We start from the raw sequence: 62,052 nt of genomic DNA, 5'->3' as shown, positions 1-62,052 counted from the left end.
CTCTCTCTCTCTCTCTCTCTCTCTCTCTCTCTCTCTCTCTCTCTCTCTCTCTCTCTCTCTCTCTCTCTCTCTCTCTCTCTCTCTCTCTCTCTCTCTCTCTCCCCCCCCTCTGCTAAGCCATCCGTCCTCCCTTCATTCGTCGCCAACTACAGTAATTCAACTGCGAAGAGTCCTGCTATGCTGGTTCATTTTCTCGACGGCTAGCCCCGCTCCGGTCCGGCGATGCATTCATCATTGCTGCTGTTGCTCTGGGGTGGTTATCACGAAAATGAGATTCTTGAATCTGCGATCTGGGCATCCAAAACGGAGATCTACTCCTGGAGTCATGCTATGACATGCCAAGACGCGAGGAGTACATCAGGTAGATCGTATGAACGCGTTGTACATGATCGTAGTGCGACTGCGAAACACTGGTATGCAGTGCACGCAGACAAACACAAACACACACATGCGCACATAACACGACCGCACAAAACGATGCATGGGTCCACTGGTCGCATGGCATAGCGGTGACATCCACTCTACGCGTCGCTGTCCTGACTCCGGAGAGATGCCAAAATCCTGACAGTTGTTGCCAGGGCATTACCAGATTACTCACTGCTGCCAAACCATCCGATTTAGACCTCAACACTGTACGAAAATTCACTTTCATCCTGAAAACGAACCTTTGCGATTTTGACAGAAACCCAACTTTGCAATCATGTATGATGTAGGGGTCGGGTTGAACACAACATACTTACCACAGTCTTGGGCATCGGTAATCGGTCAGGACTTGGGACTCGGGAGGAAAGGTGCCGAATGTAAGCACGGTAATCTTTTGAATAATTGGAGGCGTGCTGCTGGTGTGGCAAACGAGGTGGGCCGGAGGACGCATGTGGTCAGGAGTTCGGTTAGTAAAAGCGGTCGGATATTGGGTGAAACATTATTTTGAGAGCTATAACATGATAACTATTACTTCGAAGTACATGTATGTGCCGCTGAGTCAGCCTACTGCTCCGGAATGCACTCATGGCCGAACAAATCCACTTGCACATAACCACCACGCATAGCGAGGCGAATCCAGTTACGGGTACTATTGGCAGACTTCAACCCGACCCCTACGTCATACATGATTGCAAAGCGTATACCTGGTATACATGGATGAGAGAGTGACGCCTCTCAGCCATGGTGGTTCTGTTCTTGAACCCTATGGCCTATGTCTTTCGCTAATGAGCAGGTGGGTTTGAGGACCCGCAGTATTCTGAGTAGCAGTCGTAGAAACAAGAGTAGCTTGTTTCACGTCGGAACTTTCAATGTTCGTGGACTAAATTCGAATTTGAAAAAAAATCAACTTTTTTGTGACCTAACAAGATATGGAGCTGAACTCTGCTGCCTGCAAGAGACGAAAATCTCTCAGGGCTTCGATGGAATTATTGATAATTATCGACTCCTGTGTCTTTCGTCGACCTCTCGACACTATGGACTTGGATTCGCCGTAAAAATAAGTTTACTGCCCCGAATTCACAGATACTGGAGTATCTCTGACCGGATCGCTGTGCTGCAGCTATGGCTGTCCGATAGAACTCTGTGCTCGTTTATCAACGTTTATGCACCAACATCTGGACGCGTTGCGGAGGATCCTGCCTGTCTGGATGAATTCTACAACAGTTTATTGGAGACAATTCAGAAGCTTCGATCATCAGCCATGCTTTTCGTGATAGGTGATTTCAATGCAAAAGTTGGAAAACGTTCCGTTACAGCTACGGGGAGACATGATTTGTCGTGCTGCGGAACACACTCAAGAGGCCGCCGCAATTACAGTGGACAGGCTCTGACTGACTTTGCGTCGGGCAACCACCTGTTTGCTTGCAACACTGCATTCCAACACCGTGCGGCACATATCACAACATGGACAGGATGGCGTCACAACCCAGACGGTGGTTCAGCAATACCCATATACAACCAGATCGATTATATATTCTGTCGGAATAGTGAGCGTTCTGTGGTGGAAGATGCGAGGTCATATGCGGGGACAAAGATGGAGAGTGACCACCGCCTTGTCCTCGCTAAAGTCAACCTGACCAATCTTTACAAGAAATTGAATGCGCCATGCATATCAAGGGAGACCAATGACAAATTCAGTGTATCTGAATTCAGTGACTTGAGCAAGAGGGAGGCATACCAAGCGGCAATCGAGCGGGGTCTGGAATTGACATGCCGTGAGATGGACAACATGGGTGTTGAGGAGCATGCCCGGAAGATCATCGGCATTATGAAGGAGTCAGCTGCATCATCCATTGGCATAGTACCAAAAAGAAGAAAAGTACATACAAATGGCTATAACAATGCCATTGAACAGCTAGCCGAGAAAAAACGCAAGTTACGTTTGGATCTCACTAACTGCAAAGACGCTGGGAAGATTTCTGAGATGAAGCAAGAACGCAATCGCATTTCACACCAGATTCGGCGGGAATGCCTCAAGATGGCATCGAGCAGGCTTGATGAACGAGTGGGAGAAATAGGAAGAATAAGAATGACGCAAAGATGTTCAAAGCAACCCAGCTACTCCGTCGTCAGAAACAATCACCGGTTATCGTTGAGGATGCTGAAGGCAAAATTATATCTCAACCTGCGGAATCGGTGGAAGCGGTCAAGGAACACTTCAGAACTATATTCTGCGACCAGGCACTAGCAACAACTGTGTTGGAGAGGAGTGAAATGCCACTGAACCGATCCATAACGATTGAGGTGTCCAAGGCTGCAAAACGTTTAAATAACGGCAGAGCATCCGGCCCCAAAGGAATCCCGGCTGAGCTCCTGAAGTATGGGACGCAATCACTGCATGGTAACATAGCCACATTATTCAATAATTACGCTAAAGATCAACGCATCCAGCTTGGTGATGGTATATTGGTCCCGTTGCCGAAACCGGGCAAGAAGAGAGGTCCTCCTGCAAATTTGCGGCCAGTTACCCTTCTAAATACACTACGCAAGCTACTGTCTCTAATCGTATTGACGCGTATTAAGCCGGCCGTTGATCAATACCTCTCGCCCTGCCAGAGCGGATTTCGCAGCGGGAGAAGTACAGCGGATGCTGTGTACTCCCACAGATGGTTGGCAGCAAGATGCCAAAGAGTAAAGGAAGATATCGCCATTTTGGGAATTGATATGTCGAAAGCCTTTGACACTATTTCAAGACCAAAGCTCATGAACGTGCTGGAGACTATTGTGAACCGGGACGAATTACATCTTATTCAGTGCTTACTTACGGATACCACCATTAAAGTACGGCTAAACAACATCCTGAGCCAGCCACTTGAAACATACAATGGGACTCCACAGGGAGATTCTCTGTCGCCGGTATTGTTTACGATATACTTGGTCCGACTTATTAAAATGTGCGTTTCGCTTCGAACGTCAACCAAACAAATTTAAATAATCTCAGGACGGAATAAACTATCCAGCTATCTAACACTATCCTTCAGTTGTCAATGTTGAAGAAGAAATGGCTCCAACTCTAACGGAGGCAGCGGCTCAGGATGCTAGTCGACTCGAGCATTTTGCGTCCAAATTTTGTCGTCAGAGGACTCCTGTTGCTTCTCGCGCAACACAGAGAAGCCTGGTGCTGAAATCAACACCCCCCTGCGATGGAGGATTGTCACGGAGTACCAGAACCTCCTGGGCGATCGTTCTCGAGTGCCTCCTGGCGGATTGAAATCGCTGCAATCGCTGTTTCCTTGGCAGAATTTCAGCAAACGCGTCATCCAGAAACTCGTGCAGAAAGCACCAGCATCGCTCCGTCCAGTTTGCTGATCTCTCTCGCAGTCGTTCACGATGTGGCGGCCGACGAATCAAGATCACAGAAGAGATCGTCGAGAAGTTGAATGAAATAAACAACCGGCCTTGATGTCGACTTTCAGGCGACAACCTGGCTGGAAAACTGAAGCGCAGAAAGGGTGAATTATCCGGCAGATACGGTGCGGAATCCTCGGATCCGCGCGCGGAGCCGCGATCGCGATGCGTCACAAGATCGCCAGTCTCCGGGGCCAGTGGATTCGTGAAACAGGCAGGGCCTAGCTAGGGAAGAGCACGCATGATCTGACTGCATGACATGTCGACACAGATCAGACTCAGTATGCACGCGGTACACGGTGGTCAGAAGTGATTTTTTATGCGTGGTGGTTTACTTGTTCGCCTCATTTGAAGGTGTCGTGGGAACTTCAGGCGAAAACACCTACAGCCACCATTCTGGTAGTCGTACTGCACGAGAAGGAGGCGAAGTCGATCGTGCCTATGGAGTGAAAAAATCAAAGAAGCGCAGTGTAGTTTGGAGGAGATGAAAAAATGTCGACGTTTTGCAGGTTGACGCACATGCAGATGCGCCCTGAGACACCAGCAGCGATGAAAACTAGAAGGTCAGGCCAAGAAACGACACAGTAGTTATCTATCTACCGTCTCTTGGTTGATTTTTTAGTACAAGTGCTGCTTTGTACATATGCTTGAGTTTTGAAGTGAAGCGCACATTTTAATAAGTCAGACCAAGTATTATGCTACTCCCTGGTATCCATGCTCGGACCAGGGAGTAGAATTTTACTACTCCCTAGCCCTGGTTCGTAGTCTACCAATCGCGTGACCGCGTGCTTGTGCACGGCAGACGTTCTCCCGTTAGTAATAATAATTATTATAATACTAAAGTCCTTTATTTGATGGATGGGAAATGGGGATTGGGGATGCACGAGGAATTTCCATCTTTGGAACTGCTTCTGACAAGAGCTGCTTTTGGATATTTCGTCTCCAAAGGCCTTGCCTGAAAAGAGCCCAAACCTGAACTACTTTCAAGTACTTAAGTGACTTGTGCAGTTGGCCGCTAGCGCGCTCTACATGTATAACGAAACATCTACAGTAGCAAGGGAAAATGTGGAAAATTGGCAAAAAGGTCGGGCCAATGGCATACGCGATTAAAGTCGCACGCAGTGAGTCGTACAATACTGTGCCTCCAATCACTGGATCCATTTTTGATTGGGCTCAGTTGTACGAATCCCCGCTCCACCGACATTCAGGGAATCTCAATTCACAGGCCGGCCCTGATGCGCTTACCATAGGCGACTAACAGTAACTACTGGTGCAGAAAGCTTTTATACTATCGTTTCGATACTTCAGTGTCAGTCATGACTAAACTTCTTGGCCATTCTAAACCCAATGCACAATGGACATCATAATACTGTACTGACACCAAGTTCACACTATTTTTACAAACACTGCTAATACACATCCGGTTACCAGCGTGTTTCTAGGTGCAAAGACATTACCATATATGGTCACTGGAGTCTGGAGTGAAAGAATCTGATGATGTCGATATCCTGGAGGCCTTGGCACGGGAAAGAGCTTGTTGTGACGGCCTGGGTGGAGGATAATCGGACAGAATGGGACGACATCCATGCACATGTACTGCGAAGAACATGTACAGTACACTCTCACTCACCTTCACACAATCATGGCGATTTCCTTTTTCTGTGCCCTGTTCTGTGGCTGAGTGTGTCAGTCTTGTAGTGAACTAACACACTACAGCCCTGCCTCAGTTTGTTACTTTGCCTGACGATTGATAGATTCAAGAAACTGAGTATTTGCTTTCTCCATCAACCACCATGATTCCACAACGGCGCTCACCAGCCAACCTTGACAAGTAGTTGCCACAGAAGACTTTCAAGAAAGCGACACATCCATTTTGTACTCAGTCCCTTCATACAGGTGTCTCGGCGACTACCGCCGGGTATAGAACTCTCTTCAGTGAAGTTCAGAAGGTTGATTTTGTTGAATGGCTAATACATGTAGGTGGGCAAAAGCACCCCGGTTTTGTACCGAAAGGAGAAACATATTGCGCGCCCAAAGGACGAAGATTTAGGGCTAAGGAAGAGAGCAGAAAAGAGCAGAGTGCAAAGTGCCGTGATACAATAACAAAACAGAGTAAGCTGGTCATCTGAAGTGCTAGTGCTAGTAGTCACTAAATCAACGTCAACTACAATTATCAAGCCACATATCTGCAACGTCACGAGGGTGCTGGCAAAAGTCCTGCCGCCGTGCAGCCCAATACGTGGCTCAAAAACGTGATTTTTTTGACTTGCCGCGTGCTTGTGCAAAAGTCCTGCTGCACGGCGCTCAAAAACGTGATTTTTTGGACTTGGAACAAAATTCTGCACACTTTCGCGTGTTTCCATGATACGACAAGTTGCGCACGGTCTGCTCACATTCAAATACAGTGCTGCCAACAAATGACAGCGTGCAACAAAAAAGTCTTTCCTTGCAAGGGCACATTTTAGGCCATAACTCTTGAACGGCTAGTCAGATCGGGACACAATTTTCAGAGAATTTGCACCTATTCAAGCTCTTTCAACTGACGTAGCACTCAATCTGAATTTACAAATTACTTTTTTTTCAGCGAATTTTGGGTAGTCTGCCACCTTTTAAAAGTGACTTGTCCAGTTGGCCGCTAGCGCGCTCTACATGTATAACGAAACATCTACAGTAGCAAGGGAAAATGTGGAAAATTGGCAAAAAGGTCGGGCCAATGGCATACGCGATTAAAGTCGCACGCAGTGAGTCGTACAATACTGTGCCTCCAATCACTGGATCCATTTTTGCTTGGGCTCAGTTGTACGAATCCCCGCTCCACCGACATTCAGGGAATCTCAATTCACAGGCCGGCCCTGATGCGCTTACCATAGGCGACTAACAGTAACTACTGGTGCAGAAAGCTTTTATACTATCGTTTCGATACTTCAGTGTCAGTGATGACTAAACTTCTTGGCCATTCTAAACCCAATGCACAATGGACATCATAATACTGTACTGACACCAACTTCACACTATTTTTACAAACACTGCTAATACACATCCGGTTACCAGCGTGTTGCTAGGTGCAAAGACATTACCATATATGGTCACTGGAGTCTGGAGTGAAAGAATCTGATGATGTCGATATCCTGGAGGCCTTGGCACGGGAAAGAGCTTGTTGTGACGGCCTGGGTGGAGGATAATCGGACAGAATGGGACGACATCCATGCACATGTACTGCGAAGAACATGTACAGTACACTCTCACCTTCACACAATCATGGCGATTTCCTTTTTCTGTGCCCTGTTCTGTGGCTGAGTGTGTCAGTCTTGTAGTGAACTAACACACTACAGCCCTGCCTCAGTTTGTTACTTTGCCTGACGATTGATAGATTCAAGAAACTGAGTATTTGCTTTCTCCATCAACCACCATGATTCCACAACGGCGCTCACCAGCCAACCTTGACAAGTAGTTGCCACAGAAGACTTTCAAGAAAGCGACACATCCATTTTGTACTCAGTCCCTTCATACAGGTGTCTCGGCGACTACCGCCGGGTATAGAACTCTCTTCAGTGAAGTTCAGAAGGTTGATTTTGTTGAATGGCTAATACATGTAGGTGGGCAAAAGCACCCCGGTTTTGTACCGAAAGGAGAAACATATTGCGCGCCCAAAGGACGAAGATTTAGGGCTAAGGAAGAGAGCAGAAAAGAGCAGAGTGCAAAGTGCCGTGATACAATAACAAAACAGAGTAAGCTGGTCATCTGAAGTGCTAGTGCTAGTAGTCACTAAATCAACGTCAACTACAATTATCAAGCCACATATCTGCAACGTCACGAGGGTGCTGGCAAAAGTCCTGCCGCCGTGCAGCCCAATACGTGGCTCAAAAACGTGATTTTTTTGACTTGCCGCGTGCTTGTGCAAAAGTCCTGCTGCACGGCGCTCAAAAACGTGATTTTTTGGACTTGGAACAAAATTCTGCACACTTTCGCGTGTTTCCATGATACGACAAGTTGCGCACGGTCTGCTCACATTCAAATACAGTGCTGCCAACAAATGACAGCGTGCAACAAAAAAGTCTTTCCTTGCAAGGGCACATTGTAGGCCATAACTCTTGAACGGCTAGTCAGATCGGGACACAATTTTCAGAGAATTTGCACCTATTCAAGCTCTTTCAACTGACGTAGCACTCAATCTGAATTTACAAATTACTTTGTTTTCAGCGAATTTTGGGTAGTCTGCCACCTTTTAAAAGTGACTTGTCCAGTTGGCCGCTAGCGCGCTCTACATGTATAACGCAACATCTACAGTAGCAAGGGAAAATGTGGAAAATTGGCAAAAAGGTCGGGCCAATGCAATGGCATACGCGATTAAAGTCGCACGCAGTGAGTCGTACAATACTGTGCCTCCAATCACTGGATCCATTTTTGATTGGGCTCAGTTGTACGAATCCCCGCTCCACCGACATTCAGGGAATCTCAATTCACAGGCCGGCCCTGATGCGCTTACCATAGGCGACTAACAGTAACTACTGGTGCAGAAAGCTTTTATACTATCGTTTCGATACTTCAGTGTCAGTCATGACTAAACTTCTTGGCCATTCTAAACCCAATGCACAATGGACATCATAATACTGTACTGACACCAACTTCACACTATTTTTACAAACACTGCTAATACACATCCGGTTACCAGCGTGTTGCTAGGTGCAAAGACATTACCATATATGGTCACTGGAGTCTGGAGTGAAAGAATCTGATGATGTCGATATCCTGGAGGCCTTGGCACGGGAAAGAGCTTGTTGTGACGGCCTGGGTGGAGGATAATCGGACAGAATGGGACGACATCCATGCACATGTACTGCGAAGAACATGTACAGTACACTCTCACCTTCACACAACCATGGCGATTTCCTTTTTCTGTGCCCTGTTCTGTGGCTGAGTGTGTCAGTCTTGTAGTGAACTAACACACTACAGCCCTGCCTCAGTTTGTTACTTTGCCTGACGATTGATAGATTCAAGAAACTGAGTATTTGCTTTCTCCATCAACCACCATGATTCCACAACGGCGCTCACCAGCCAACCTTGACAAGTAGTTGCCACAGAAGACTTTCAAGAAAGCGACACATCCATTTTGTACTCAGTCCCTTCATACAGGTGTCTCGGCGACTACCGCCGGGTATAGAACTCTCTTCAGTGAAGTTCAGAAGGTTGATTTTGTTGAATGGCTAATACATGTAGGTGGGCAAAAGCACCCCGGTTTTGTACCGAAAGGAGAAACATATTGCGCGCCCAAAGGACGAAGATTTAGGGCTAAGGAAGAGAGCAGAAAAGAGCAGAGTGCAAAGTGCCGTGATACAATAACAAAACAGAGTAAGCTGGTCATCTGAAGTGCTAGTGCTAGTAGTCACTAAATCAACGTCAACTACAATTATCAAGCCACATATCTGCAACGTCACGAGGGTGCTGGCAAAAGTCCTGCCGCCGTGCAGCCCAATACGTGGCTCAAAAACGTGATTTTGTTGACTTGCCGCGTGCTTGTGCAAAAGTCCTGCTGCACGGCGCTCAAAAACGTGATTTTTTGGACTTGGAACAAAATTCTGCACACTTTCGCGTGTTTCCATGATACGACAAGTTGCGCACGGTCTGCTCACATTCAAATACAGTGCTGCCAACAAATGACAGCGTGCAACAAAAAAGTCTTTCCTTGCAAGGGCACATTGTAGGCCATAACTCTTGAACGGCTAGTCAGATCGGGACACAATTTTCAGAGAATTTGCACCTATTCAAGCTCTTTCAACTGACGTAGCACTCAATCTGAATTTACAAATTACTTTGTTTTCAGCGAATTTTGGGTAGTCTGCCACCTTTTAAAAGTGACTTGTCCAGTTGGCCGCTAGCGCGCTCTACATGTATAACGAAACATCTACAGTAGGAAAGGTTTGCTCCCCACACCGGAGCTACAGTAGCAAGGGAAAATGTGGAAAATTGGCAAAAAGGTCGGGCCAATGGCATACGCGATTAAAGTCGCACGCAGTGAGTCGTACAATACTGTGCCTCCAATCACTGGATCCATTTTTGCTTGGGCTCAGTTGTACGAATCCCCGCTCCACCGACATTCAGGGAATCTCAATTCACAGGCCGGCCCTGATGCGCTTACCATAGGCGACTAACAGTAACTACTGGTGCAGAAAGCTTTTATACTATCGTTTCGATACTTCAGTGTCAGTCATGACTAAACTTCTTGGCCATTCTAAACCCAATGCACAATGGACATCATAATACTGTACTGACACCAACTTCACACTATTTTTACAAACACTGCTAATACACATCCGGTTACCAGCGTGTTGCTAGGTGCAAAGACATTACCATATATGGTCACTGGAGTCTGGAGTGAAAGAATCTGATGATGTCGATATCCTGGAGGCCTTGGCACGGGAAAGAGCTTGTTGTGACGGCCTGGGTGGAGGATAATCGGACAGAATGGGACGACATCCATGCACATGTACTGCGAAGAACATGTACAGTACACTCTCACCTTCACACAATCATGGCGATTTCCTTTTTCTGTGCCCTGTTCTGTGGCTGAGTGTGTCAGTCTTGTAGTGAACTAACACACTACAGCCCTGCCTCAGTTTGTTACTTTGCCTGACGATTGATAGATTCAAGAAACTGAGTATTTGCTTTCTCCATCAACCACCATGATTCCACAACGGCGCTCACCAGCCAACCTTGACAAGTAGTTGCCACAGAAGACTTTCAAGAAAGCGACACATCCATTTTGTACTCAGTCCCTTCATACAGGTGTCTCGGCGACTACCGCCGGGTATAGAACTCTCTTCAGTGAAGTTCAGAAGGTTGATTTTGTTGAATGGCTAATACATGTAGGTGGGCAAAAGCACCCCGGTTTTGTACCGAAAGGAGAAACATATTGCGCGCCCAAAGGACGAAGATTTAGGGCTAAGGAAGAGAGCAGAAAAGAGCAGAGTGCAAAGTGCCGTGATACAATAACAAAACAGAGTAAGCTGGTCATCTGAAGTGCTAGTGTTAGTAGTCACTAAATCAACGTCAACTACAATTATCAAGCCACATATCTGCAACGTCACGAGGGTGCTGGCAAAAGTCCTGCCGCCGTGCAGCCCAATACGTGGCTCAAAAACGTGATTTTGTTGACTTGCCGCGTGCTTGTGCAAAAGTCCTGCTGCACGGCGCTCAAAAACGTGATTTTTTGGACTTGGAACAAAATTCTGCACACTTTCGCGTGTTTCCATGATACGACAAGTTGCGCACGGTCTGCTCACATTCAAATACAGTGCTGCCAACAAATGACAGCGTGCAACAAAAAAGTCTTTCCTTGCAAGGGCACATTTTAGGCCATAACTCTTGAACGGCTAGTCAGATCGGGAGAATTTGCACCTATTCAAGCTCTTTCAACTGACGTAGCACTCAATCTGAATTTACAAATTACTTTTTTTTCAGCGAATTTTGGGTAGTCTGCCACCTTTTAAAAGTGACTTGTCCAGTTGGCCGCTAGCGCGCTCTACATGTATAACGAAACATCTACAGTAGCAAGGGAAAATGTGGAAAATTGGCAAAAAGGTCGGGCCAATGGCATACGCGATTAAGGAGGCAGCCTACCCATAAATTTCATATGGCATTCAATTGACCGTAACTTTGGTGTTTCTCAATAGATTTGAGTGAAATTTTGACCACACACTCCTGCCACTATGCTGGCCCTCAGGACATGATTTACAAGTTCTTGCGCCTCACTGACAGGCTTTCCAGGCCGGAAAAACTCAAATTTCCGGCATAGTGCCACGGTGTGCGAGCCACCCAGGAGCCAAACAAATGCATTTACAATTTTTTCACATTTTCGTGCTCATTCTGTTCGTGCGCGGGACTCAAACCTAGAACAAGTCCAGAAGCAGCCATGGGTGATGGGGTAGAGCCCCTCAACGAGGCCCTGGAATCTGTCACAACGGAACGAGTGGGCGTTCTCTCACACACTCCCACAGACCCAAGTCAATTTTTGAATTTTTTTAGGTTTAGGGTGTGCTACGAGGTCGTACCTTTGATACAACATCCAGTGCTGGGACCTCCACAGCAAGCCATTTCCACAGCGCTGCACACCAAATCCAGGATACCCTCAGAAACCGGCAAAGACTACCACTCACGTTTCACTACTGCCTAGTACTGAATCCTACCTGACTTCTTCAATCGGACACGACTCAAACTTGCCAAAGTCACTAAATCATTATGTCAACTACAATAATCAAGCCACATATCTGCAACGTCACGAGGGTGCTGGCAAAAGTCCTGCTGCACGGCGGCGGGCTTCGCCCGCCGCCGTGCAGCCCAATACGTGGCTCAAAAACCTGATTTTTTGGACTTGGAGCAAAATTCTGCACGCTTTCACGTGTTTCCATGATACAAGTTGCGCACGGTCTGCTCACATTCAAATACAGTGCTGCCAACAAATGACAGCGTGCAACAAAAAAATCTTTCCTTGCAAGGGCACATTTTCGGCCATAACTCTTGAACGGCTGGTCAGATAGGGACACAATTTTCAGAGAATTTGCAGCTATTCTTGCTCTTTCAACTGACGTAGCACTCAATATGAATTTACAAATTCGATTTTTCAGCGAATTTTTGGGTAGTCTGCCACCTTAAAGTCGCACGCAGTGAGTCGTACAATACTGTGCCTCCAATCACTGGATCCATTTTTGATTGGGCTCAGTTGTACGAATCCCCGCTCCACCGACATTCAGGGAATCTCAATTCACAGGCCGGCCCTGATGCGCTTACCATAGGCGACTAACAGTAACTACTGGTGCAGAAAGCTTTTATACTATCGTTTCGATACTTCAGTGTCAGTCATGACTAAACTTCTTGGCCATTCTAAACCCAATGCACAATGGACATCATAATACTGTACTGACACCAACTTCACACTATTTTTACAAACACTGCTAATACACATCCGGTTACCAGCGTGTTGCTAGGTGCAAAGACATTACCATATATGGTCACTGGAGTCTGGAGTGAAAGAATCTGATGATGTCGATATCCTGGAGGCCTTGGCACGGGAAAGAGCTTGTTGTGACGGCCTGGGTGGAGGATAATCGGACAGAATGGGACGACATCCATGCACATGTACTGCGAAGAACATGTACAGTACACTCTCACCTTCACACAATCATGGCGATTTCCTTTTTCTGTGCCCTGTTCTGTGGCTGAGTGTGTCAGTCTTGTAGTGAACTAACACACTACAGCCCTGCCTCAGTTTGTTACTTTGCCTGACGATTGATAGATTCAAGAAACTGAGTATTTGCTTTCTCCATCAACCACCATGATTCCACAACGGCGCTCACCAGCCAACCTTGACAAGTAGTTGCCACAGAAGACTTTCAAGAAAGCGACACATCCATTTTGTACTCAGTCCCTTCATACAGGTGTCTCGGCGACTACCGCCGGGTATAGAACTCTCTTCAGTGAAGTTCAGAAGGTTGATTTTGTTGAATGGCTAATACATGTAGGTGGGCAAAAGCACCCCGGTTTTGTACCGAAAGGAGAAACATATTGCGCGCCCAAAGGACGAAGATTTAGGGCTAAGGAAGAGAGCAGAAAAGAGCAGAGTGCAAAGTGCCGTGATACAATAACAAAACAGAGTAAGCTGGTCATCTGAAGTGCTAGTGTTAGTAGTCACTAAATCAACGTCAACTACAATTATCAAGCCACATATCTGCAACGTCACGAGGGTGCTGGCAAAAGTCCTGCCGCCGTGCAGCCCAATACGTGGCTCAAAAACGTGATTTTTTTGACTTGCCGCGTGCTTGTGCAAAAGTCCTGCTGCACGGCGCTCAAAAACGTGATTTTTTGGACTTGGAACAAAATTCTGCACACTTTCGCGTGTTTCCATGATACGACAAGTTGCGCACGGTCTGCTCACATTCAAATACAGTGCTGCCAACAAATGACAGCGTGCAACAAAAAAGTCTTTCCTTGCAAGGGCACATTTTAGGCCATAACTCTTGAACGGCTAGTCAGATCGGGACACAATTTTCAGAGAATTTGCACCTATTCAAGCTCTTTCAACTGACGTAGCACTCAATCTGAATTTACAAATTACTTTGTTTTCAGCGAATTTTGGGTAGTCTGCCACCTTTTAAAAGTGACTTGTCCAGTTGGCCGCTAGCGCGCTCTACATGTATAACGAAACATCTACAGTAGCAAGGGAAAATGTGGAAAATTGGCAAAAAGGTCGGGCCAATGGCATACGCGATTAAGGAGGCAGCCTACCCATAAATTTCATATGGCATTCAATTGACCGTAACTTTGGTGTTTCTCAATAGATTTGAGTGAAATTTTGACCACACACTCCTGCCACTATGCTGGCCCTCAGGACATGATTTACAAGTTCTTGCGCCTCACTGACAGGCTTTCCAGGCCGGAAAAACTCAAATTTCCGGCATAGTGCCACGGTGTGCGAGCCACCCAGGAGCCAAACAAATGCATTTACAATTTTTTCACATTTTCGTGCTCATTCTGTTCGTGCGCGGGACTCAAACCTAGAACAAGTCCAGAAGCAGCCATGGGTGATGGGGTAGAGCCCCTCAACGAGGCCCTGGAATCTGTCACAACGGAACGAGTGGGCGTTCTCTCACACACTCCCACAGACCCAAGTCAATTTTTGAATTTTTTTAGGTTTAGGGTGTGCTACGAGGTCGTACCTTTGATACAACATCCAGTGCTGGGACCTCCACAGCAAGCCATTTCCACAGCGCTGCACACCAAATCCAGGATACCCTCAGAAACCGGCAAAGACTACCACTCACGTTTCACTACTGCCTAGTACTGAATCCTACCTGACTTCTTCAATCGGACACGACTCAAACTTGCCAAAGTCACTAAATCATTATGTCAACTACAATAATCAAGCCACATATCTGCAACGTCACGAGGGTGCTGGCAAAAGTCCTGCTGCACGGCGGCGGGCTTCGCCCGCCGCCGTGCAGCCCAATACGTGGCTCAAAAACCTGATTTTTTGGACTTGGAGCAAAATTCTGCACGCTTTCACGTGTTTCCATGATACAAGTTGCGCACGGTCTGCTCACATTCAAATACAGTGCTGCCAACAAATGACAGCGTGCAACAAAAAAATCTTTCCTTGCAAGGGCACATTTTCGGCCATAACTCTTGAACGGCTGGTCAGATAGGGACACAATTTTCAGAGAATTTGCAGCTATTCTTGCTCTTTCAACTGACGTAGCACTCAATATGAATTTACAAATTCGATTTTTCAGCGAATTTTTGGGTAGTCTGCCACCTTAAAGTCTCACGCAGTGAGTCGTACAATACTGTGCCTCCAATCACTGGATCCATTTTTGATTGGGCTCAGTTGTACGAATCCCCGCTCCACCGACATTCAGGGAATCTCAATTCACAGGCCGGCCCTGATGCGCTTACCATAGGCGACTAACAGTAACTACTGGTGCAGAAAGCTTTTATACTATCGTTTCGATACTTCAGTGTCAGTGATGACTAAACTTCTTGGCCATTCTAAACCCAATGCACAATGGACATCATAATACTGTACTGACACCAACTTCACACTATTTTTACAAACACTGCTAATACACATCCGGTTACCAGCGTGTTGCTAGGTGCAAAGACATTACCATATATGGTCACTGGAGTCTGGAGTGAAAGAATCTGATGATGTCGATATCCTGGAGGCCTTGGCACGGGAAAGAGCTTGTTGTGACGGCCTGGGTGGAGGATAATCGGACAGAATGGGACGACATCCATGCACATGTACTGCGAAGAACATGTACAGTACACTCTCACCTTCACACAATCATGGCGATTTCCTTTTTCTGTGCCCTGTTCTGTGGCTGAGTGTGTCAGTCTTGTAGTGAACTAACACACTACAGCCCTGCCTCAGTTTGTTACTTTGCCTGACGATTGATAGATTCAAGAAACTGAGTATTTGCTTTCTCCATCAACCACCATGATTCCACAACGGCGCTCACCAGCCAACCTTGACAAGTAGTTGCCACAGAAGACTTTCAAGAAAGCGACACATCCATTTTGTACTCAGTCCCTTCATACAGGTGTCTCGGCGACTACCGCCGGGTATAGAACTCTCTTCAGTGAAGTTCAGAAGGTTGATTTTGTTGAATGGCTAATACATGTAGGTGGGCAAAAGCACCCCGGTTTTGTACCGAAAGGAGAAACATATTGCGCGCCCAAAGGACGAAGATTTAGGGCTAAGGAAGAGAGCAGAAAAGAGCAGAGTGCAAAGTGCCGTGATACAATAACAAAACAGAGTAAGCTGGTCATCTGAAGTGCTAGTGTTAGTAGTCACTAAATCAACGTCAACTACAATTATCAAGCCACATATCTGCAACGTCACGAGGGTGCTGGCAAAAGTCCTGCCGCCGTGCAGCCCAATACGTGGCTCAAAAACGTGATTTTGTTGACTTGCCGCGTGCTTGTGCAAAAGTCCTGCTGCACGGCGCTCAAAAACGTGATTTTTTGGACTTGGAACAAAATTCTGCACACTTTCGCGTGTTTCCATGATACGACAAGTTGCGCACGGTCTGCTCACATTCAAATACAGTGCTGCCAACAAATGACAGCGTGCAACAAAAAAGTCTTTCCTTGCAAGGGCACATTTTAGGCCATAACTCTTGAACGGCTAGTCAGATCGGGAGAATTTGCACCTATTCAAGCTCTTTCAACTGACGTAGCACTCAATCTGAATTTACAAATTACTTTTTTTTCAGCGAATTTTGGGTAGTCTGCCACCTTTTAAAAGTGACTTGTCCAGTTGGCCGCTAGCGCGCTCTACATGTATAACGAAACATCTACAGTAGCAAGGGAAAATGTGGAAAATTGGCAAAAAGGTCGGGCCAATGGCATACGCGATTAAGGAGGCAGCCTACCCATAAATTTCATATGGCATTCAATTGACCGTAACTTTGGTGTTTCTCAATAGATTTGAGTGAAATTTTGACCACACACTCCTGCCACTATGCTGGCCCTCAGGACATGATTTACAAGTTCTTGCGCCTCACTGACAGGCTTTCCAGGCCGGAAAAACTCAAATTTCCGGCATAGTGCCACGGTGTGCGAGCCACCCAGGAGCCAAACAAATGCATTTACAATTTTTTCACATTTTCGTGCTCATTCTGTTCGTGCGCGGGACTCAAACCTAGAACAAGTCCAGAAGCAGCCATGGGTGATGGGGTAGAGCCCCTCAACGAGGCCCTGGAATCTGTCACAACGGAACGAGTGGGCGTTCTCTCACACACTCCCACAGACCCAAGTCAATTTTTGAATTTTTTTAGGTTTAGGGTGTGCTACGAGGTCGTACCTTTGATACAACATCCAGTGCTGGGACCTCCACAGCAAGCCATTTCCACAGCGCTGCACACCAAATCCAGGATACCCTCAGAAACCGGCAAAGACTACCACTCACGTTTCACTACTGCCTAGTACTGAATCCTACCTGACTTCTTCAATCGGACACGACTCAAACTTGCCAAAGTCACTAAATCATTATGTCAACTACAATAATCAAGCCACATATCTGCAACGTCACGAGGGTGCTGGCAAAAGTCCTGCTGCACGGCGGCGGGCTTCGCCCGCCGCCGTGCAGCCCAATACGTGGCTCAAAAACCTGATTTTTTGGACTTGGAGCAAAATTCTGCACGCTTTCACGTGTTTCCATGATACAAGTTGCGCACGGTCTGCTCACATTCAAATACAGTGCTGCCAACAAATGACAGCGTGCAACAAAAAAATCTTTCCTTGCAAGGGCACATTTTCGGCCATAACTCTTGAACGGCTGGTCAGATAGGGACACAATTTTCAGAGAATTTGCAGCTATTCTTGCTCTTTCAACTGACGTAGCACTCAATATGAATTTACAAATTCGATTTTTCAGCGAATTTTTGGGTAGTCTGCCACCTTAAAGTCGCACGCAGTGAGTCGTACAATACTGTGCCTCCAATCACTGGATCCATTTTTGATTGGGCTCAGTTGTACGAATCCCCGCTCCACCGACATTCAGGGAATCTCAATTCACAGGCCGGCCCTGATGCGCTTACCATAGGCGACTAACAGTAACTACTGGTGCAGAAAGCTTTTATACTATCGTTTCGATACTTCAGTGTCAGTCATGACTAAACTTCTTGGCCATTCTAAACCCAATGCACAATGGACATCATAATACTGTACTGACACCAACTTCACACTATTTTTACAAACACTGCTAATACACATCCGGTTACCAGCGTGTTGCTAGGTGCAAAGACATTACCATATATGGTCACTGGAGTCTGGAGTGAAAGAATCTGATGATGTCGATATCCTGGAGGCCTTGGCACGGGAAAGAGCTTGTTGTGACGGCCTGGGTGGAGGATAATCGGACAGAATGGGACGACATCCATGCACATGTACTGCGAAGAACATGTACAGTACACTCTCACCTTCACACAATCATGGCGATTTCCTTTTTCTGTGCCCTGTTCTGTGGCTGAGTGTGTCAGTCTTGTAGTGAACTAACACACTACAGCCCTGCCTCAGTTTGTTACTTTGCCTGACGATTGATAGATTCAAGAAACTGAGTATTTGCTTTCTCCATCAACCACCATGATTCCACAACGGCGCTCACCAGCCAACCTTGACAAGTAGTTGCCACAGAAGACTTTCAAGAAAGCGACACATCCATTTTGTACTCAGTCCCTTCATACAGGTGTCTCGGCGACTACCGCCGGGTATAGAACTCTCTTCAGTGAAGTTCAGAAGGTTGATTTTGTTGAATGGCTAATACATGTAGGTGGGCAAAAGCACCCCGGTTTTGTACCGAAAGGAGAAACATATTGCGCGCCCAAAGGACGAAGATTTAGGGCTAAGGAAGAGAGCAGAAAAGAGCAGAGTGCAAAGTGCCGTGATACAATAACAAAACAGAGTAAGCTGGTCATCTGAAGTGCTAGTGTTAGTAGTCACTAAATCAACGTCAACTACAATTATCAAGCCACATATCTGCAACGTCACGAGGGTGCTGGCAAAAGTCCTGCCGCCGTGCAGCCCAATACGTGGCTCAAAAACGTGATTTTTTTGACTTGCCGCGTGCTTGTGCAAAAGTCCTGCTGCACGGCGCTCAAAAACGTGATTTTTTGGACTTGGAACAAAATTCTGCACACTTTCGCGTGTTTCCATGATACGACAAGTTGCGCACGGTCTGCTCACATTCAAATACAGTGCTGCCAACAAATGACAGCGTGCAACAAAAAAGTCTTTCCTTGCAAGGGCACATTTTAGGCCATAACTCTTGAACGGCTAGTCAGATCGGGACACAATTTTCAGAGAATTTGCACCTATTCAAGCTCTTTCAACTGACGTAGCACTCAATCTGAATTTACAAATTACTTTGTTTTCAGCGAATTTTGGGTAGTCTGCCACCTTTTAAAAGTGACTTGTCCAGTTGGCCGCTAGCGCGCTCTACATGTATAACGAAACATCTACAGTAGCAAGGGAAAATGTGGAAAATTGGCAAAAAGGTCGGGCCAATGGCATACGCGATTAAGGAGGCAGCCTACCCATAAATTTCATATGGCATTCAATTGACCGTAACTTTGGTGTTTCTCAATAGATTTGAGTGAAATTTTGACCACACACTCCTGCCACTATGCTGGCCCTCAGGACATGATTTACAAGTTCTTGCGCCTCACTGACAGGCTTTCCAGGCCGGAAAAACTCAAATTTCCGGCATAGTGCCACGGTGTGCGAGCCACCCAGGAGCCAAACAAATGCATTTACAATTTTTTCACATTTTCGTGCTCATTCTGTTCGTGCGCGGGACTCAAACCTAGAACAAGTCCAGAAGCAGCCATGGGTGATGGGGTAGAGCCCCTCAACGAGGCCCTGGAATCTGTCACAACGGAACGAGTGGGCGTTCTCTCACACACTCCCACAGACCCAAGTCAATTTTTGAATTTTTTTAGGTTTAGGGTGTGCTACGAGGTCGTACCTTTGATACAACATCCAGTGCTGGGACCTCCACAGCAAGCCATTTCCACAGCGCTGCACACCAAATCCAGGATACCCTCAGAAACCGGCAAAGACTACCACTCACGTTTCACTACTGCCTAGTACTGAATCCTACCTGACTTCTTCAATCGGACACGACTCAAACTTGCCAAAGTCACTAAATCATTATGTCAACTACAATAATCAAGCCACATATCTGCAACGTCACGAGGGTGCTGGCAAAAGTCCTGCTGCACGGCGGCGGGCTTCGCCCGCCGCCGTGCAGCCCAATACGTGGCTCAAAAACCTGATTTTTTGGACTTGGAGCAAAATTCTGCACGCTTTCACGTGTTTCCATGATACAAGTTGCGCACGGTCTGCTCACATTCAAATACAGTGCTGCCAACAAATGACAGCGTGCAACAAAAAAATCTTTCCTTGCAAGGGCACATTTTCGGCCATAACTCTTGAACGGCTGGTCAGATAGGGACACAATTTTCAGAGAATTTGCAGCTATTCTTGCTCTTTCAACTGACGTAGCACTCAATATGAATTTACAAATTCGATTTTTCAGCGAATTTTTGGGTAGTCTGCCACCTTAAAGTCTCACGCAGTGAGTCGTACAATACTGTGCCTCCAATCACTGGATCCATTTTTGATTGGGCTCAGTTGTACGAATCCCCGCTCCACCGACATTCAGGGAATCTCAATTCACAGGCCGGCCCTGATGCGCTTACCATAGGCGACTAACAGTAACTACTGGTGCAGAAAGCTTTTATACTATCGTTTCGATACTTCAGTGTCAGTGATGACTAAACTTCTTGGCCATTCTAAACCCAATGCACAATGGACATCATAATACTGTACTGACACCAACTTCACACTATTTTTACAAACACTGCTAATACACATCCGGTTACCAGCGTGTTGCTAGGTGCAAAGACATTACCATATATGGTCACTGGAGTCTGGAGTGAAAGAATCTGATGATGTCGATATCCTGGAGGCCTTGGCACGGGAAAGAGCTTGTTGTGACGGCCTGGGTGGAGGATAATCGGACAGAATGGGACGACATCCATGCACATGTACTGCGAAGAACATGTACAGTACACTCTCACCTTCACACAATCATGGCGATTTCCTTTTTCTGTGCCCTGTTCTGTGGCTGAGTGTGTCAGTCTTGTAGTGAACTAACACACTACAGCCCTGCCTCAGTTTGTTACTTTGCCTGACGATTGATAGATTCAAGAAACTGAGTATTTGCTTTCTCCATCAACCACCATGATTCCACAACGGCGCTCACCAGCCAACCTTGACAAGTAGTTGCCACAGAAGACTTTCAAGAAAGCGACACATCCATTTTGTACTCAGTCCCTTCATACAGGTGTCTCGGCGACTACCGCCGGGTATAGAACTCTCTTCAGTGAAGTTCAGAAGGTTGATTTTGTTGAATGGCTAATACATGTAGGTGGGCAAAAGCACCCCGGTTTTGTACCGAAAGGAGAAACATATTGCGCGCCCAAAGGACGAAGATTTAGGGCTAAGGAAGAGAGCAGAAAAGAGCAGAGTGCAAAGTGCCGTGATACAATAACAAAACAGAGTAAGCTGGTCATCTGAAGTGCTAGTGCTAGTAGTCACTAAATCAACGTCAACTACAATTATCAAGCCACATATCTGCAACGTCACGAGGGTGCTGGCAAAAGTCCTGCCGCCGTGCAGCCCAATACGTGGCTCAAAAACGTGATTTTTTTGACTTGCCGCGTGCTTGTGCAAAAGTCCTGCTGCACGGCGCTCAAAAACGTGATTTTTTGGACTTGGAACAAAATTCTGCACACTTTCGCGTGTTTCCATGATACGACAAGTTGCGCACGGTCTGCTCACATTCAAATACAGTGCTGCCAACAAATGACAGCGTGCAACAAAAAAGTCTTTCCTTGCAAGGGCACATTTTAGGCCATAACTCTCGAACGGCTAGTCAGATCGGGACACAATTTTCAGAGAATTTGCACCTAGCTCTTTCAACTGACGTAGCACTCAATCTGAATTTACAAATTACTTTTTTTTCAGCGAATTTTGGGTAGTCTGCCACCTTTTAAAAGTGACTTGTCGAGTTGGCCGCTAGCGCGCTCTACATGTATAACGAAACATCTACAGTAGCAAGGGAAAATGTGGAAAATTGGCAAAAAGGTCGGGCCAATGGCATACGCGATTAAAGTCGCACGCAGTGAGTCGTACAATACTGTGCCTCCAATCACTGGATCCATTTTTGATTGGGCTCAGTTGTACGAATCCCCGCTCCACCGACATTCAGGGAATCTCAATTCACAGGCCGGCCCTGATGCGCTTACCATAGGCGACTAACAGTAACTACTGGTGCAGAAAGCTTTTATACTATCGTTTCGATACTTCAGTGTCAGTCATGACTAAACTTCTTGGCCATTCTAAACCCAATGCACAATGGACATCATAATACTGTACTGACACCAACTTCACACTATTTTTACAAACACTGCTAATACACATCCGGTTACCAGCGTGTTGCTAGGTGCAAAGACATTACCATATATGGTCACTGGAGTCTGGAGTGAAAGAATCTGATGATGTCGATATCCTGGAGGCCTTGGCACGGGAAAGAGCTTGTTGTGACGGCCTGGGTGGAGGATAATCGAACAGAATGGGACGACATCCATGCACATGTACTGCGAAGAACATGTACAGTACACTCTCACCTTCACACAATCATGGCGATTTCCTTTTTCTGTGCCCTGTTCTGTGGCTGAGTGTGTCAGTCTTGTAGTGAACTAACACACTACAGCCCTGCCTCAGTTTGTTACTTTGCCTGACGATTGATAGATTCAAGAAACTGAGTATTTGCTTTCTCCATCAACCACCATGATTCCACAACGGCGCTCACCAGCCAACCTTGACAAGTAGTTGCCACAGAAGGTTTATCTTACTTTTCCTCAGCGCCCAGGTCAACACACTTTCGTCAACACCGGGTTTCCGCACACAATCGAATCACAGTTCAGTTTTACTCCACTCCGGAGAACACAATTATTCAGACCCATGGAACATAGTAAAATCACAACAGCTACAAAATTTGTAGAATCTAGAGCTCAGGTCCAACACAACAAGAACCAAAACATTACCACCCGGCCAGCAACATGTGCATGCGAACAACAACTCACAGAACAAAAGGTACATGCTTCCAAAACCAATACACACTCCGGCCCGGCCGGCCCGTGTCACATATGCCAGCGATACATGCATAAAAGGAAGTACAGTGAGAAGGAAGTAACGCAGGTCACATGAAAGCGCGTAGCATTCCCACGTGTAAGCTAACACGCACCACAATCACGTATCACAGGCACAGGGCCTAGGCCTAGGGCCAGGGGACAACTACAAACTGTGCACTACGCACACATTCAAATACAGCTGTAGACACGCACTGCATAAATCTACAAGTACTCGTACAAACTGTGCAGGTCAGCGACACCTGCAGCATCTGCTGGAACAATGGCACAAGGGAGTACTAAGAGTAAGAAAACGTAACATTCCCTCCCTCATGAGCGAACGTGGGAAAACTGAGCGAATCTAATGCCTATACGATATTGGGCAAAACCGTAACTTGATACACGGCATTAACAACGGCGAGCATGCCAGTTAATGTCACTCATTGAGATCACTTAGCCGGACTTCGGCAGAGGCTGGGAGAGTCACCTTGACTGCTGACGGTTCCACATCTAGGGGCACCATGAGGTGGACGCTGCGCTTGTACACCTTCCCTTTGACCTTCACGTCCACTACGCGCACCTTCCCGTCTTTTCCAGGATACGTAGCGACCACTCGACCAAGCGGCCACTGAGTCCTTGGGAGCGATTCGTCCAGCATCATCAGGATTTTGCCGACTGTAACCGATGCACTATCACGGTGCCACTTCGTCTCCAAATTGGCTAGAGCAACAATCTCGCGGAGCCACCTCTTCCAAATGCGCTTCATCAGATCCTGAAGCAACTGCCAGCGACGATGCAGACCCCCCTCCGGGGTTGCTTCCAACGCTGTTGCAACTCTCGAATGGCCAACCAAGAAATGCAAAGGCGGCTCCAGGTCTTCACTTTCCTCCGAAAGCGTTGTCAATGGCCGCGAGTTGATGAGAGCCTCGGCCTGCACCAATACTGTCTGGAGCTCTTCTTCAGTTAAATCAGCCTTGTACAGCACAGTCTGGAGAACTTGCTTCATGGAGCGCACGATCCGTTCGAACACGCCGCCGAAATGAGGAGAACGAGGCGGATTGAATTTCCACTCAATCCCTTGGCCTGCATACTCCGATGCGAGGTCGGCATGGTCAAGCTGGGCGACTGCCTCCCTCAGCTCTCGCTCTGTCGCAACAAAATTGCTTCCATTATCAGTAAGCAACATCTCGGGTGTGCCGCGACGCTTGCAGAATCGCGTCAGGGCCATCTTGAAGCCAGTCGTGTCGAGAGAGGTAACCAGCTCCAAGTGACACGCTCGAGATTGCAGACACGTGAACACTGCCACATACCTCTTCTCTTGTGTACGTCCTCGACCTCTCTTCACTAGAAATGGTCCGGCGAAGTCCACAGCGGTGCGGGCGAATGCCAGAAGTGGTCCTTGCGTGCGGAGGTCTGGGAGAGGACCCATCCTGGGAGTGGCTGGTTTGCGCCACACCTTCTGACATCCCACGCAGTGGTGCCGATGTGACTTCACCATTTGCTTGCCTTTCACAAGCCAGTAGTGATCGGCGAGATTGGACAGGATGTGATTCGTGCCAATGCTGTGTCGGCATCGCTCATCCTCTCTCCGAATGATCAGCTCTGTCACTCGGTGTCGAGGTGGTAGAATAATTGGCGATCGAAACTCAGATGCCAAGTGGTAAGCCGTACGCAGTCTCCCACTAACTCTTAATACGGGGTATCCACTCTGTTCGTCGATGCGCGGTTGCAACTTGAGAAGAGGGGCACTGCTTGGCAACTCCTTCCCTTTTCTCAGCGTGCTGGTCACTTCACCATAGCTCTCATCTTGCGCACGCATGATCCAATAGTGCTCCGCTCTTTCAAACTCAGCTGGTGAGAGCTCGGGCACGGCAACCTCCTTGCTGTTCTTGATTGCAATCTTCACACGGGCGTCGCTGAGCGTTAGCTGTGGCAGTCGGCTCTTGCGGCGATTGTGTATGGCACGCATGCACCAAGCCGTGACCCGCACAAGACGGCTCCACGAGGAATAGTTGTTTGGACTTAGCCGCAACGGTGGTGACATCATTGCCGTCATCGTGATTTCAGGAGTCTTGAGCATTTGTGGTAGCTCCTTCGGCACAGCTATCCTGCGATCTGGCCATTCGCTCTGTTGCTGTGCCAGAAACGTTGGTCCATGCCACCACCTGCTCTCCTCTGCCAGCTGTGTGACTGTCATCCCACGGGTGGGGAGATCCGCTGGATTTCTGACTCCGGGAACATGACGCCAGTTCCGTGCCATAGACTGCTGTTGGATCTCCGATATCCGGTTGCCGACTTCCAGCTTGAACTTTCGGCTGGGTGATCGAATCCAATATTGGACATTCATGGAATCGCTCCAGTAGTGGCTGTCGGCTGCTCTCACACCAAGAGCTTCGCTAACGTACGTCCCAAGACGCACACCCAGGACCGCTCCCTGCAGCTCTAGCATCGGAATGGATCGACGCTTGATCGGTGCTGGTCTTGCCTTGGCCATCACCAGGGTAACCTTCGCTGTACCATCTGGTCGCTCTGCTCGGACGTATGACGCAGCGGCGTAGGCCCGTTCTGATGCGTCGGTGAACGTGTGCACACTCAGACCCATCGACGTTGTGCTATCTTGAAAACAGCGATCAATGCGTAGCTGTGTTAGCTTAGGCATCTCAGCAAACCATTCTTGCCAAGCTACCGCCGTCTCTTCAGGCAGTGGGTCGTCCCAGCCGAGCCCCGCAAGACATAGTTCCTGGAACAACAACTTGCTCCTGATGGTGAATGGTGCTAGTTGCCCTCTGGGGTCAAACAGTGATGCCATGCGACTGAGGACGGTGCGCTTCGTGCACGCAGCGGATGTGGGTTCCTGATAGTGAAACGTGAAATAATCTTCGCTGACCATCCACGTTACGCCCAGTGCCTTTTGTGAGGGCTGTCCAGACGACTCTTGTGCCGTTATGGACTTAGACGTGGCCGGCGCGCGGTGCTCCGGTGGAATTGATTCCATCACTGCTTCACTGTTGCTCAACCACTTCCGGAGATGGAAGCCGCCTTTCTTCAGGAGGTCTTGTAGCTGAGACCGAAGACGCATTGCTTTCTGGTCGTCAGGCAAGGACTTCAACATGTCGTCGACGTAGAATGCCTTGCGAACTGTGTCACTGACTGCTGGGTCGTAGTTCGCTCCGAAACGCTCGGCCGTCTCCAACAAAGCTCTGCCTGCTAGGTATGGCGATGCACGGATGCCAAACGCCAACCTGGTGAACTCATAGGCCTTGACTCCGTCCCCGGTCTTCCAAAGAAATCGGTGATATCTGCGATCTTCAGGCTGTAGTGACACCTGAAGGAACATCTCCGACACATCAGCAATCAGTGCCACGGGGTGCATGCAGAACCGGATCAGTACTGTGACGAGGTCATTCTGCAGTCGCGGCCCAGCGTACATGTGTTCATTGATGGACGTGCCGTTGAAGCGAGCTGCAGCATCAAACACAACACGGACCTTAGTTGTAGCCTTGTGTTCGCGGACTACTGCGAAGTGCGGCAGAAACCATTGCTCACGGCCACATTGCTGGACTTGATCAGATGTCAGCTCCTGAATGTACGCCTTCTGTAGGTACTCCTCTAGCACCTTTGCATAGCGAATCTGAACGGTTGGTCTTCTCTCTAGAGACCTCAGTAGCGAACGCAGCCGATCCTCGGCCTGCACTCGGTTGCTCGTGATCTGAGGACGCGCTCCATTCTGCCAGGGAATACCGACAACGAATCGACCATCTGCGTACCCTAGCTGCTGTCGAGTCATTTCCTCAGCATGGCGTTCGTCAGGTGACAGGTAGCTCTCAGCAGACGGTTGCATGCCGACCGCTTCCAAGTCCCAGAAGTTACGGACAAGCGAGTCGAGACCTGTCTGTGTTAGTTCCAGGGCATGATGGGTGTGCTGGACAGAGCTGTCTTGTATGGCTGAACCGAAACAGACCCATCCCAAGGGTGTGCGCCTTGCAATGGGCTCACCTGCCTTGCCAATCCGTTCTTCCTGTGCACTGTGCAGTGCTGCTGAATTTAGCCCGATTAGGATGTCGATGGCGCGTTGATTGCTTGCAGCAGGGAAATCAATGTCTGCTAGATGTGGCCACTGGTGACGCAGACGGCTCCAATCAGCAACGTGCACGTCGCTTGTGATCTTTGGCAGCACATATGCCTCAACTTCTGATATCTCCTGGCTGTCATATTGATGAAGGGACAGAGACACCACCTCTCGCTCGCCTGAGAGAACTTGACCGCCTAGCACACCAACATGCACTGGCTTGCGCTCTCCTCGCAGCCGTAGTCGGTGTGCAAGCCTCTCTGTGACAAAGCTGCATGTTGATCCAGAGTCAAGAAGGACGTTGGCTGTGGCAGTCACTGTTCCATTAGCGACCCTCACCGGTATCGTCATGAATGAGGTCAAGCCGGCCTCGTCGTCATTGGCTGGCTGGGATTCGCTGTTCACATGGTGGCTAGCCTCTTTTCGCGTTGGTGGTGATGGTGTAAAACTGCCTTGTCGTTCACGGTGCAGTAAATGATGATGCTTGCCTTGACACTCTCGGCACACCGCTGCCATGCAGTCTCGTGCCCAGTGCCCATTTCCCAGGCAGTTGACGCATAGCCGTAGGTTCCGGATCGTGTCATTTCTCTTTTGCACGGGCAGACTCTTGAATTCGCCACAATCTGCAATATGGTGTGCACCCTCGCACTTACCACAGGCATGGCTGTTGTCTGCATGCTGTCTTTGCTCTGAGGCAGCTTGCTCTTTTCTGGAGTTGCTGCGGCTGCTAGAAGCGACCAAGTTACGTTTCGGCCCAGGCTGTGACGAGTCGCTTGATCGTGGAGTCCCAGGACTGGAGATAAACGCGCGCTCCCTGACTCCATATTGCCTGCTGGGCAACGGCCGATTACTCTTGTTTTGGTGCTCCTTGGGCTGCAGTGATACTGGTGGGCGGTCTCCCAGGCCAATTCGTTCCTCAACACGCATCTGCTTCTGGACGTGTGTTATTAGGAATTGCGAGAATGCCTGTATGTCACAGCTGGAATCATCATAACGATCGAAGTAGCGTGCCAGGAGCCGTCGAGGAATCTTCCGGGTTAGCGCCAGGTATAACTCTCTGCCTGGCTGCACCTGGACTGCTTCCATGTTAAGCAGGGTATTGCGGAGCCGAATGGCGAACTTTTTCAGCTGGCTGACGTCACGCTCATTGGTCAAGACTGGCCACTCCATGAGCTCTCTTTCCTGGTTGTTCAGCTCTCGGTCTTGGCCACCGTACCAGCGTTCCAACTCGGCCATGATTGCTTTATATGCGCCAGGTCCATCCAAGACATCAGCAATCAGCTCTTCTGCAGAACCATCAGCAAGGGCCTCCCTCAGATGCGCAAGCTTGTGGTTCTCCGACATCGCGTAACTGTCGTCAATCAGCCGAAGGAAACGCTGCCGCCACTTCAGGTAGCTTTTCACCTTCCCATCAAACTTGGGGAGCTCTAACGCCTTCAGGTGACTGGTAACAGCATAAGGCGAGTTCCATGGCATGAATCCAGGCGATGCCATCTGGTGTCCAGGCAGTGCCAGCTGAGGTCCAGGCAACAGTGTTTGCTTCGCTGGTTGGAACGGCACTGCTCCAGGGTTGAGTGAGAGTGTCTCAGTCATGGCACTGCACAGTGAAGCTGCTTGCTCGGCTTTGTCCTTGTTCTTCTGTTGTTTTTCCGATTTTTTCTTCTTCGGAGTCATCAGTCTTCTCGGTGCAGCGGGGCTTGGCTGGGCCTGTCCACTTGCTTCCAGCAGCATTGGACGCACGGCGCTACCAAGCACATGGACTTGCTGCAGCTGCTGCTGCCGTGGCGGCTGTGACGGCGGCTGCTGCTGCTGCTGTGACGGCGGCTGCTGCTGCTGCTGCATATGTACTGGCTGGGTAGTGCAGGCAGCTCCGCCTCTGGACACAACTCCTGCGTTGGCCAGAGCATGTGTAGCAACACGCCTGGAAGCAGGCTCATAGTGACTAACAGTACTAGTATCAGTGTGGCTGTTATCACTTTCACCACTACTGCCGGCGTTAGTTGTAGTTCCAGTAGTTGTAGAGTCACCAGCAGTCTCACTACTTGAGGCGCTACTGGATGACACATAGTGGTCTGACTCTTCAGACACACCGTCAACGACGTCCGGGACATTCTGCGATAGCTGAGCAGCTGCTGTTCCTGCTACCAGTGTATTCACATTTTCAACACTGGTGCGCGCGAGTGGTAACGGAGGATCAGTCGTAAACCTACTACCGGTAACTGCACTGTCCGACTCCGCTCGTGGTGGCATACAAGATCGCAGAGTCGCACTTGCGCCGTCACGACTTCGTTGGAAGACCACGTCCCCGTCCGAAGCAATTTCTCTACGAGGCGACGGGCTAGCTCCTGCCGCCGACTCGTGCGCAGATTCTTCTTCGGAACGAGCTTGCTCCAAGGCTTGCCGTTTCTGCAGGACAGCTAACTTACTCTGCAGAACTTGTTCCTGCAGTGCAGCAATCTCTTCTGCCACTCGCACTTCGGCCTCTGCCCTTTTTCTGGCCACTCGAGCTCTCTCCAATTCTACGAGTTCAGTGCTCCCAGGACTGGCACGAGTACTCGAGCGCTCACTTCCAGAAAATCCATATCGCCTGGGTTCCTTTCCTTTCGTCGATCTGTGGCTGATACGCCGCTCCTCACTCATGGCGACGACTCTCAGCAACCACGGAAAGGCAAAAGGATCCCGTCGGAGGTGCCAGTTTATGTTACTTTTCCTCAGCGCCCAGGTCAACACACTTTCGTCAACACCGGGTTTCCGCACACAATCGAATCACAGTTCAGTTTTACTCCACTCCGGAGAACACAATTATTCAGACCCATGGAACATAGTAAAATCACAACAGCTACAAACTTTGTAGAATCTAGAGCTCAGGTCCAACACAACAAGAACCAAAACATTACCACCCGGCCAGCAACATGTGCATGCGAACAACAACTCACAGAACAAAAGGCACATGCTTCCAAAACCAATACACACTCCGGCCCGGCCGGCCCGTGTCACATATGCCAGCGATACATGCATAAAAGGAAGTACAGTGAGAAGGAAGTAACGCAGGTCACATGAAAGCGCGTAGCATTCCCACGTGTAAGCTAACACGCACCACAATCACGTATCACAGGCACAGGGCCTAGGCCTAGGGCCAGGGGACAACTACAAACTGTGCACTACGCACACATTCAAATACAGCTGTAGACACGCACTGCATAAATCTACAAGTACTCGTACAAACTGTGCAGGTCAGCGACACCTGCAGCATCTGCTGGAACAATGGCACAAGGGAGTACTAAGAGTAAGAAAACGTAACAACTTTCAAGAAAGCGACACATCCATTTTGTACTCAGTCCCTTCATACAGGTGTCTCGGCGACTACCGCCGGGTATAGAACTCTCTTCAGTGAAGTTCAGAAGGTTGATTTTGTTGAATGGCTAATACATGTAGGTGGGCAAAAGCACCCCGGTTTTGTACCGAAAGGAGAAACATATTGAGCGCCCAAAGGACGAAGATTTAGGGCTAAGGAAGAGAGCAGAAAAGAGCAGAGTGCAAAGTGCCGTGATACAATAACAAAACAGAGTAAGCTGGTCATCTGAAGTGCTAGTGCTAGTAGTCACTAAATCAACGTCAACTACAATTATCAAGCCACATATCTGCAACGTCACGAGGGTGCTGGCAAAAGTCCTGCCGCCGTGCAGCCCAATACGTGGCTCAAAAACGTGATTTTTTTGACTTACCGCGTGCTTGTGCAAAAGTCCTGCTGCACGGCGCTCAAAAACGTGATTTTTTGGACTTGGAACAAAATTCTGCACACTTTCGCGTGTTTCCATGATACGACAAATTGCGCACGGTCTGCTCACATTCAAATACAGTGCTGCCAACAAATGACAGCGTGCAACAAAAAAGTCTTTCCTTGCAAGGGCACATTTTAGGCCATAACTCTTGAACGGCTAGTCAGATCGGGACACAATTTTCAGAGAATTTGCACCTATTCAAGCTCTTTCAACTGACGTAGCACTCAATCTGAATTTACAAATTACTTTTTTTTCAGCGAATTTTGGGTAGTCTGCCACCTTTTAAAAGTGACTTGTCCAGTTGGCCGCTAGCGCGCTCTACATGTATAACGAAACATCTACAGTAGCAAGGGAAAATGTGGAAAATTGGCAAAAAGGCCGGGCCAATGGCATACGCGATTAAAGTCGCACGCAGTGAGTCGTACAATACTGTGCCTCCAATCACTGGATCCATTTTTGATTGGGCTCAGTTGTACGAATCCCCGCTCCACCGACATTCAGGGAATCTAAATTCACAGGCCGGCCCTGATGCGCTTACCATAGGCGACTAACAGTAACTACTGGTGCAGAAAGCTTTTATACTATCGTTTCGATACTTCAGTGTCAGTCATGACTAAACTTCTTGGCCATTCTAAACCCAATGCACAATGGACATCATAATACTGTACTGACACCAAGTTCACACTATTTTTACAAACACTGCTAATACACATCCGGTTACCAGCGTGTTGCTAGGTGCAAAGACATTACCATATATGGTCACTGGAGTCTGGAGTGAAAGAATCTGATGATGTCGATATCCTGGAGGCCTTGGCACGGGAAAGAGCTTGTTGTGACGGCCTGGGTGGAGGATAATCGGACAGAATGGGACGACATCCATGCACATGTACTGCGAAGAACATGTACAGTACACTCTCACCTTCACACAACCATGGCGATTTCCTTTTTCTGTGCCCTGTTCTGTGGCTGAGTGTGTCAGTCTTGTAGTGAACTAACACACTACAGCCCTGCCTCAGTTTGTTACTTTGCCTGACGATTGATAGATTCAAGAAACTGAGTATTTGCTTTCTCCATCAACCACCATGATTCCACAACGGCGCTCACCAGCCAACCTTGACAAGTAGTTGCCACAGAAGACTTTCAAGAAAGCGACACATCCATTTTGTACTCAGTCCCTTCATACAGGTGTCTCGGCGACTACCGCCGGGTATAGAACTCTCTTCAGTGAAGTTCAGAAGGTTGATTTTGTTGAATGGCTAATACATGTAGGTGGGCAAAAGCACCCCGGTTTTGTACCGAAAGGAGAAACATATTGCGCGCCCAAAGGACGAAGATTTAGGGCTAAGGAAGAGAGCAGAAAAGAGCAGAGTGCAAAGTGCCGTGATACAATAACAAAACAGAGTAAGCTGGTCATCTGAAGTGCTAGTGCTAGTAGTCACTAAATCAACGTCAACTACAATTATCAAGCCACATATCTGCAACGTCACGAGGGTGCTGGCAAAAGTCCTGCCGCCGTGCAGCCCAATACGTGGCTCAAAAACGTGATTTTTTTGACTTGCCGCGTGCTTGTGCAAAAGTCCTGCTGCACGGCGCTCAAAAACGTGATTTTTTGGACTTGGAACAAAATTCTGCACACTTTCGCGTGTTTCCATGATACGACAAGTTGCGCACGGTCTGCTCACATTCAAATACAGTGCTGCCAACAAATGACAGCGTGCAACAAAAAAGTCTTTCCTTGCAAGGGCACATTTTAGGCCATAACTCTTGAACGGCTAGTCAGATCGGGACACAATTTTCAGAGAATTTGCACCTATTCAAGCTCTTTCAACTGACGTAGCACTCAATCTGAATTTACAAATTACTTTTTTTTCAGCGAATTTTGGGTAGTCTGCCACCTTTTAAAAGTGACTTGTCCAGTTGGCCGCTAGCGCGCTCTACATGTATAACGAAACATCTACAGTAGCAAGGGAAAATGTGGAAAATTGGCAAAAAGGCCGGGCCAATGGCATACGCGATTAAAGTCGCACGCAGTGAGTCGTACAATACTGTGCCTCCAATCACTGGATCCATTTTTGATTGGGCTCAGTTGTACGAATCCCCGCTCCACCGACATTCAGGGAATCTCAATTCACAGGCCGGCCCTGATGCGCTTACCATAGGCGACTAACAGTAACTACTGGTGCAGAAAGCTTTTATACTATCGTTTCGATACTTCAGTGTCAGTCATGACTAAACTTCTTGGCCATTCTAAACCCAATGCACAATGGACATCATAATACTGTACTGACACCAAGTTCACACTATTTTTACAAACACTGCTAATACACATCCGGTTACCAGCGTGTTGCTAGGTGCAAAGACATTACCATATATGGTCACTGGAGTCTGGAGTGAAAGAATCTGATGATGTCGATATCCTGGAGGCCTTGGCACGGGAAAGAGCTTGTTGTGACGGCCTGGGTGGAGGATAATCGGACAGAATGGGACGACATCCATGCACATGTACTGCGAAGAACATGTACAGTACACTCTCACTCACCTTCACACAATCATGGCGATTTCCTTTTTCTGTGCCCTGTTCTGTGGCTGAGTGTGTCAGTCTTGTAGTGAACTAACACACTACAGCCCTGCCTCAGTTTGTTACTTTGCCTGACGATTGATAGATTCAAGAAACTGAGTATTTGCTTTCTCCATCAACCACCATGATTCCACAACGGCGCTCACCAGCCAACCTTGACAAGTAGTTGCCACAGAAGACTTTCAAGAAAGCGACACATCCATTTTGTACTCAGTCCCTTCATACAGGTGTCTTGGCGACTACCGCCGGGTATAGAACTCTCTTCAGTGAAGTTCAGAAGGTTGATTTTGTTGAATGGCTAATACATGTAGGTGGGCAAAAGCACCCCGGTTTTGTACCGAAAGGAGAAACATATTGCGCGCCCAAAGGACGAAGATTTAGGGCTAAGGAAGAGAGCAGAAAAGAGCAGAGTGCAAAGTGCCGTGATACAATAACAAAACAGAGTAAGCTGGTCATCTGAAGTGCTAGTGCTAGTAGTCACTAAATCAACGTCAACTACAATTATCAAGCCACATATCTGCAACGTCACGAGGGTGCTGGCAAAAGTCCTGCCGCCGTGCAGCCCAATACGTGGCTCAAAAACGTGATTTTTTTGACTTGCCGCGTGCTTGTGCAAAAGTCCTGCTGCACGGCGCTCAAAAACGTGATTTTTTGGACTTGGAACAAAATTCTGCACACTTTCGCGTGTTTCCATGATACGACAAGTTGCGCACGGTCTGCTCACATTCAAATACAGTGCTGCCAACAAATGACAGCGTGCAACAAAAAAGTCTTTCCTTGCAAGGGCACATTTTAGGCCATAACTCTTGAACGGCTAGTCAGATCGGGACACAATTTTCAGAGAATTTGCACCTATTCAAGCTCTTTCAACTGACGTAGCACTCAATCTGAATTTACAAATTACTTTTTTTTCAGCGAATTTTGGGTAGTCTGCCACCTTTTAAAAGTGACTTGTCCAGTTGGCCGCTAGCGCGCTCTACATGTATAACGAAACATCTACAGTAGCAAGGGAAAATGTGGAAAATTGGCAAAAAGGCCGGGCCAATGGCATACGCGATTAAAGTCGCACGCAGTGAGTCGTACAATACTGTGCTTCGAATCACTGGATCCATTTTTGATTGGGCTCAGTTATACGAATCCCCGCTCCACCGACATTCAGGGAATCTCAATTCACAGGCCGGCCCTGATGCGCTTACCATAGGCGACTAACAGTAACTACTGGTGCAGAAAGCTTTTATACTATCGTTTCGATACTTCAGTGTCAGTGATGACTAAACTTCTTGGCCATTCTAAACCCAATGCACAATGGACATCATAATACTGTACTGACACCAAGTTCACACTATTTTTACAAACACTGCTAATACACATCCGGTTACCAGCGTGTTTCTAGGTGCAAAGACATTACCATATATGGTCACTGGAGTCTGGAGTGAAAGAATCTGATGATGTCGATATCCTGGAGGCCTTGGCACGGGAAAGAGCTTGTTGTGACGGCCTGGGTGGAGGATAATCGGACAGAATGGGACGACATCCATGCACATGTACTGCGAAGAACATGTACAGTACACTCTCACTCACCTTCACACAATCATGGCGATTTCCTTTTTCTGTGCCCTGTTCTGTGGCTGAGTGTGTCAGTCTTGTAGTGAACTAACACACTACAGCCCTGCCTCAGTTTGTTACTTTGCCTGACGATTGATAGATTCAAGAAACTGAGTATTTGCTTTCTCCATCAACCACCATGATTCCACAACGGCGCTCACCAGCCAACCTTGACAAGTAGTTGCCACAGAAGACTTTCAAGAAAGCGACACATCCATTTTGTACTCAGTCCCTTCATACAGGTGTCTTGGCGACTACCGCCGGGTATAGAACTCTCTTCAGTGAAGTTCAGAAGGTTGATTTTGTTGAATGGCTAATACATGTAGGTGGGCAAAAGCACCCCGGTTTTGTACCGAAAGGAGAAACATATTGCGCGCCCAAAGGACGAAGATTTAGGGCTAAGGAAGAGAGCAGAAAAGAGCAGAGTGCAAAGTGCCGTGATACAATAACAAAACAGAGTAAGCTGGTCATCTGAAGTGCTAGTGCTAGTAGTCACTAAATCAACGTCAACTACAATTATCAAGCCACATATCTGCAACGTCACGAGGGTGCTGGCAAAAGTCCTGCCGCCGTGCAGCCCAATACGTGGCTCCAAAACGTGATTTTTTTGACTTGCCGCGTGCTTGTGCAAAAGTCCTGCTGCACGGCGCTCAAAAACGTGATTTTTTGGACTTGGAACAAAATTCTGCACACTTTCGCGTGTTTCCATGATACGACAAATTGCGCACGGTCTGCTCACATTCAAATACAGTGCTGCCAACAAATGACAGCGTGCAACAAAAAAGTCTTTCCTTGCAAGGGCACATTTTAGGCCATAACTCTTGAACGGCTAGTCAGATCGGGACACAATTGTCAGAGAATTTGCACCTATTCAAGCTCTTTCAACTGACGTAGCACTCAATCTGAATTTACAAATTACTTTTTTTTCAGCGAATTTTGGGTAGTCTGCCACCTTTTAAAAGTGACTTGTCCAGTTGGCCGCTAGCGCGCTCTACATGTATAACGAAACATCTACAGTAGCAAGGGAAAATGTGGAAAATTGGCAAAAAGGCCGGGCCAACGGCATACGCGATTAAAGTCGCACGCAGTGAGTCGTACAATACTGTGCCTCCAATCACTGGATCCATTTTTGATTGGGCTCAGTTGTACGAATCCCCGCTCCACCGACATTCAGGGAATCTCAATTCACAGGCCGGCCCTGATGCGCTTACCATAGGCGACTAACAGTAACTACTGGTGCAGAAAGCTTTTATACTATCGTTTCGATACTTCAGTGTCAGTGATGACTAAACTTCTTGGCCATTCTAAACCCAATGCACAATGGACATCATAATACTGTACTGACACCAAGTTCACACTATTTTTACAAACACTGCTAATACACATCCGGTTACCAGCGTGTTTCTAGGTGCAAAGACATTACCATATATGGTCACTGGAGTCTGGAGTGAAAGAATCTGATGATGTCGATATCCTGGAGGCCTTGGCACGGGAAAGAGCTTGTTGTGACGGCCTGGGTGGAGGATAATCGGACAGAATGGGACGACATCTGTGATGTATATGCATACTACGCTCGCGCTCCTGTCTTTGTGCTGCATGCTCGCGCATACATGTTGTGATGTCATGCGTACGCTATAATACTGATTGGATGCATGCATGCCCACCAGCTGTGATTTGAGCTGTTCTCAGTCTTCTGGTTGTTGTTCTTGACCTTGAGTCTCCACATTTAGTTTCGTCTCTACTCTTGTCATTCATATTCTAGGAAGTAGCAATAATAATTCAGAACCTATAACCAGTCTTTAGATTCATATCATGGCGCAGTGAACATTTCTTACCGTGCTTTGGCTCACCCGGTTGTGATCCACCTAGACTCGTTGAATTTATTTGAACATTGTAGCAAGTTGAGTACTTCGTTTCTTTTCGTTCGTCATGAGTGATGCTGGAAGTACCCCGGTCGGTGCTGCCCAACCTGCCTTGTGTCGTGATTACATCACGAAGTTGTACATAATATCACGTGTATGTTTGTGTGACGTTATCGTCCACGTAGCATTAGCCCTTTTGTTTGTTTTGATGGCTTTATGGTTTTACCTGGCTTCTTGATGATCAGAGATTAGAGTAAGTCATGTAGTACTGAATGAGAATTAATCCCAGTCCTTATGAAGTTAGTTATGTTGTGGAACTAAGAGAGTCTAGACTCTAGTCACAACATAAATTGGTGCCGAAACCATGTCCGAGTATCCAGGGAGTCTCCGAGTTTTAGCAAATAAAATTAGTGCATTGTATTCTACTGTCCACGATGACGATACGAAGTGCCAACGTTTAGTTTCAGAAAGTTGTCCATCTGACGACGCAGACCAGTGGGTCGGGATTCGGACCCAGTTTTGTGAACAGCATAGAGATGCCCTCACGAAGTTGGATGCTGACCTAGATAAGTACGGCGCTGCGTTATACGATTTCGTGGCTAGTGGAGCAACTCAAAAAAAGAAAAAGAAAGAAGATGAAGAAGAGTATGAAAATATGGCCAGTACGTTACCGTCGTACTTCAAAAATCTGTCCCTGCTGAGTGCTCAAGCCAAAAGAGCCACAGCCAACACCAGTACCAGCAGTCAAGCACCTGGAATTGACGTCCAGCAGCTGCTGACAATGCACACCGCAACTCAGCAACAAACACAGCAGTTGCTGTCAGCCATTGGGAAGCACACCAGCACGGTTGGCCAGCTGGCGGCCAACTCGGCACAGCCTGCACAGAGTGCTCATGGATCTGTGAAATTGCCCGTGCTCACAATCAGGAAGTTTGATGGTGACATACTTCATTTCACTGAGTTCATTGACATGTTTCAATCTGCGATCGGTACAAATCAAAGCCTGTCTGCCGTACAGAAACTGTCGTATTTGAGAAGTCATTTGACAGGCATGGCCCTGGATGTTATTGCCGGTATTCCCACCACCGATTCAAATTACCCCGTGGCGTTAGGATTATTGAAGGATCGCTTTGGCAAGAAGGATGCCATCATCGCAGCCCGATACCGCGCAATTACCGAAATGCCAGCGCCATCAAATAAACCTCACATGTTGCGGAGATTTTACAACGAGGTGGAGGCTAATTTGCGCTGTTTGCAAGCGGAAGGTCAAAGTGTGCAACAGGAACTGCTGATTCCTGTCATCACTTCCAAGTTACCAAAGTGCGTCATCGTACAACTTGAGACACAGAAACCCCACAATCAGAGTTGGACTGTTGATGAGCTGCGGAAACAGCTGGGAATCTACCTGGAGGTCCGTGAATCGGCCGAGCGACTGGCAGGAGACACAGCCAGCAAACCAGAGAGCACTCTGCCACGACCACCGCCTGTTTCCGCACAGCCTCATGCTGCCTACTCCCAACCTCCGGCCACGGCAGCCACGTTAGTTAGCTCTGTGCGGCGCGCCACTCCGAGATGCTTCTTCTGCAAGTTGCAACACTTCTCGGACACCTGCCCAACGTTCAACACGGTTTCTACCAGACAGCAGCAGCTACAAGACCACTGCTTTGTATGCTTACGGAAGGGACATTGGGCAAAGGACTGTACTGCTAGAAGACCCTGCTATCACTGCAATCTGTTGACCCATCACCGTGCCCTGTGCCCTCAGAAATTTGGCTCATCACCAGTGTCAGCTGCCGCAAGTACCTTCTATCCTACTCAGCAGCAGCAAGGGCCACAGAAACATACTACCGCTACGGTGCACGTCCAGTCCAAAGGTGTGAATCTCCCAACCGCCATCGCAACTGTCGCCGGGCAAGGCAACATCTCAGACTGCCGACTGTTGTTTGACACCGGCTCAACTCGCACATTTATTCATGAATCATTAGCTGCCTCTGTCAACGCAGCTGTTGTCGGTGAAGACGTGTTGTCCATCGCTAGTTTTGGATCTGCGTCCCGGCGAACGGTCACCCTGCCGAGAGTGGAGTTTTCCCTCCTATGTCGAGATGGATCAGCCTTGCCCGTAACCGCCAATGTTATGCCGTGGATTTGTTGTCCTGTTGTCAAATCCCCAATCGACATCGACCAGTACCCTGAAGTCAAGAACATCCAACTAGCTGACACCATTGTCACCAAGCGTGAGGAGGTAGAAATTGACCTCCTTATCGGCACGGATTTCTACTTCTCCATCATGGGTAACGGTCACATCCAACTCAACAATGGCCTGGTCTTGCTGAACTCCAAATTGGGATTTGTCCCAGCAGGCCCTACTGACACAGAGACAGATGACACTGCGGGCCACATAATGCTCACAGATGCTACCACCTTGCCAGACCCAGTATTTGATCTCCAACGTTTCTGGCGACTTGAAGATATTGGTATCACCGATGACATCAGTGATCCGCAGACAGCGGACGACATTGCCCTGGAACACTTTCGCAGCTCCTTGCAACTGATCAACGGCCGATATATGGTATCTTGGCCATGGAAAGATAGCCATACTCCACAACCTAATCTACCAGAGAACTACGAGCTCGCCTTCGGCCGTCTCAAATCCTTAGTCAAACGACTCCAGCAGACACCACAAGTGCTAGAGAAGTATCATTGTACCATCACAGAGCAGTTAGCCAATGGCATTATCGAGGAAGTGAACCTTGATCACCAGGATGGGCCGATTCACTACATCCCCCACCACTGTGTTGTTCGCCCCAGCAGTACCACAACAAAGGTCCGTGTGGTATATGATGCTTCCGCCAGAACTCGCGCAGAACACAACAGCCTGAACGACTGCCTGCACCGAGGTCCGATACTTCTGCCGGATCTGTGTGGTATCCTGGTGAGATTTCGGCTACACCCCATTGGCATTGTCAGCGATGTTGAGAAGGCCTTCCTTCAGCTAGGTCTATCTATGACAGATCGCAATGTAACACGGTTCCTATGGCTTCGCGATCCTACAAAACCCGTCACCACAGCCAACCTAGTGATCTACCGCTTTTGCCGAGTTCCATTTGGCATTGTCGCTAGCCCGTTTCTTCTTGCCGCCACAGTCGACCACCATCTCCAACAGCAACAGACAGGGACATGCGATGATGTACGTCGCAGTATCTATGTTGACAACGTTGTCACCGGGCAGAGCAGCGTCCAGGATGCTACTGCATACTACAGAGAGGCAAAGGACGCCTTTGCCAGTGCCACCATGAACTTGCGTGAATGGGGTACCAACGATCCTGACTTCAGAGATGCTCTAGCTCCTGAAGACAAGTCTAGCTGTGATGTAATGAAGGTACTGGGTATGTCATGGGATACCAATCGCGATACTCTGTCGACGGCAAAGTCAACCACAAACCAGTACTCCGTCATTACCAAAAGAGATGTCCTCCGCAGTATAGCCCAATTCTATGATCCGATGGGCCTGTTCTCCCCGGTCATCATGCGTGCGAAGATCCTAGTACAGAGTATATGGAAGCTACATGTAGACTGGGACTCTCCGCTGCCTGACGCTCTCGTTCATGAATGGAAGGATATCCTGTCCGATCTGTCCTGCGCAAGTGACGTTGCCATTCCTCGCTTCATTGGACCAAAAATCCACGTCGACAAGGTCACCTATGAACTCCACGTCTTCTGTGATGCGTCTCAAGATGGTTACGGTGCAGCCGCGTACCTGTGTGTGAGACAAGTTGACGGTGCCTATTCGTCAGTTGACCTGATCTACAGCCGAACACGAGTCTCGCCCATCAAGGCAACAAGTATACCACGTCTAGAGCTCCTAGCAGCACTCATCGGCGCCAGGATCATCAAATTTCTGAAGAAAGAGCTTCTGGGCGCAGTTCACATCTCAGCTACCCACCTGTGGTCTGACTCACAGTGCGTGCTTGGCTGGATTAAGAATACTGAGAAATCGTACCCTGTCTTCATCGCCAATCGGTTGAAGGAAATCCGTGCAGACCAGAGTGTGTGCTTCAACTATATCCGTACAGCCGACAACCCAGCCGACCTACCATCCCGTGGAGCATCGCTAGCCACACTGACAGACAGTACAGCTTGGTGGTGTGGTCCAGAATGGCTTCGAGATCCTCCTGTACACTGGCCCAAAGACGTCATCGATGCTCCTTCCACAGTACTATTCGCGGCGGAGGGTCCTGCGGAAACCGAGACCAGCAGCAAGCCATCACCGCTGAGTATAGATGAGAGCAAGTATACTTCGTTTGAGAAGCTAGCCCGTGTAACAGCATACGGTATCAAGTTTGTCAAGAGATGCCGTCAACAGACCACATGCGGCACTCATTTGTCTGCTGCTGAAATCGACAACGCCAAACATCTGTGGATTCAACATGTTCAAGCAACACACTATACACCGGAGATTGAGGCTATCAAAAGCAACGCCAAGAACAAGCTGGTCCAAAACCTTGCGCTCTTTCTAGATGAACATAACCTCATCCGCTGCAAGGGTCGATTGGAGAATTCATCCCTACCATACTCAGCGAAGTATCCCATCCTTCTACCTCGTTCACATCCAGTAACCACAGCTATCATCAATGACTGTCACCGCATGGTGCTGCACAGTGGAACTAACCATACCCTATCGCGAGTCAGGTATGACTATTGGGTCCCCAGAGGACGACAAACCGTCAAGACTGTACTCAAGAAATGTGGTGTATGCAAGAGGTTCAATGGTCGGCCGTACTCGCTACCGAAAATGGCACCCTACCCTCCAGAGCGCGTAGCTGAGTCTAAACCGTTCACACACGTCGGCGTCGACTACTTTGGCCCAATGACAGTCAGAGAACATGGACTCATCCACAAGGTATGGGTGTGCCTATTTACGTGCATGGTCACACGTGCCATCCACCTCGAGCTTGTTGCTGACATGACCACAGAACAGTTCCTGATGGCATTGCGCAGATTTGTGGCAAGAAGAGGAGTACCGCGCAAGATCTTCTCTGACAACGCTCAGCAATTCCTGCTTTCGAAATCGACTCTACAGCTTGCTTGGGAAGCCATTGTGAAGGATGACCACACTCTTAATTATGCTGCTTCCCATGGAATCGAATGGATTTGCATTGTGCAACTCTCCCCATGGATGGGCGGGTTCTATGAACGGTTGATTGGAATCGTGAAGAAAGCCCTCCGTAAGTCTATTGGCAGACTAGTTCTCGGAACAACGGAGCTGTCAACCATTCTCGTCGAAGTTGAAGCAGTAGTAAATTCACGACCGCTGGTGTACGTAAGCGATGAGATCTATACGGTCTTGACACCTGCCCACTTCTTATCATTATCAGCCGAAATCAGTCTACCCCAAGGGCATGTAGAAGAGGACCCTGATTTCGCCCCAACAATGTCGTCAGCGGAACTGCTACTTTCTACGTGGAAGAAAGGTCAGAAGCGATTGAATGAGTTTTGGAACTGTTGGAGATCTGAATACCTAACCAGTCTACGAGAACGGCAACAATCGCAGTTGAAACAGGTTGCTCATTCTACCGTGAAGCCAAGGATTGGACATGTGTGCCTCATCAAGGATGACGCGCCCAGAGGTATGTGGAAACTGGGTATCATCAGCGAACTTCACGCTAGTCGTGATGGAGAAACGCGTTCCGCCACTGTGAGGACGCCCAATAACAAGCTCCTACGGCGCTCACTACAGCACCTATATCCGTTGGAGTGTGAGTCTGCTCGACCTGCTGACCACTCGTCGAATGAACCACAGCCTCCCGCTGTAACCAACGACGCACACGTCCCTGCAACAGCTTCTCGACCGGTAAGACGAGCTGCTATCGAAGGCTTAGGACGTGTCCTGGATTTGCACGAGGCAGACTTGGTTTAGTTCACCATGCTGGTGTCTGTCTCAATCAGCTATCATCCACTCAAGCTGTATAATTATGTTCACCCCCTTTTTATTCGAGTTTTCTTTTCCTCTGCCAACTTGCTCTCCCACTCACTACTTTGGCACTAGGGTGTAGTATGGGCTCCATGACTTATGTGTCCTTGCTCTTCAGTACCTTCGCAATTTGGTTCACAAGATATGTCACATCATTAGCGTAGCCTGTCAGGAGACATGCGTCTCTGGGGACTGCCCTAGTTAACATTAACAATACCCAAATAATAATAATCACCTAAATACGCGGTTCTTATGCGCTATTATAATCTTTCTCCCTTTGGTCACCAGGTCTTTTGTGATTGATCTCTCCACCTGTGTGTGGGAATGTCGTGATTACATCACGAAGTTGTACATAATATCACGTGTATGTTTGTGTGACGTTATCGTCCACGTAGCATTAGCCCTTTTGTTTGTTTTGATGGCTTTATGGTTTTACCTGGCTTCTTGATGATCAGAGATTAGAGTAAGTCATGTAGTACTGAATGAGAATTAATCCCAGTCCTTATGAAGTTAGTTATGTTGTGGAACTAAGAGAGTCTAGACTCTAGTCACAACACCTTGAGCCCAGATGTACTGGCTCTCATGACCTTGATGCAGCAACAAATGAAAGCTGCTGATGATCGCGAGGCTCGCCTCACAACGTTACTCCAGAATCAGAACACTCAACCTTCGTCTACTGCCAAACAAATCTCTGTGGAGCGTCCGGTTTTGCTGTCATCTGCCACGCTTTCCGACCTCACCGCTTGGGAAGAAGCGTGGGACGACTACGCCCGATGCCAAAAACTGGCAAGCCAGGACACACAGACACAAGTTAGCGCTGTGCGACAAGCTCTTAATGAGGACCTCCGTAGGTACCTGAGGGAAGGTGTCATTCCTGTAGCTCTCAATGCTGACGTGACAGCAGTGATTGCAGCCATCAAAAAGTACATTCGTCGCCAACGGAATCCCCTGCTGGACCGCATCGATTTCTACAATAGGCGGCAACATAAAGGCGAGTCCTTCGACAGTTTTTTCACTTGTTTGAAAGAATTGTTTAGCGCCTGTGACTTTGTGGAACTACGTGTTTGTCGCACGTGCTCTGGGCGTATGTGTACTGACTGCCCCAAGATCCTAGTCACAGCTAACGAAGAGCTCCTTCGTGACCGGATCGTTGTCGGTGTCCTGGACGATGACACTCGGCACAAGCTGCTTTCTGAGCAGAACTTGACCCTTTCCAGCGCGGCCAAGATTTGTCGTGCGGAGGAAGCCGCCAAGCAGACCAATGATGGAATGCCGACTACCGGCTCCTTTAAGGCTGCCGTCGCGAAAAAGTCTTCTTACCAGAAGCAGAAGTCTCAGTTCAGTGACAGATCCGCAACAGCCCAGCCACCCAAGAAGTGTGTGAACTGTGGTCGCAGCGCTCACACAAAGTCTTCCTGTCCCGCTGCAGGCAAAACGTGTAATGGCTGTAAGGCGTCAGGCCATTTTGAAAAGATGTGCCCCAAGAAATCGCAGTCTGCGCACCGTAATGGCAAAATCGGCCAACTGAAGTTGCAGCAAGCATCGTCAGGCAACCAAGGGACCGTGACCGTCCATGCCACCCTGAATACGGAGACCACTGGTGCACCGATTGACTGGATCCCCGACACCGGTAGTGACGTGGATGCCATCGGTTTACAGCATTTGGAATTGCTTGGTGGATTCCCCGAAAATCTCGCCACCGATTATGATGTAGTGACTGGTGTAAATGGTCAACGTCTTGAGTCTGCCGGCCAGATTCACTCCTCTCTCGCCATTGGAGCTAAGTCGTACGACACGACAATCCATGTCTACCCTGATCTGTCTGATGCTCTGTTGTCTCGGACTTCTTTGCTTGCGCTTGGTCTGCTTCCAGCCAACTGGCCTTCCATTTCCCGTGTGGAAATTCAACCAGCGCAAGACCGTACTGCTGACGAGATCCGTACGGAACTGCTGCAAGAATTCGCAGACGTGTTCGATGATGGCCGTTTGAAACCCATGTCTGGCTCACCAATGGATATTGAGCTCCAAGCCGATGCTAAGCCAGCTTGCACGCATCATGCGCGGCCAGTCCCCTTTGCCTTCCGTGACCAGATCAAGGACCAGCTGGACGGGATGGTGAAGGATGACATTATCGAACCAGTTTCCACATCGAGCGAATGGTGTCACCCGATTGTGATTGTCGACAAAAAGGGCACGTCTGAGAAGCGATTGACTGTCGACTTCAAGAAGTTGAATGACCAGATTCAACGCCCTGCTCATCCGATGCAACCACCACGAGACGTCGTTTCCAGCATCAGCGGTCGTTACTTCACGAAGCTCGATGCACGTCATGGATATTGGCAAGTCCCGTTATGTGAATCTGCGCGCCCACTCACCACGTTTATCACGCCGTGGGGCCGTTTCCGCTATTTGCGCAACCCACAAGGCTTGATATCTGCCGGTGACGAGTACAACCGCCGTACTGACGCAGCATTCGACGGCATCACGAACTTCAAGAAAGTCGTGGACGACTGCCTTGTGTATGACGATGACCTAAGTGACCACGTCGCACGCGTCCGCCGAGTACTGACATGTGCACGGGACAATGGCATCAAACTCAGTGCGAAGAAGTTCGTATTTGCTGCTACCCAGATTGAGTTCTGCGGGTATCGCTTGAACGCCGACGGCTGGACTGTCGATGAAGCGAAGACGTCAGCCATTCGTGACTTCTCCACGCCCAGTAACCGGACCGACCTCCGCTCGTTCTTGGGCCTGATGAATCAGTGTGCAGAGTTCACCCCGTGTTTGGCTGAGCTGAGTGCCCCGTTACGCGGTCTGCTGAAGCCTTCTACTGAGTTCCTATGGCATCACGACCACACTGCTGCTTTCAACGCCATCAAGGATGAGCTGGTATCCTTGGCGACCCTGTCTTATTTCCAAGTAGGATCCGAACTCCGCCTGGAAACGGACGCATCCAAACTGAAAGGTCTAGGCTTCGTCTTGTGGCAGAAACAAGACACCGGATGGCGCATCATCCAGTGTGGCAGTCGGTATCTCAGTGACACAGAGTCCCGCTACGCAGTGATCGAGCTCGAACTCCTGGCCATCGTCTGGGCTGTCAAGAAGTGCAAGCTGTTCTTGTCCGGCACCCAGTTTCGTGTCATCACTGATCACCGCTCATTGGTGCCCATTATCAATGCATACTCGCTTGATCAAATTGAGAACCCACGTTTGCTCAGAATGATGCTCAAGCTCCAGTCGTTCCAACTCTGTGCTGAGTGGCGGAAAGGTGCTGACAACGCCTTTGCCGATGCATTGTCTCGGAACCCAGTTGACCTCCCTTCCCCGACGGACCAGTATGGTGAAGCCCCCGCATTGGCTAACCTCGGCATCCGTGCCTGTCTCCGTCGTGATGAAGATGGGCTGATCACTGACCTCCGGTTCCAAGCCGTCCATGATGCTGCTGCCGCTGACTCTGACTATCAGCTACTGCTCCAGCACGTGCAAGATGGATTCCCCAATGATCAGCGTGATTTGCCTGATGCTCTGCGTTCATTCTGGAACGGACGAGAGCACCTATCAGTGGCCAACGGTATTGTCTTGAAAGGTCAACGGATCGTTGTGCCCGTGTCCCTCCGTCAACATGTTCTCCAAGATCTCCACGCCTCCCACCAGGGTATTGTACGTACCAAGGCTAGAGCACGTCAGGTGGTGTATTGGCCCAAGTTGAGCCAAGATCTGGAGACACTGATCCGCGCATGCCCTACGTGTCGGGAACGCCAAGCATCGCTCCCGAGGGAACCGCTGCTCAACGATCGTCACCCGACTCTGCCATTTGAGCACACCAGCGCAGATCTATTCACTTGCCAAGGCCGTGAATTTCTCGTCTATGTAGATCGCTTATCCGGATGGCCATGCCTCGCACCGACCGGTACCACGACGTCCTCACACGATGTGATCGTCCATTTGCGCCGTTGGTTCCCAGATGTTGGTGTGCCGTCTGTTCTGTGCACTGATGGTGGCCCCCAGTTTGCGTCCCACCAATTTGCCGAGTTCTGTCGCCGCTGGCAGATTTCCCATGTTATGTCTACACCGCACTTCCCTCAGAGCAATGGTCACGCAGAGGCTGGTGTAAAGGCGATGAAGACACTTGTTCACAAGACGACCACCAATGGCCGCCTTGATGTGGACGCATTCCAACGCGGGCTGTTAGAATGGCGTAACACTCCGAGGTCTGATGGCATCAGCCCCGCACAAAAGCTGTATGGCCGACCTCTGTCGTCATTTGTGCTTGCGCATCACCGTAGCTTCTCGTCCGAATGGCAGACCCTCGCCGACGACACAGATGCAGCTCCTCCGTCTGCTCCGGCTCAATTCGATGTCTCTGCTCGCCCGTTGTCCGAGCTCCGTATCGGCACCCATGTGGACGTGCAGGACCCCCGGTCGAAGCTGTGGTGTAAGCGTGGTGTTATCGTTGGTGTTGGTCGTCACCGTGATTACTACGTGAAGTTAACTAGTGGAAGAGTGTACTGGCGTAACCGGCGTTTTCTCCGCCCGTTCATTCCCCTTGTGCCTGCTACCCCTGATGGTACTGTGCCTGCCAATCCACCCGCTGATCAACCTGCTCCTGTAGCTCCACGTCGCAGCACTCGCAACCGCCGTGCTACTGACCGTTTGGACATTTCTTCCACAAAAGGACAGTCATATGTTTGATTTCTGTCGCATTTCTACTGCTTTCCGTGTTCTTGCAGTCACATATTTCTTTATTTGATTTCTCTTGTTAGATCATACTGTTCTCGTTATCCAGTATAATCTCGAAGGGGCGTGTGATGTATATGCATACTACGCTCGCGCTCCTGTCTTTGTGCTGCATGCTCGCGCATACATGTTGTGATGTCATGCGTACGCTATAATACTGATTGGATGCATGCATGCCCACCAGCTGTGATTTGAGCTGTTCTCAGTCTTCTGGTTGTTGTTCTTGACCTTGAGTCTCCACATTTAGTTTCGTCTCTACTCTTGTCATTCATATTCTAGGAAGTAGCAATAATAATTCAGAACCTATAACCAGTCTTTAGATTCATATCAACATCCATGCACATGTACTGCGAAGAACATGTACAGTACACTCTCACCTTCACACAATCATGGCGATTTCCTTTTTCTGTGCCCTGTTCTGTGGCTGAGTGTGTCAGTCTTGTAGTGAACTAACACACTACAGCCCTGCCTCAGTTTGTTACTTTGCCTGACGATTGATAGATTCAAGAAACTGAGTATTTGCTTTCTCCATCAACCACCATGATTCCACAACGGCGCTCACCAGCCAACCTTGACAAGTAGTTGCCACAGAAGACTTTCAAGAAAGCGACACATCCATTTTGTACTCAGTCCCTTCATACAGGTGTCTTCGCGACTACCGCCGGGTATAGAACTCTCTTCAGTGAAGTTCAGAAGGTTGATTTTGTTGAATGGCTAATACATGTAGGTGGGCAAAAGCACCCCGGTTTTGTACCGAAAGGAGAAACATATTGCGCGCCCAAAGGACGAAGATTTAGGGCTAAGGAAGAGAGCAGAAAAGAGCAGAGTGCAAAGTGCCGTGATACAATAACAAAACAGAGTAAGCTGGTCATCTGAAGTGCTAGTGCTAGTAGTCACTAAATCAACGTCAACTACAATTATCAAGCCACATATCTGCAACGTCACGAGGGTGCTGGCAAAAGTCCTGCCGCCGTGCAGCCCAATACGTGGCTCAAAAACGTGATTTTGTTGACTTGCCGCGTGCTTGTGCAAAAGTCCTGCTGCACGGCGCTCAAAAACGTGATTTTTTGGACTTGGAACAAAATTCTGCACACTTTCGCGTGTTTCCATGATACGACAAGTTGCGCACGGTCTGCTCACATTCAAATACAGTGCTGCCAACAAATGACAGCGTGCAACAAAAAAGTCTTTCCTTGCAAGGGCACATTTTAGGCCATAACTCTTGAACGGCTAGTCAGATCGGGACACAATTTTCAGAGAATTTGCACCTATTCAAGCTCTTTCAACTGACGTAGCACTCAATCTGAATTTACAAATTACTTTTTTTTCAGCGAATTTTGGGTAGTCTGCCACCTTTTAAAAGTGACTTGTCCAGTTGGCCGCTAGCGCGCTCTACATGTATAACGAAACATCTACAGTAGCAAGGGAAAATGTGGAAAATTGGCAAAAAGGCCGGGCCAATGGCATACGCGATTAAAGTCGCACGCAGTGAGTCGTACAATACTGTGCCTATAATCACTGGATCCATTTTTGATTGGGCTCAGTTGTACGAATCCCCGCTCCACCGACATTCAGGGAATCTCAATTCACAGGCCGGCCCTGATGCGCTTACCATAGGCGACTAACAGTAACTACTGGTGCAGAAAGCTTTTATACTATCGTTTCGATACTTCAGTGTCAGTCATGACTAAACTTCTTGGCCATTCTAAACCCAATGCACAATGGACATCATAATACTGTACTGACACCAAGTTCACACTATTTTTACAAACACTGCTAATACACATCCGGTTACCAGCGTGTTTCTAGGTGCAAAGACATTACCATATATGGTCACTGGAGTCTGGAGTGAAAGAATCTGATGATGTCGATATCCTGGAGGCCTTGGCACGGGAAAGAGCTTGTTGTGACGGCCTGGGTGGAGGATAATCGGACAGAATGGGACGACATCCATGCACATGTACTGCGAAGAACATGTACAGTACACTCTCACCTTCACACAATCATGGCGATTTCCTTTTTCTGTGCCCTGTTCTGTGGCTGAGTGTGTCAGTCTTGTAGTGAACTAACACACTACAGCCCTGCCTCAGTTTGTTACTTTGCCTGACGATTGATAGATTCAAGAAACTGAGTATTTGCTTTCTCCATCAACCACCATGATTCCACAACGGCGCTCACCAGCCAACCTTGACAAGTAGTTGCCACAGAAGACTTTCAAGAAAGCGACACATCCATTTTGTACTCAGTCCCTTCATACAGGTGTCTTGGCGACTACCGCCGGGTATAGAACTCTCTTCAGTGAAGTTCAGAAGGTTGATTTTGTTGAATGGCTAATACATGTAGGTGGGCAAAAGCACCTCGGTTTTGTACCGAAAGGAGAAACATATTGCGCGCCCAAAGGACGAAGATTTAGGGCTAAGGAAGAGAGCAGAAAAGAGCAGAGTGCAAAGTGCCGTGATACAATAACAAAACAGAGTAAGCTGGTCATCTGAAGTGCTAGTGCTAGTAGTCACTAAATCAACGTCAACTACAATTATCAAGCCACATATCTGCAACGTCACGAGGGTGCTGGCAAAAGTCCTGCCGCCGTGCAGCCCAATACGTGGCTCAAAAACGTGATTTTTTTGACTTGCCGCGTGCTTGTGCAAAAGTCCTGCTGCACGGCGCTCAAAAACGTGATTTTTTGGACTTGGAACAAAATTCTGCACACTTTCGCGTGTTTCCATGATACGACAAGTTGCGCACGGTCTGCTCACATTCAAATACAGTGCTGCCAACAAATGACAGCGTGCAACAAAAAAGTCTTTCCTTGCAAGGGCACATTTTAGGCCATAACTCTTGAACGGCTAGTCAGATCGGGACACAATTTTCAGAGAATTTGCACCTATTCAAGCTCTTTCAACTGACGTAGCACTCAATCTGAATTTACAAATTACTTTTTTTTCAGCGAATTTTGGGTAGTCTGCCACCTTTTAAAAGTGACTTGTCCAGTTGGCCGCTAGCGCGCTCTACATGTATAACGAAACATCTACAGTAGCAAGGGAAAATGTGGAAAATTGGCAAAAAGGTCGGGCCAATGGCATACGCGATTAAAGTCGCACGCAGTGAGTCGTACAATACTGTGCCTCCAATCACTGGATCCATTTTTGATTGGGCTCAGTTGTACGAATCCCCGCTCCACCGACATTCAGGGAATCTCAATTCACAGGCCGGCCCTGATGCGCTTACCATAGGCGACTAACAGTAACTACTGGTGCAGAAAGCTTTTATACTATCGTTTCGATACTTCAGTGTCAGTGATGACTAAACTTCTTGGCCATTCTAAACCCAATGCACCATGGACATCATAATACTGTACTGACACCAAGTTCACACTATTTTTACAAACACTGCTAATACACATCCGGTTACCAGCGTGTTGCTAGGTGCAAAGACATTACCATATATGGTCACTGGAGTCTGGAGTGAAAGAATCTGATGATGTCGATATCCTGGAGGCCTTGGCACGGGAAAGAGCTTGTTGTGACGGCCTGGGTGGAGGATAATCGGACAGAATGGGACGACATCCATGCACATGTACTGCGAAGAACATGTACAGTACACTCTCACCTTCACACAATCATGGCGATTTCCTTTTTCTGTGCCCTGTTCTGTGGCTGAGTGTGTCAGTCTTGTAGTGAACTAACACACTACAGCCCTGCCTCAGTTTGTTACTTTGCCTGACGATTGATAGATTCAAGAAACTGAGTATTTGCTTTCTCCATCAACCACCATGATTCCACAACGGCGCTCACCAGCCAACCTTGACAAGTAGTTGCCACAGAAGACTTTCAAGAAAGCGACACATCCATTTTGTACTCAGTCCCTTCATACAGGTTTCTCGGCGACTACCGCCGGGTATAGAACTCTCTTCAGTGAAGTTCAGAAGGTTGATTTTGTTGAATGGCTAATACAATCATGTAGGTGGGCAAAAGCACCCCGGTTTTGTACCGAAAGGAGAAACATATTGCGCGCCCAAAGGACGAAGATTTAGGGCTAAGGAAGAGAGCAGAAAAGAGCAGAGTGCAAAGTGCCGTGATACAATAACAAAACAGAGTAAGCTGGTCATCTGAAGTGCTAGTGCTAGTAGTCGATAAATCAACGTCAACTACAATTATCAAGCCACATATCTGCAACGTCACGAGGGTGCTGGCAAAAGTCCTGCCGCCGTGCAGCCCAATACGTGGCTCAAAAACGTGATTTTTTTGACTTGCCGCGTGCTTGTGCAAAAGTCCTGCTGCACGGCGCTCAAAAACGTGATTTTTTGGACTTGGAACAAAATTCTGCACACTTTCGCGTGTTTCCATGATACGACAAGTTGCGCACGGTCTGCTCACATTCAAATACAGTGCTGCCAACAAATGACAGCGTGCAACAAAAAAGTCTTTCCTTGCAAAGGCACATTTTAGGCCATAACTCTTGAACGGCTAGTCAGATCGGGACACAATTGTCAGAGAATTTGCACCTATTCAAGCTCTTTCAACTGACGTAGCACTCAATCTGAATTTACAAATTACTTTTTTTTCAGCGAATTTTGGGTAGTCTGCCACCTTTTAAAAGTGACTTGTCCAGTTGGCCGCTAGCGCGCTCTACATGTATAACGAAACATCTACAGTAGCAAGGGAAAATGTGGAAAATTGGCAAAAAGGTCGGGCCAATGGCATACGCGATTAAAGTCGCACGCAGTGAGTCGTACAATACTGTGCCTCCAATCACTGGATCCATTTTTGATTGGGCTCAGTTGTACGAATCCCCGCTCCACCGACATTCAGGGAATCTCAATTCACAGGCCGGCCCTGATGCGCTTACCATAGGCGACTAACAGTAACTACTGGTGCAGAAAGCTTTTATACTATCGTTTCGATACTTCAGTGTCAGTCATGACTTAACTTCTTGGCCATTCTAAACCCAATGCACAATGGACATCATAATACTGTACTGACACCAACTTCACACTATTTTTACAAACACTGCTAATACACATCCGGTTACCAGCGTGTTGCTAGGTGCAAAGACATTACCATATATGGTCACTGGAGTCTGGAGTGAAAGAATCTGATGATGTCGATATCCTGGAGGCCTTGGCACGGGAAAGAGCTTGTTGTGACGGCCTGGGTGGAGGATAATCGGACAGAATGGGACGACATCCATGCACATGTACTGCGAAGAACATGTACAGTACACTCTCACCTTCACACAACCATGGCGATTTCCTTTTTCTGTGCCCTGTTCTGTGGCTGAGTGTGTCAGTCTTGTAGTGAACTAACACACTACAGCCCTGCCTCAGTTTGTTACTTTGCCTGACGATTGATAGATTCAAGAAACTGAGTATTTGCTTTCTCCATCAACCACCATGATTCCACAACGGCGCTCACCAGCCAACCTTGACAAGTAGTTGCCACAGAAGACTTTCAAGAAAGCGACACATCCATTTTGTACTCAGTCCCTTCATACAGGTGTCTCGGCGACTACCGCCGGGTATAGAACTCTCTTCAGTGAAGTTCAGAAGGTTGATTTTGTTGAATGGCTAATACATGTAGGTGGGCAAAAGCACCCCGGTTTTGTACCGAAAGGAGAAACATATTGCGCGCCCAAAGGACGAAGATTTAGGGCTAAGGAAGAGAGCAGAAAAGAGCAGAGTGCAAAGTGCCGTGATACAATAACAAAACAGAGTAAGCTGGTCATCTGAAGTGCTAGTGCTAGTAGTCACTAAATCAACGTCAACTACAATTATCAAGCCACATATCTGCAACGTCACGAGGGTGCTGGCAAAAGTCCTGCCGCCGTGCAGCCCAATACGTGGCTCAAAAACGTGATTTTTTTGACTTGCCGCGTGCTTGTGCAAAAGTCCTGCTGCACGGCGCTCAAAAACGTGATTTTTTGGACTTGGAACAAAATTCTGCACACTTTCGCGTGTTTCCATGATACGACAAGTTGCGCACGGTCTGCTCACATTCAAATACAGTGCTGCCAACAAATGACAGCGTGCAACAAAAAAGTCTTTCCTTGCAAGGGCACATTTTAGGCCATAACTCTTGAACGGCTAGTCAGATCGGGACACAATTTTCAGAGAATTTGCACCTATTCAAGCTCTTTCAACTGACGTAGCACTCAATCTGAATTTACAAATTACTTTTTTTTCAGCGAATTTTGGGTAGTCTGCCACCTTTTAAAAGTGACTTGTCCAGTTGGCCGCTAGCGCGCTCTACATGTATAACGAAACATCTACAGTAGCAAGGGAAAATGTGGAAAATTGGCAAAAAGGCCGGGCCAATGGCATACGCGATTAAAGTCGCACGCAGTGAGTCGTACAATACTGTGCCTCCAATCACTGGATCCATTTTTGATTGGGCTCAGTTGTACGAATCCCCGCTCCACCGACATTCAGGGAATCTCAATTCACAGGCCGGCCCTGATGCGCTTACCATAGGCGACTAACAGTAACTACTGGTGCAGAAAGCTTTTATACTATCGTTTCGTTAGCCCCATCCCTCACACAAACAAGACAACAAAGAGGCATCTTTGGATTGAGGAGTGCTGGTTTCGAAACAACTGGTTTGAAGCTCAAAGTAGAGCTGGTGTTAGCTCGGAGCAGAGCTGCTGTTAGCTCAGAGCAGAGCTGCTGTTAGCTCAAAGTAGAGCTGCGGTTAGCTCAAAGTAGAGCTGCTGTTAGCTCAAAGTAGAGCTGCTGTTAGCTCAAAGTAGAGCTGCTGTTAGCTCAAGGTAGAGCTGCTGTTAGCTCAAAGTAGAGCTGCTGTTAGCTCAAAGTAGAGCTGCGGTTAGCTCAAAGTAGAGCTGCGGTTAGCTCAAAGTAGAGCTGCTGTTAGCTCAAAGTAGAGCTGCGGTTAGCTCAAAGTAGAGCTGCTGTTAGCTCAAAGTAGAGCTGCTGTTAGCTCAAAGTAGAGCTGCTGTTAGCTCAAAGTAGAGCTGCTGTTAGCTCAACGTAGAGCTGCAATGCTAAATGGATGTAATATAGCGCAAGGCAGAGCCGCAGCAAATAGCTAGATAACACCAGTTGTGAGAGTGGACCCATGAAACCAGCACTCCGTTAGCTAAGCACTATTGACGCACAGCAAGGGTCAATTTATGTCAGCACAGGCAAGCATTGCGCAGCTAGAGTTCAGTAGCTCATTACTCACCCGAGTTGGGGATCATGGCATCCATGGCACGGCAGCAAGCCGGGACGATAGCTGGCGCTTAGCGCTTGTTGTAGTCCGGATGTAGCATAGACACGCATCGCTCTTTCCACTGACCTGCCATTCGGAAGAAGGAGTCGGGGCACTAGCCATAGCAGCGGTGGTGGCTGCACCAATGTAGACCGAATGCCCGGAGTAGTTCGACTGGGATGGTACACCGGCCGCAGCGACAAGAGACCATACTGTTACTGTGAATGACTGCCTGGTCAGCTGCTGTCTGTTCGAGAGTACGAACAAGAGTTGCTCTGGTCCCTCGCGACGAGTGACAAATGGGTAGCTAACAATGGCACGGACCGGGCAGTACGGCGGTACAGACGGGCCAATGTCACTAGTAACGCCTTTACCGAATGGGTCCGTCTTGGATGAAAGCAGGAAGAGTTGCAAGCGTCCGTCACCAGGGGAGCTAGTACAGCCCCGTGTGATGCCATTAGTGAATTCAGCACACCGAAGAAATCCAAAGAAGCAGCATGGCGGCTTGGTAGAGCAGCTTGTCATGGCCATTCAGGGTTCTACTTTTCCGGCGTGCATCCGTCAGGTGTCGTAGGATTGGCATAGTTATAGGAAGGCGAGGGGTGAGTACAGCCGTACCATGGCATCGCTGGATGCCCTTCAACACCCTCTCCAGAAGCCACGCATCTACTAAGGGGCCGGCAAACCCATTCTCAAGGTGGGCTTTATGCACCGCACTCGCATACACAGATACAGTTCAGGGCACGCTGATCATAGTTCACGCATGAATGTGTGTCCAGGAACGATGACTCGGGCAGCAAAAGTGAGCTTCCCCAGGAGGGACTCGAGTTGACGCTGGCCGATGCTGCGCTCGCTGATAGTAGCCATGAGTGGCGCACGGATCTCGGACAGCTTGTCCTCTGGTAGCCGCAGTCTAGGAAAATACCAAGGTCAATGATGGTGATGGCCCTCGAGCTGGGATGGAGCAAAGAGGAGTGCCGAGATACGTGAATGCCCGGAGGGGGGTGGTGAGTTGCTGGTTGGCTGCAGCCAAACCAGTGGAGATATCGAGAAAGTCATCGAGGTAATGAAGCCGGTGATCTATAGCAAACTCGTGCTGCATGATCCAGTTGACTGCTGTGGCTACTAAGTCAAAGACGGCTGGGCTGGAGCGGAGGCCGAAAGGCAGAAAGCGCTCGTAGTAGTAGGAGCCTTCCCAGCGAGGTCCTGACGGCGGACTGGGATCTGCCGAAATGCACTGCGTACATCGAGCTTGGACAAATACACAGGCTGTGGGCATGACATGATGATGCTGATCGCGTTGTCAATGCTCGCGTAGTGCAGAGAGAGCGGCTCGGCAGGAATGCTGTCGTTCGCGCCGGTGCCTTCCGGACTAGACAGATGGTGGATCATTCGCAGCTTGCCGTTCTTTTTGGGGATGGCACCAATACCAGAGCGGCGCATGAACTGAAATGGAGGTGACGGAAATGGGCCTGTGGTCTCGCTGCGGGCGCAGGAAGCAGCTAATTGCTCGGATATAAATGCCGAGTGAGTGAAAGCCAAGGGTAGATTATTAGAGAAAACCGAAATGTCGTGTTGGCCGGCAGATCCAAGAGTAAAGCCACGGCGCAGCCCATGGAGAACATACGCAACGCATTATTGATATGAGTGGTTACGTAACAGGCGGGCAAAGTGGTCAGCTAGCAGTGTGGTGTCTGCAGAGTGTATAGGAAAGAAGCTACGTACCGAGTCAAGCTATTCAGTAGCCATTCTGCTAGGAGTGGCGGGGTGGCCGATTGGCTCCGCGCTGCTGCTGGTTGCACATGATGCATGGGTGGTCCTTGCCACACTGGCTGCAGGTGTGGGAGAAGCGGCACGACGACGAAGAACAGCGACCTCCATTGAAGTTGCGGCAGATTTCTTGGCTGTCGCTGGTATGGTTGCGACCACTGGAGGTAAATGCTGCTGGCTTGGGGACGAAAAGGACACAAACCGCCCCTGGATGGGCCGTCTTACATTGAGCGCATTTTGGGTGTGCATGGCCTGTGACAGCTATCTGCCATAGGTTCACGTCGATGGTGTCCAACCTCTTCGTGCCTGGTTACTGGGCCACGAGCAGCCGCAGCTGGCGGTCGTACTCTAGCCACGCGCTTGGGAAGAACTGGCGGTTAGCAGTCAGGATCAACTGCTGGTACGCAATCAGTTCAGCAGTTCAGCAGTGCGGTGTAGGGCAGCAGCCGTGATAACAGACATGTATGTGGTCCATGCCTCGAGCCGGGTAGTTACATGTATAATTATCGTGAACCTTGCGACGCACCTGCTTCGCGTACGGTCATCCGACTCAACGATATTTAGCTGGCTATCGTTATTCGGGCTGTGCACCAGCCGGAATGTTGGGCCGGAAGTGTGCAAGAATTTCAGGCAACTAACTTGAAAAATCTACGAACTCCCCTCGCAAGATACGTTCTTGCACAGCCTTGGGCACAGCTGGTGCAGGTGGCTGATCGGGTGGGTTACAAGGGCTTGGCCTGGCGTAGTGGCGGCAGCAGCCGCATTGCCTTGGCCTTGGGTGAGGAGCGGCACAATGCTCTCCGATAATACTAAAATGGCGGCCGACAAAGCCGACTACACCTCGTCACGTAGATCTACGGGAGCGCAGATCCCATGTTGAGCCCGCGTCACCTGAGCTGGCGGAGGAGGCATTGGTGCAAGTCGGGCTTCTGGGCTCGCGAGCCGTGTCCGCACTGTCATGTTGCTGGTTCTCCTGGCCGGAGCAGACCTCACTACCAAGGGCTAGTTGTGCCAGCAAACGGTCCTGTAAAATACTTTTACTAAGTTTCCTTTCGGATTCAAGCCGCGCTGAGAAGGCTCGCCGCGGGGGCTTGGCAAGGCATTGCCTTGACAGTGTCGACAGTTAGGTCAGACATACTGAAGAAATACAGTGTCGAGGTGACACTCGGGCTGGCAGCAAAGCTACGAAAGGAAAAGAAACACTGCTGAAGCACGATCCGTTGTCTGGAAGAGCACAACAGGGCAAGCAAGATTTGTTTTTCTTTTCCGCAAAATGGGCTGGTGCCATTTGTGATTACGCAGCAAAACAAAGCGCATGACGTCAGTATTGAATGCAGTACAAAGCAATGCAGTGCAGTGTGTGCGCTAGTTCGGATTGTTGCTAACAAGTACTAGCACAGCTAGTACACCAATACTTCACTGTCAGTCATGACTAAACTTCTTGGCCATTCTAAACCCAATGCACAATGGACATCATAATACTGTACTGACACCAAGTTCACACTATTTTTACAAACACTGCTAATACACATCCGGTTACCAGCGTGTTGCTAGGTGCAAAGACATTACCATATATGGTCACTGGAGTCTGGAGTGAAAGAATCTGATGATGTCGATATCCTGGAGGCCTTGGCACGGGAAAGAGCTTGTTGTGACGGCCTGGGTGGAGGATAATCGGACAGAATGGGACGACATCCATGCACATGTACTGCGAAGAACATGTACAGTACACTCTCACTCACCTTCACACAATCATGGCGATTTCCTTTTTCTGTGCCCTGTTCTGTAGCTGAGTGTGTCAGTCTTGTAGTGAACTAACACACTACAGCCCTGCCTCAGTTTGTTACTTTGCCTGACGATTGATAGATTCAAGAAACTGAGTATTTGCTTTCTCCATCAACCACCATGATTCCACAACGGCGCTCACCAGCCAACCTTGACAAGTAGTTGCCACAGAAGACTTTCAAGAAAGCGACACATCCATTTTGTACTCAGTCCCTTCATACAGGTGTCTCGGCGACTACCGCCGGGTATAGAACTCTCTTCAGTGAAGTTCAGAAGGTTGATTTTGTTGAATGGCTAATACATGTAGGTGGGCAAAAGCACCCCGGTTTTGTACCGAAAGGAGAAACATATTGCGCGCCCAAAGGACGAAGATTTAGGGCTAAGGAAGAGAGCAGAAAAGAGCAGAGTGCAAAGTGCCGTGATACAATAACAAAACAGAGTAAGCTGGTCATCTGAAGTGCTAGTGCTAGTAGTCACTAAATCAACGTCAACTACAATTATCAAGCCACATATCTGCAACGTCACGAGGGTGCTGGCAAAAGTCCTGCCGCCGTGCAGCCCAATACGTGGCTCAAAAACGTGATTTTTTTGACTTGCCGCGTGCTTGTGCAAAAGTCCTGCTGCACGGCGCTCAAAAACGTGATTTTTTGGACTTGGAACAAAATTCTGCACACTTTCGCGTGTTTCCATGATACGACAAGTTGCGCACGGTCTGCTCACATTCAAATACAGTGCTGCCAACAAATGACAGCGTGCAACAAAAAAGTCTTTCCTTGCAAGGGCACATTTTAGGCCATAACTCTCGAACGGCTAGTCAGATCGGGACACAATTTTCAGAGAATTTGCACCTATTCAAGCTCTTTCAACTGACGTAGCACTCAATCTGAATTTACAAATTACTTTTTTTTCAGCGAATTTTGGGTAGTCTGCCACCTTTTAGAAGTGACTTGTCCAGTTGGCCGCTAGCGCGCTCTACATGTATAACGAAACATCTACAGTAGCAAGGGAAAATGTGGAAAATTGGCAAAAAGGTCGGGCCAATGGCATACGCGATTAAAGTCGCACGCAGTGAGTCGTACAATACTGTGCCTCCAATCACTGGATCCATTTTTGATTGGGCTCAGTTGTACGAATCCCCGCTCCACCGACATTCAGGGAATCTCAATTCACAGGCCGGCCCTGATGCGCTTACCATAGGCGACTAACAGTAACTACTGGTGCAGAAAGCTTTTATACTATCGTTTCGATACTTCAGTGTCAGTCATGACTAAACTTCTTGGCCATTCTAAACCCAATGCACAATGGACATCATAATACTGTACTGACACCAACTTCACACTATTTTTACAAACACTGCTAATACACATCCGGTTACCAGCGTGTTGCTAGGTGCAAAGACATTACCATATATGGTCACTGGAGTCTGGAGTGAAAGAATCTTATGATGTCGATATCCTGGAGGCCTTGGCACGGGAAAGAGCTTGTTGTGACGGCCTGGGTGGAGGATAATCGAACAGAATGGGACGACATCCATGCACATGTACTGCGAAGAACATGTACAGTACACTCTCACCTTCACACAATCATGGCGATTTCCTATTTCTGTGCCCTGTTCTGTGGCTGAGTGTGTCAGTCTTGTAGTGAACTAACACACTACAGCCCTGCCTCAGTTTGTTACTTTGCCTGACGATTGATAGATTCAAGAAACTGAGTATTTGCTTTCTCCATCAACCACCATGATTCCACAACGGCGCTCACCAGCCAACCTTGACAAGTAGTTGCCACAGAAGGTTTATCTTACTTTTCCTCAGCGCCCAGGTCAACACACTTTCGTAAACACCGGGTTTCCGCACACAATCGAATCACAGTTCAGTTTTACTCCACTCCGGAGAACACAATTATTCAGACCCATGGAACATAGTAAAATCACAACAGCTACAAAATTTGTAGAATCTAGAGCTCAGGTCCAACACAACAAGAACCAAAACATTACCACCCGGCCAGCAACATGTGCATGCGAACAACAACTCACAGAACAAAAGGCACATGCTTCCAAAACCAATACACACTCCGGCCCGGCCGGCCCGTGTCACATATGCCAGCGATACATGCATAAAAGGAAGTACAGTGAGAAGGAAGTAACGCAGGTCACATGAAAGCGCGTAGCATTCCCACGTGTAAGCTAACACGCACCACAATCACGTATCACAGGCACAGGGCCTAGGCCTAGGGCCAGGGGACAACTACAAACTGTGCACTACGCACACATTCAAATACAGCTGTAGACACGCACTGCATAAATCTACAAGTACTCGTACAAACTGTGCAGGTCAGCGACACCTGCAGCATCTGCTGGAACAATGGCACAAGGGAGTACTAAGAGTAAGAAAACGTAACATTCCCTCCCTCATGAGCGAACGTGGGAAAACTGAGCGAATCTAATGCCTATACGATATTGGGCGAAACCGTAACTTGATACACGGCATTAACAACGGCGAGCATTCCAGTTAATGTCACTCATTGAGATCACTTAGCCGGACTTCGGCAGAGGCTGGGAGAGTCACCTTGACTGCTGACGGTTCCACATCTAGGGGCACCAAGAGGTGGACGCTGCGCTTGTACACCTTCCCTTTGACCTTCACGTCCACTACGCGCACCTTCCCGTCTTTTCCAGGATACGTAGCGACCACTCGACCAAGCGGCCACTGAGTCCTTGGGAGCGATTCGTCCAGCATCATCAGGATTTTGCCGACTGTAACCGATGCACTATCACGGTGCCACTTCGTCTCCAAATTGGCTAGAGCAACAATCTCGCGGAGCCACCTCTTCCAAATGCGCTTCATCAGATCCTGAAGCAACTGCCAGCGACGATGCAGACCCCCCTCCGGGGTTGCTTCCAACGCTGTTGCAACTCTCGAATGGCCAACCAAGAAATGCAAAGGCGGCTCCAGGTCTTCACTTTCCTCCGAAAGCGTTGTCAATGGCCGCGAGTTGATGAGAGCCTCGGCCTGCACCAATACTGTCTGGAGCTCTTCTTCAGTTAAATCAGCCTTGTACAGCACAGTCTGGAGAACTTGCTTCATGGAGCGCACGATCCGTTCGAACACGCCGCCGAAATGAGGAGAACGAGGCGGATTGAATTTCCACTCAATCCCTTGGCCTGCATACTCCGATGCGAGGTCGGCATGGTCAAGCTGGGCGACTGCCTCCCTCAGCTCTCGCTCTGTCGCAACAAAATTGCTTCCATTATCAGTAAGCAACATCTCGGGTGTGCCGCGACGCTTGCAGAATCGCGTCAGGGCCATCTTGAAGCCAGTCGTGTCGAGAGAGGTAACCAGCTCCAAGTGACACGCTCGAGATTGCAGACACGTGAACACTGCCACATACCTCTTCTCTTGTGTACGTCCTCGACCTCTCTTCACTAGAAATGGTCCGGCGAAGTCCACAGCGGTGCGGGCGAATGCCAGAAGTGGTCCTTGCGTGCGGAGGTCTGGGAGAGGACCCATCCTGGGAGTGGCTGGTTTGCGCCACACCTTCTGACATCCCACGCAGTGGTGCCGATGTGACTTCACCATTTGCTTGCCTTTCACAAGCCAGTAGTGATCGG

At 48.5% G+C, this 62,052-nt stretch overlaps 3 protein-coding genes across 3 annotated transcripts in view; 1 reads left to right on the top strand and 2 right to left on the bottom strand.

The window, feature by feature from the left end:
- Positions 1–23,517: 23,517 nt before the first annotated feature.
- LOC135829306 (uncharacterized) lies at positions 23,518–29,790 on the bottom strand. The gene has a single exon (XM_065341710.1). The coding sequence runs from the start codon at positions 29,788–29,790 to the stop codon at positions 23,518–23,520; it is 6,273 nt and encodes a 2,090-aa protein (XP_065197782.1).
- A 7,842-nt stretch (positions 29,791–37,632) lies between these two features.
- Positions 37,633–42,894, top strand: LOC135829305 (uncharacterized). Its single transcript, XM_065341709.1, has one exon. It carries the CDS (start codon positions 37,633–37,635, stop codon positions 42,892–42,894), a length of 5,262 nt encoding a protein of 1,753 aa, XP_065197781.1.
- Positions 42,895–60,958: 18,064 nt separating this feature from the next.
- LOC135829304 (uncharacterized) overlaps positions 60,959–62,052 on the bottom strand; it is a 6,273-nt gene continuing 5,179 nt past the window's right edge. The window contains exon 1 of the mRNA XM_065341708.1: positions 60,959–62,052. This exon is cut by the window's right edge and continues 5,179 nt beyond it. Coding sequence (XP_065197780.1) covers positions 60,959–62,052 — 1,094 coding nt within the window.

Source organism: Sycon ciliatum, chromosome 13, assembly GCF_964019385.1.
Source record: "Sycon ciliatum chromosome 13, ocSycCili1.1, whole genome shotgun sequence".
Taxonomy (NCBI): domain Eukaryota; kingdom Metazoa; phylum Porifera; class Calcarea; order Leucosolenida; family Sycettidae; genus Sycon; species Sycon ciliatum.
The sequence above is the reverse complement of the archived record's forward strand: the minus strand, read 5'-3'. Positions and strand labels throughout refer to the sequence as shown.

Coding starts and splice junctions, on each gene's coding strand:
- LOC135829306 (XM_065341710.1), bottom strand. CDS start 29,790: ATGAGTGAGGAGCGGCGTATCAGCCACAGATCGACGAAAGGAAAGGAA.
- LOC135829305 (XM_065341709.1), top strand. CDS start 37,633: ATGGCCAGTACGTTACCGTCGTACTTCAAAAATCTGTCCCTGCTGAGT.